The sequence below is a fragment of the Lactuca serriola genome, chromosome 1 (genome assembly GCF_051521515.1).
Source record: "Lactuca serriola cultivar US96UC23 chromosome 1, Lser_US96UC23_V15, whole genome shotgun sequence".
Classification (NCBI taxonomy): Eukaryota; Viridiplantae; Streptophyta; class Magnoliopsida; order Asterales; family Asteraceae; genus Lactuca; species Lactuca serriola.
The window spans coordinates 67,928,385-67,992,418 of record NC_136408.1 but is presented as its reverse complement, the minus strand read 5'-3'; the positions used below and the strand labels follow the sequence as shown (position 1 = coordinate 67,992,418).

Below are 64,034 nucleotides of genomic sequence, written 5' to 3'. Positions count from 1 at the left end.
GTCAGATGGTCGTTACACAGCGGAGGTTCTGAGGCATCATATTGATAAAAATCTCAACTTCACACATGGAATTGATTTATTGGATAAAGGAGGTCTCGCTGAATGTTGAATGTTTTATCTAGAGGGCTTTAACATATTGTATCCCCACTGGTGTGTGCCTATCTAAACGAGGTGTAAATATCGATTCCACGATGTGTGGATTTTGCAACACGGAAGAGGAGACACTAACCATGTGTTATGGGATTATCAATTTGCTAGAGAGATTTGGAACTAGGTGTTTAAATGGTGTGGAATACCAGCGATTCAATGTACAAATTGCAAGGAGTTGTTGAATGAAATCTCAAAGAGGGTACATGTAAGAAGAAGAAGAAAATTCTCCTGTGCATGTGCTACGACTCGATTTGGGGCATTTGGAGGGCTCGTAACGGGAGTTTTTAACAAAAATAAAACCTCTCCCCCAAAGGTAATCGACTTGATTCAATCTATGGTGTACGTCTGGTTCAAACATAAGGGTAAAAATGGTAATGTTTGTTGGAATGATTGGTGTTCATGTCCGCTTTTGTGTCTGTAATGTTTCTGTATTGTTGTTTCACCTCTGTATTTTTACCCTCTTGTATTGGTTGGTTCGACTATCTCTAGCTCCTTGCTTGTCTAGGTCCTCTGTTTTTTAATTAACCATTTGTCGGTTCCAAAAAAAATTAAGAAATTTGCAAATATAGCCATTTTTGTTAATGACATTTTAGAAAAATTGCCAAAAATTAGGCAATTAAGCAAAATAGCTAACCAAATTGTAGACGGATATGAGGCCAAATCGCAGATGGAAGTCCATCTGCAATGTACACGTCACTAATGCACGAACTATGCATAAAAGACTTGTATATTTATAGATAGACTTTCACTGCGATTTTGACCAAGTTCATTTGCGATTTTGACCAATGCTAGTATTGATACCTTTTTTTGGGGGGAAACCCTCATTTTTCCATCTCCCAAGTTCGAAAACGCTCTCAGGTTCCAAGTTCCAAGAACCAAACTGTAACATCCCAAAAATACAGGCCAAAAAATTCGTTTTAATTATGTTATTACATAAAACCATCAGTATAAAAACATTGATAATAACGTCTCATGTCAAAAACCAAGTGGCAGTAATCCAAAACATAGTATCATAAAACCATATCAGAGCGTAATCCCCAAGGATCTCATGTGCGGAAAACATAGTATGATGCGCTGCAATCGAGCCGGCTCCTTTCCTTTAAAAACGAAGTACCTGAAACCAAAACTGAAAACCGTAAGCACAAAGCTTAGTGAGTTCCCCCATCATACCACATATCATACAATCATATAATGAACAGCTAGGAGATACGGGCCTCGCCCACACTCCGCTAGCTAGGAGATACGGGCCTCGCCCACACTCCACTATCTCTGAGATACGGGCCTCGCCCACACGCAACTGCTAAAACATAACATACAAGTATATACAATCATATAACAAACAGCTAGGAGATACAGGCCTCACCCACACTCATGGAGATACGAGCCTCGCCACACTCCGCTAGCTGGGAGATACGGGCCTCACCCACACTCCACTATCTCTGAGATACGGGCCTCGCCCACACTCAGCTACTATCACATATATCATAACACAAACATACTATCAGACATACCTGGGGTGTCCGAACTACCCTTCGGTCCTAACAACCGAACTTGGGGACTATTCCCCTCCTACTACCACTATCACATATAACATATCATGCCAACATATAAACATATCATCACATACTGTCAGACATATATGGGTGTCTGACCTACCCTTCGGCCCTAACAACCGAACTCTACTACTATCACATATAACATATCATGCCAACATATAACATATCAGGTAGTAGAAAACCTAGATGATATCACAAAGACATCATTTAATATACAACTCCTACCGGTGGGTCGACATTGTGGCCGTAGACCCACCGCTACTAGAAGGTAACTCACCTCACACTGTTGAAGTCCCGAAGACACAATCCCACACTTGCTGAAGCCCCGCAGACTCGACCCCAACTGTTGGCTGACAAATTCCTGAACTGTCAACACCAAAATAACACCCAATTAATAATTGGGTCCCAATACATAACCATAAGTACGTTCTTTGGGTAATTACTACATTACCCCTAGCTTGGCTTATTCAAGCCCAAGGCCCAATCTGTAGGCCCAAAGTCAACTAGGAACCAAATCCCAACACATGGCCCAATTTTCCAAATAGGGCCTAGGCCTATACATGGTTTCATTCTAAGGCCCAACATCATATAATCATTAAGGCCCAAACTATGGCCCAATTTTCCAAATTGGGCCCAATTCCCTTACATGGGCCTTACCCTAGGCCCATTAAATTACTCTAGACCATTTGCTTGATCTTGGATAGCCCATTTAATAACCCAATCATCAAGGCCCGATAGAAAGGCCCAACAATAAACCCAAGTGAAATTAGGGTTTCACATAAAATGATGATTAGGGTTAAGTTTCCTACTTAACCCATTAAGGACTTAATCCATTAAGTCCAATATTGCTTAGATTAATTTCCGCCAATGATTATTATTTAATACTCCAAGTTATTAATAAGTCCCGTGTGTCTCGATTAATTCTTAAAGTTGGGGTTTCATTGGCATTAGGGTTTTCCAATCCAAATATTAGCCCATTTATCAATTTGTTGGCCTTTTACGTTAATTATGGCTTTATTGGGCCTATTAAGCCCACTAAAATATTATTAAGCCCATTAGGGTTTCACTAAGCCCATTAGGGCTTCATTGGGCCCATTAGGCTAACAAGGCCCATTAGGGTTTTAGTCCCTTGTCCAAACATCCAGAAACTAACAATCCCAACACAACTAAGCACACTGCCACCCGACACAGCAGCCGGTGGCGGCAGCCACCACCTCATGGTGGTGGTTAGGGTTTCTTTCCCTTATTCACATTTCTAATTACATTTTACAATAATATGTCGCACCCCAAAACCACGAACGGCGGAAACGTTCAGGGGTGGAGGACATCATGTACAGTATCACAACAGTGCAATATAATAAACAAGCAACAACATCATCCATTGCATTATAAGTAGAGTTTTAATACATGTGTGTTCTTTCATTGTAGTAAGACACCAAAAATATACAATCAAAATAAAAGATGAGACTTGTTTGCTCCGTCTTCTCCAAACCTGGCCATCGTACCTGTCTACTGTTGACCTGAGAATACAAGTTATTTTGAAAGAGAGTATCAACTTTAAAGCTGGTGAATTCATAAGTAATTAAGGTGTCATTGTCTGGCTTATGAAAATCTATTATGAAGGCCATTTAAACCTTTAATGAAAATGTTGATGTAAGTATGAAAAACCCTAGAAAATCCCTTGCTTTCTATAAGTATGAAATGTAGTCTTCTACCAAGACCCGAATGTTTTGTTATGACAATGTAGTCTTCTACCAAGACCCGAATGTTTTGTAAGTAAAATGATAGTTTTTCCTTTAATTGTTTAGTACTAAAGTACTTAGTCTAACTCATCGTTTATGTGAAAGTATCACAAAATAAAGTAAACAGGAAAATGTACTACTGTAAGTGTTGCCACTGGGTACTAGGACTAACACAACATCGCATTAAGCAAAATATGTAACCTAATGAACATCCGAAGATTGTCCAGAACAAGTATTAATGTAAGTTGTACTACTGTAAGTGTTGTCACTAGGTACTAGGACTAACACAACATCGCATTAAGCGAAATATGTAACCTATTGAACATCCGAAGATTGTCCAGAACAAGTATTAATGTAAGTGTCATCGCTGGGTACTAGGAGTAACACAACATCGCAATAAGCGAAAGGTATAACCTTATGAACAATCGAAGATTGTCCACTTGTCCTCTGTAGCAGCAGTAGGTGGATGGAGGGGTTAGCCCCGGTTATCGATCTACCTAGTATAAGTAGTAACCTTAGACCTCCGTCGATGGTCATCGACCATTGGTGCTAATCAGTGGGGTTCGGAATGGTAAGTCCCGCCGAGATATCCCATTGAACCGGGATAGGAAAGATAATTTACACAGAAAGTACTAATAAATCATCCTCGTAGTTCTAAGTACAAGTGTCCAGGTAAGTGAATACAGGATAATGCACCTATTTAAAAGTGTTCCTGTATGGTATTCATGTAAGTGTGTTCATGTAACAGGTAAGTATATATAAACATACTCATGTATCATGTAATCCTAAGTAAGTTTACTCATGTATCATGTAAGGTATTGATATAGACTCATGAATGAACTGACTCTGGTGTGATTCCTTGTAGTAGTAATAATGTTTGATATCTTCTAACTATCCCTATGATAGTTAACTGGAAGGTAATTGGTTGTTTACGTAGGTTTATGCATTCTTGCTACCCAAGAGTATTGGAAACTAAATGAAGGGTGAAAACTATAATCTCTAACATATAAATGAACATATGCGCATAAGTATAGTTTGATTCAAGAAGGTGAAATAATGGTTTTGCAAGATATCTAGGAGTTTTGAACAATAATTAAGAATGACTTGATGTCATTTTAATAAACATTTCAAAACTAATACTTTTGTTATCAAGGTATTTTAAGATAGAAAACCACTTCCTGTGTCACCTTTTGAAATATGTGAAATCTACTGAGTGAAAACACAGTTATAAAATACATAAGATTGATTTAATAACATACTGTTTTCTACTTGTATTCCCCCCCCCCCCCCCCCATTAAAACGTTTAAAATCACTTAAAACATTGATTTAGGGGTATGAACTCACTTGTAGTTGGTAGTTTAGATGAATTGGACGGTGTAGGATTGTTAGGCGTCAAGTGAGGACTTGTACACACACTACAATCCTAATGAACATATAATCACACATATATGCACTCAATTAGTCTTAAGTTACTAATTGATAAAGCTAAGACATCCTAGAACATATTAAACACCTTATATAAGTGTTATAAGCCCTAAGGGTTGCATCTAAGCTATTGTGGGACAAGACACTTATGTTTAGGGTTCCAAAGGACCCCATATATGAGTTTACTCCTCATATACCAACACACATGGAGTTTACGGTTGTAAACTCTTGAGTTTACGGCCGTAAACTCCCAACCATGGGTGTATTGTGTGTTTTGAAGTTCCAAATGATTCCTAGAATTATTCCAACTTGGTGGTTAAATTCTTGGAAGGGTTTAAGGCATAGAAACACTCCATTTAGGAGTTTACGGCCCTAAGGCCATTTCCCTTAGAGTTTGCGGCCGTAAACTCTTAAGTATGGGTGTTTTTGATGCTTTCAAGTCTCTTGCACATGTGGTATAGGTTCTAGACTTTTATTCCAAGTATATGAAGGCATTAGGCACACTTTGGTGCCCTTCTTTCATGTTTACGGCCCAAGAACCATGTCTTGGCCGTAAACTCCCTTGGAAAGGTGATTTTGATGTGTTTTTGGTCCTTGATTTAAGTAGGAACAATTCCTAGTAAATGTCCAATGCTTTAGGTGCCTTAAAAGCACCCTTTTGTGCATGATTTTGGAGTTCACAGTCCAAGATCATCTTGGGCCGTGAACTCCCAAACTTGGGTGGTTCTTTGATGTTTTCTTGTCTCTAATACACTTACAAATGAGTCTAAGGCAGCATCATAACACAAGGGTCGGTCTAGGCTTTGTTTCGGGAGTTTACCGCCCAAGAACACCTTGGGGATTAAACTCCTAAATCTAGTGATTTAGCTATGTAATCTATGTTATGAACACATTTAAAGCTATATAACACTACTAGAGAGGGGTACTCACGTTTTGGGATAAAAAACCCGAAGATCCGTGAGAGAGAAAATGGCTTTTCTCTAGTTGGAAATGCGAATAAAGAATGAATTTGGTTCAGAATTCTATTTATAGTCCTGAGATATTTTTGGCAGAAAATATTTTTATTCCTGAAATGATTTCTAATATTACAGAGTGTTGGAATAATAGTGTTGCACAAAACCCTAGTGCAACCACTCTCCTAATATCTCCTTAAGTGTAAATCCTGAAAAACTGCCAAACTTATACCCGAAGTCTGGAATTTCACTGAAACTGTTCTAAGCTCTATTGTCTTGATATGGTTTGTTCAGAATGGAAATTTCGGGTTGTCACATAATATATCTCAAATAAACACACACACCTACTAACACACAAACATAAACACGGTGGTGTATGGTGGCAGCCACCACCTCACGGTGGTGGCAGTGACGGTTCTTGGTTTTCCGGCCACGCAAACTCAACTCCACATCACTGAAATAAACAAACACAAGCACTCTTGCCCGGAACAGCAACACAGCCACCCACCTAGCGGCGTACATGGTGGCGATGGCACAAGATGGAGGTATCAGCAGCAATTTTGCTTTGACAGCCACCACCTCGCGGTGGTGGCGGCGTTTCCTCACGTTCCACCACCCATCAGCACTTCAGCCCACGCGAGTAGAACACATGAACGCAAGCCCGATCATAAGTCACGCATCCACCGTGGTCACTTTGGGTGGCAGCATCAGGCAATCGGAGATGAAATAACGACAAGAGAACATCCCAGTAGCTGAACGATGTCGAGAAGGTGAGAGGAAAGAAGAGGTGGCAGGCGACTACCCCTACCGAGAACCCTCAGGTCGCACATGACCTCCTCAGTGGCGATTACGGCTTTAGTCAGCAGTCTCAGTGGCCCTTCCGGTGACCCACGACGTCCGACGGCAAGGGTTGTGGTTCGATGGCGGAACAGCCGATTGGCGGCCTTTATTGATCGGAAAATCGGACGGAGACGAGTGGTAGCGGCTGTGAGGTTCACGAGAGGTGATGGTAGCTGAAATAGGTCTTTTATGCTTAGGTTTTAAGATGCGACGAGGGGGGAGGAAGACACGGTTTAATCCCGTGTTCTAAATGAAAACATTGAAGCATTATGACGAATTTGGCCCCTGACCCCAAAAACTCTTTTCAACATTGATCCAATATTTACCATTCAGCCCCCAGCTTCCATAAATCTTTTACAATTTAAATCCATAATTTACATTTTAACCCTTGCTTCCATAATTCCTTTCACAGTTAGTCCATAAGTTACCATTTGAACCCCACCATCTAAAACCCTTTACAAATTAGGTACGCAATTTACCAAACAGTTCCCCAATGTCTTAATTATAACATATTCAGCCCCTCCACCTCATTTCTTTTAAAAAAAATCTTGGTAATTACCACAGAGCCCCTGTCTTCATAAATATTTATAAAACGAGTCCCAAACTCATGCTTTTAACCCCCGACTTCTAAGAATGTGGCAATTAACTCCTCGAACCCAACACCCTTCATAAATAATTATTTATTCTAGGGCTATGAGTCCTTCATTTATTTATTTATTTATTTAATAAACTAGGTGTTAACCCCGTGTATTACACGAGTTGATTATAAAAAATATTAAATATTAAAGTGTAACATTAAATATTTTTGAAAATAAAATTTCGAAATAATAAAGAAGGAAAAACATATTCATTGCAATTTATTGTCACATTTATTACAATAAATACTTTACATATATAAGTATAAGTATTATATGATTTTTTAATTTTAAAATTTGAAAAAATCCATAAATTGACAGGTGGATATTATTTATTCTAAAAATACTACAAAATAACAAGTGTCAAAATTAATAAGAGATTGACAAGTGACAAAATTTATCTTCATTTATTAGAAAGGATAAACGGGGTTTACACAAACAAAAATTCTAAAGAGAACCAAAACAAAATTACTAAAGAAATAACTAATATGCTAAACATTTTTTGCTTCTTTTTATATAAAATATACCCATATGTTACAAATTCATAGTCAACCTTATCGATTTTATAGTCAAACGTAAGGTTTTTTTTAAAATAAAACACGTCAAATAGCATATGGAAAGAGAGCAAATCATAGATGAAATTACTAAATTAGAATATTTCTCTAGTTTTTTGATTTGGTGGAGAGAAATACAAAAAATTGCCCATTTTATAGGAATCGTTAAATAGCATATGGAATGACTAAATTAGAATATTTCTCTAGTTCTTTGATTTGGTGGAGAGAAATACAAAAAATTACCCATTTTATAGGAATCGTTAAATAACAGATGGAATGACTAAATTAGTTTATTTCTCTAGTTTTTATGAACTATAAATTATTCATTAAAAAATGGGCTTACATGTATATATAGTTATAACCATTTTTTTGTAAAATTTAAAAGGCGACTACAAACATGGTGAAATTTCAATAGTCTATATTTAGATTTGTTTTTTTTAAATCAAAATATATTATTGTTTATATGGTTACTAGGTGTAAGACCCGTATATTACACGAGTTTTATTAAAAATAAAAATTTAATATCAATATTCAAACATTAAATTTAATATCAATATTAATTTTAGAGCTCTCATTAATTATGACATTTATTACATTATAATATATCATTCTTTTTCAAGGAAGCATTTATTTCTCTCAATATTGTAACTGAAATAAGTTATGATATGTGAACAAATTAGAAAATTACATGTGGAAATAAATAAATTCTAAAAATCTATTAAAATGCCATGTGTCCAAATAAATGAGGTAATGACATGTGGCAGAAAAATGAGTTTTATTTATTAGTATAGATTGACATAAAAGTCTTTATGTAACAACCATAAAAATCACAAGAAATTTAAACTTTTAAAATCAACTCATTTCATAAATTGTTGACAAGTCACAGTTTTCAAAACATTTTTCCAACATTAGAGTCTCCCAAAACCATAAGTCATAGACATAAGGATGTGTATGGTTACGCCTTCGTCTTCCATCGATCATTTGAAGTACCTAGAACCACAACTAAAAATCGTAAGTCAAAACTTAGTGAGTTCCTCCAAAGTAACAACACATAAGCATATAACATATACAATAACAACATGTACTGGGTCCACAACTAAAAGACCGGATTACCCCTGAGCCCACAACATAAGTTTAGCTTGCCCTCTGGGCCCACAACTTATGTCTGACTTGCTCCCTGACTAAATCAGTCATCAGACTGAAATACCCTTAAGCCCTCATTACAAGTCTGACATACCACCCGGTCCTCAGCTCATATCTGGAATGCTCTTGAGCCCTGAGCATTCAGTATGAGTATGGCATGCCCTACGGGACCCTCGACTCATATCAGGAATGCTCCAGGGTTTGTTGGCTACCGCACGAAGTAGTGCGACCTCAACCCAACACAATTACCAAGAACTATCACCCATATAAGTGTGCTCAAAATGAAGACATAATGTTCTTTAAATAAGGGCAACCCTTAAAATTAGGGGTTGAAGTCTGGGCTAGTACGCCCGACATACCACACGTACGCCCAACGTACTAGCTGGCCTTCCGCGATCATACACATTGCATGAGTACACTGTGCGTACTCATATGTGCGTAATCAAGGTTCTAAATGGCATGAGACGTGGCGTGGTGGCAAGGCCAAGCCTCAAGCTTAATGAGCCATGGCAAACCATGACGTTTTTCAAGGCGTGATGTAAGGCGGCGATTTTGTATTAATTTAAAATTATATTACCACATAAATATAAATTTATATTAAATATAACTACTTTTTAGAAGTGTTAGATCAATAACTAATAACAAAAAGTTAACAAAAACCACAATACTTGTATCTCCGATTAGAAAAGACATAATAAAGAGCAAAAAACCGTGTCTCAAACGAAAAAACACGCGTCATAACACGCCATGGCGCGCCATATCACACCTTTCCACGCGCCACGCCTAATAGCAACGTTATGAGGCTTTTCGTAACGGCGAAGCCACGCCTCACGCCATGACGCGCCTTTTAGAACACTGTGCGTAATGCATATGAACAATTCCGCGTGCCTTTTTCTTTAAGGGACTAAATGTGCCACTTTTGATAAAGCTTCAAGAGATAAAAAAAAAATATACCAGATTTCAGGATGTTACTATTCTCCCCCACTAGAATCAAACTTTGCCCTTGAAGTCATCCTCACCAAAAGATATTGCTCACATATCTTGGACTCGAGTTCCCACGTCTATCCCAAACCTCTCTGGTGCTGCCACTGAACTTTGACCAGGTTCACAACCTTGTTCCTCAAGGTTTTCAATTTCTGATCCAAAATAGACGCAAGCTTTTCCATATAATTTAGGCGATTGTCGACTTGAATGTCCTCCAAAGGGACCACAACTGTCTCGTCAACTATACACTTCCTTAGCTAGGAAACATGGAAGGTATCGTGAATCTTTCTCAGCTCCTCTGGTAGCTCCAACCGGTAGGCCACCTTGCCCACACGGGCCAAAACTCATAAAGGGCCAATGAACCTAAGGCCCAACTTGCCCTACTTCCTAAAGCAGATAACACCCTTCCAGGGTGACACCTTCAGGAGCACTAGATCTTCCACCTAAAACTCTAGCTCAGAGCATCGTTGATCCGCATAACTCTTCTGGCGGCTCTACGCTGTCGGTAATCTTTGGCGAACCTGTTGTATAAGCTCAGTCGCCTTAAGCACAACCTCCTTGCTCCATATGACCCTCTGTCCCACCTTGTCTCAACAAATAGGAGTCTGACATCTCTGACCATAAAGGAGATCGAATGGGGGCATATCAATACTAGCATGATGGTTGTTGTTATAGAAAACTCAACCAACGGAAGATAGGAGTCCAACTCCCACCAAAATCAATAACACAGGCACACAACATATCCTCGAGCATCTGAATCGTCTGCTCGCTCTACCCGTCTGTATGCAGATGGTATGTGGTACTGAAGTGTAGCCGGGTACCTAACTCCTTATGAAATCTCTTCTAGAACCGGGAAGTAAAGCGCACATCCCGGTCAGACATAATAGACGTCGGCACCCCATGTCGAGCTACCACCTCTCGAACGTAAATATTGGCTAACTTCTCTGCAGAACAGTTCTCACTGATGGCTAAGAAGTGAGAACTCTTCATTAAACGATCCACTTATCAACACCCCTCGCAGTCCTCCGTAACTTTATAATGAAATCCATAGTAATCTGCTCCCATTTCCATAGGGGAACCTCCAAAGGATGCAACTTGCCATGAGGGCGTTGGTGCTCAGTCTTGACCTTCCGGCAGGTCAAACATCGTTATACAAACCATGCCGCATCTCTCTTCATACATGACCACCAATAATTATTCTTCAAGTCGAGATACATATTGGTGGCCCCGGGTGGATGAAAAATCTTGATTTGTGGGCCTCCTCCATCAAACTCCGTCGGTCCACCCGCATACAATACCCATACCCGCACATGAAGAGTCAAAAAGTCCTCGGTTGTCAATGTCAAAGGCTGAAATCTGACCGGTCACCCGCTCACTTTTCCGATTTTCCTCTTTTATGGTCTTCGATTGCGCTTCCTTGATGATCTCTAAGACTGGAGTCATCACGGTCATCCTCATGCACATATCCTGAATCGGGGCACTTGCCGCCCTCTAGCTCAAGGCATCGACCACCATATTGGCCTTGCCCAAATGATACAAACATCTAACAGTAATAGTCTTTCACTACATCCAACCACCTCCTTTGCCTCATATCGAAGTTAGGCTGATCCATAAGATATCTTAGGCTCTTATGGTTTGTATAGATGGTACGCCGAACACCATAGAGATAGCGGCGCCAAATCTTGATGGCGAAAACCACGGACGCCAGCTCTAAATCATGCTTGAGATACTTCACTTCATGAGGCTTTAGCTACCTCGAAGCGTATGCTATCACATGCTATCTCTGCATCAACACAACACCCCCATCATAATACAATGGATGCATCACGGTAAACCACAAAGTCCTTTACTCCCTTAGGAGGGCAAGTGCTGACACCTCACACAATCTTTGGCGAAGAGTCTCAAATGATGCATGCTGCTCAGGCCCCCAACTAAAAGCAACATCCTTCCTTGTCAACCTGTCGAGAGGAACAACAATCTTGGAAAAGTCTCTGATGAATCTCCGATAATAACCTGCCAATCCAAGGAAGCTTCGAATCTCAGATGGAGATCTCGACACTTCCCACTACATCACCGCCTCTACCTTGGCTGGGTCGACCAAGATACCATTCTGATTGACGAGGTATTCCAAAAACTGAACATCATGCAACCAGAAGTCACACTTGGAGAATTTGGTTAACATTCACCTAAGTTAGACAATGAAATGTAGAGCTACAATGTCTTTTACATCAAATATAAATCAGAATTATAAACATAAAAGAATGATATTACAGTCACCTAAATTAGATACAATAGACGTTCTTCAAACATCAAAACACATAAGATCTACTTATTTCTTCTTAGTTGCGTTGTGAATATCCTAAAACCAGTCTTTTTATCATCTTAATCAAATGAAAAGGAAAAAACGTTGAAATCAGTATATCTCAACCTTTAATGCATCAAAACTTCACAATCTTATTCTTAAGATAATAAATGGAGATGACTCAAGGAAAAAAAATAAGAAAACTTTACAAATGAGAGTGCTCCTTCCTTTTATGCATCATAAAATTGGGAGAGTACTAATTTGGTTTGTTTGGGGTATTCAAAATTTGGTTCTTCTATGCATTTAGTTAATAACATTAGTCCATAAAGATAAAGGGAAATAGACGGTGACGGTAAACTAGTGGTGGTGGCGATTGACAACCCAGAGACCGCACCAAAATCTCAATTTAATCCGTAATCGATGGTGATTGACAAACCAAATAATCAAACTTAGGATATTTTTGAAATAGATTGGTGATAAGTTCTTTGTATTTGAGGGTTTGAACAAATATTCCAAGTTAGACTCGTCAAGAACTAAACAATAGAAGAAGAAGAAATTTAAATCCATAGGAAGAGCATAATAATCCTAGACAACACCATCTTTGTTAAGAAAAAATATAGAAAACCTCCATCTTTGTTAAAAAAAAAATCTAGAAAACCTGCTATTAAGGTTATAAAGCTTCAGCCTTGTAGAAAAAACATGATTTCAAAATGAAATTAAATTCCTCGTTCTCATTGTAAAGCTATCATTGATTTCAGAAGAAAGGTAGAGAGAAATCGAAGTTTTCATCATATGAAGGATTTGGGAATATTTTAAATTGGTTTCCAAAACTAAAATGCGAAATCAAAGGTCATAGTCTCATAAAGGCATGATTTTGGGAATAAACATATGAGAAGATAGAGTTTAGGGGGTATTTTGAGAATTTTATTTGGAAAAATGAATTGAGGATGCAACGAGGAAATGCCATGTGGTCTACAAATACTCTTTTATTTGGCCGTATGGAATGGAAGCGGGAAAGGGCAGCGAGAAACTTCCCGCTTGACGGAACACCGCACCGTCGATGCGGGAATGGGTGGCGCGGGAACCCCTTGCCACGTTCTCTCTCCCTCGTCGATTGGTGGAAATTTGTTTTTTTTTGAACTATCCCTTTTTTAACGGTAATTTTTTACCAACAGCTATATGCACTAAAACTCATTTTTTTTACCCTTTAAAACATCTATAAATACTCATAACTATTTGCCTTCAATCAACATTCAAACAAACCTTCTACAACCTCTATTTTCTTAAAAAAAAAGAATCCCGACAATCAAACCCCGAATTTCGATCGAAGGAAAAAAAACTCATGTTTCGAGTTTAAACACCCCTACTGGAAACATTTTTGCTATCGATTCATCATTACAAGGAGTTTATCGTCCCCAACTCAATGCTCCCATTAAATATCCACTACAATTTCAATACCAAAATGTTAGACAATATTACCTGGTCCAAGTTCCAAATGTTTTCAAACTTTGTTGTTTTTCCCGATCAACATTCGCCAAATCAACCTCAAAACCCAAACCCAAACCCAACAACAATTCCAACTTGCCGATGAGTTGGATGATTCGGAAGAAGAAGAGATGGTTCCCGAAACTCAACCCATACCACCCTCACAACGACGTAAAGGGAAAAAACAAGCGCTCGAGAGTGTCGCACAACCGGGAAGACAAAAGCCGACAACATGACTTCAAAAAGAAGAGCTAGTTTTGGTAAAAGCTTAGGCCGACATTTATGAGGATTCGATTCATGGACATGCACAACCAGAAGAGCATTTTTGGTTACGCATTTTAGAACGGTTTTGGAAGGAGTTAGAAAAAGGTGACAACTACCATACGAAACACCAACTGATTTCGAAGTTTCGAGAAATAGCAAAGGGGGTTTCAAAAATAAAACGGTTGTACAACAACCTAAAAACCCAACGAAAAAGCGGCCAAGGCGACGGACAAATACTTCAAGAAGTTTTACAATTTTACCTTGAGGAAGTCGGAAAACCATTCAAGTGACACAATTGTTGGTTCGATGTCCTAGGTGGAAAAAATACGAGCAAGATTTTATTTTTGGAGTCCAACAATCAAAGCGAACGAAAACGGGCTCTAGTGGTTACACAACTTCCTCTGATGCTCGGGTCGGTCTAGATTTAAATCAGGACGACAAACTCGAGCTAGAAATTTTTTTCCGACCGATGGGTAAGGACAAAGCAAAGAGGAAGGGAAAAGGGACTTCTTCGGGTGCATCAGATTTCAACATGGACCTTGATGAAATGCGGAAAATAACAGCGTCGTTTGATCGATATAATCTTAATTTCTATGAACGTTTGGCGTTTGACAAAGAAAAAGAAGAAGCAAGGAAGAAGGAACGGATGGAGAAACAAAAAATGGAGGATATGAAGTTGTTGATAGAAAACACCGACCATCTCTTGGGACCGACTCTCGAGCTCGTGATGAAGAAGAGGGAAAAAAATTATGAAAACATATTTTCCGTAGGTTGTTGTTGGGTTGTTTGATTTTTTTTTTTTGTGTGTGTTTTTTTTTTTTTTTTTTTTTTTTTTTTTTTTTTTTAATTTTCAACATTTTTAAATTTTAGGTTTATTGTAATTTTTATTTTAACTAATGAATTGCATTTTCTTTTTAATTAAATTTTTTGGTTGTTTTTAATTTAAAAATTAAATCATAAAAAATAAATAAATTTATTTAAAAAAACAAAATAATGATGGAAGTTTCCCATCAATTTCTTGGGTTTTAGTTGATGAAAAGAAAAGTAAGAAAAAAAAATGATGTACCAATAAAAAGTGATAAGTTTACCTCCTTATCCTTGTTCCAGACTTAAAGTATAGGAAGATGATTAATAATGATAGTTCTCAAGAATGTTTGACCTTCCATAAAAATGTGTTCCTCTAAGGGTAGTTTAATTTTTTTTAGTGGAGTAAAATGTAATTTAGGATTTAAAGGACATGTGAAGAAGCTAAATGAATAGCAAAAATAATCATAATTTATAGATAAAAAATAAGATAAATAAAAAACAGTGAATATCTTGGAAAATTTATAGATCGTTAAAAAAAATATTTTAATGACATAAATATAGTAATAGTTTTTGAATGTTACTTGATTTGTCCCCAAGATGTTGATATGCGAAAGATGTTGACATGGCCGTGGAGTCGATTGACCCCGCCATTGCAATTGAGAACGCCATATATTGATTTTGATTCCACATCGCTCAACAATTTATCAGTTCAAGCTTTGCTATCGACTCTTCGCTTTCAAATTGGATCATAGCATATCATGTCCATGGCAACGCTCGCTAATCGTGCTTGCAGACCAACTGTTCTTGCCAACTTCAGAACAGATCAGTCAAGCAATGACTACATTAGTTCGTTGTGCAAACAAAAGCTTTTCAAAGCTGCATTGGAGGGGTTTGATTTTTTACGTGAAAGAACCAACTTTCAAGTAAAGCCCAGCACCTACGCCCATCTTTTTTCTGCATGCTCGTCTTTGAGATCGCTTGAAGAAGGTAGAAGAGTTCATGAACATATTCTAGCATCGAATTATCATCCAGATATGATTCTCTGCAATCACATTCTCAACATGTATGGAAAATGCGGATCATTAGAGGATGCTCGCAAGGTGTTCGACAAAATGCCTGAGAGAAATGTAGTCTCTTGGACTTCAATGATTGCTGGGTACTCACAAACCGGACAAGGAAACAAAGCAATTAAGATGTATTGTGAAATGCGGTTGTCAGGCATTATGCCTGATCAGTTTACATTTGGAAGCATAATAAGAGCTTCATCAGGTATGAATAGCATCGAGTTAGGAAGACAACTGCATGCAAATGTCATTAAGTTATCATCAGGCTCTCACCTCATAGCCCAAAACGCTTTAATCACAATGTATTCAAACTTTGGCAAAATTTCCGAGGCTTCACTTGTGTTTTCCAGTATAAGGACAAAAGATTTAATATCATGGAGCTCTATGATTTCTGGCTTTTCTCAGCTTGGTTCTGAACAAGAATCTTTAGCCTGTTTCAAGAAAATGTTCAGCTATGGAACATACAACCCAAACGAGTTCATTTTTGGTAGTATTCTCAGTGCATGTGGCAACCTTCTACGCCCAGAATACGGAAAGCAAATACACGCAATGAGTATAAAACACATGCTCCAAAAAGACACTTTTGTTGGGTGTTCACTTAGTGACATGTATGCAAGATTTGGATTCTTGAATTCTGCAGAAACTGCATTTTGTCAGATTGAGAATCCCGATGTTGTTTCATGGAACACAATTATAGCTGGATTTGCTTATTCTGGATATGTAAATGAAGCCGTATTCTATTTCTCAAAGATGAGAAACACAGGATTCAAACCTGATGACATTACTCTTAGGTCTCTACTTTGTGCTTTCACAACCCCATCAACTCTACATCAAGGTAAACAATTGCACTCCTACGCGACTAAAACAGGTTTAGACATACACATTTCTGTATGTAATACTTTACTTTTAATGTATGCAAAGTGTTCAGATCTTGATAATGCTTTTCAAATCTTTAATGATCTTGAAAACAACAAAGATTTGGTATCTTGGAACACTATACTTACCATTTGCATTCAGAATAAACAATCAGAAAAAAATTTCAAACTTTTTCGATTATTGGTTTTGTCTAACAATAAGCCCGATCATGTTACTTTTGCTTCATTACTTGTGGGTTGTCGGGAACTCACATCTTTAAAAACAGGGGAACAAGTTCATTGCTTTATAATCAAAACTGGTTTTGAGGTCGATATATGCATGACAAATGGATTAATCGACATGTACACGAAATGTGGGTCCCTTTTAAACGGTCGAAAACTCTTTGATTACATGTGTAATCCTGATGTTTTCTCATGGAGTAGTTTGATTCTTGGGTATGCTCAATTCGGATATGGGAAAGAAGCTCTTGATCTCTTTAAACAAATGAGAGATTCACGGGTCGACCCGAATGGTGTAACTTTTATTGGTGTTTTAACTGCTTGTAGCCATGTGGGATTGATAAAAGAAGGATTGGAGTTATTCAATTCCATGGAAACAAAACACGGGATCATGCCAACTCGAGAACATTACGCGTGTGTGGTTGATTTGCTTGCTCGAGGTGGATTGATAAAAGAAGCGGAAGCGTTTATCGACCAAATGTCATATGATCCGGATGTTGTGATGTGGAAGACTGTGTTGGCTGCGTGTAAGACGCGTAATAATGTTGAGATTGGTGAAAGGGTTGTGGAGAAGATATTGAAGATTGATCCGGGGAATTATACAGGTTATGTGTTGCTTTGTGGGATATATGCGGGTGTAGGGAAGTGGAAAGAGGTTGGTGAGTTGAGAAGGTTGATGAAAAAGAGGAGTGTAGGTAAAGTTCCGGGGCAAAGTTGGATTGAAATTGAGGGACTAGTGCATGTGTTTTGTGCAGAAGATGTTTTGCATAACGAAAGGGATAAAATATACGGAGTTTTAGAGGAATTGTGGTTACATATGAGTTCATTTGATAAGGTAGGGGGGAATGAAATTGAGCAAGTTGGAATAGACTTGAGGGAGAAACTAATGAATGCATAAAATCCAATCATGTGTCCTATTACAACCAAAATTGGGTTGTGTTTGAAATATTACAAACAAATTCTTAGAGGGGGTGGGGGATGCATAAAAGTAACACATGCTTAATTATAACTTATTCTTCTTCTTCTTCATCATGTGGTTTTGTGGACAAAAACTCTCTTTTTGGTCTATGTTTCTTCCACTTAAGCTTGGGTAAAGACAATATCCATTCCGGGACTTCACAACCACTTGCTTTCATCACGTTCGCGATGTTTTTCAAGTATCGTATGTCTGCTTCCGTATAAAATGTAACCGCTTCCCCACTCCTACCTGCTCTCCCAGACCGACCTAATAAAATAACAAAATTAAAAATAATAATAATAACAAAATCTAAATTTCAAAAAAAAAAAACATTTAGAAAAATAATAAAATCACATACCAATCCTATGAATGTAGGCTGAAGAGGAATCCGGAAAATCATAGTTGACCACACAGTTGACCCCTTTGAAATCCATCCCACGTGCAATCACATCAGTCGCAATCAACACCCATGTCTTCCCAGCTCTAAAGTTATCAATCGCATTCTCTCTCTGAATTAAATTTCAAAAAGTAAAAATCAGGAACAATTTCTAATGTTTTGTATTTTTGGAATTAAAAATTACCTGTTCTTGAGACAGATCAGAATGTATAACATCCACTCTAATATCACCAAATCTCAATTCTTTATAAAGATCCTTCGCCCTTTCCTTGTTTTGCACAAAAACCAATACCGGTGGATTCAAGCTCTGCAAAGAAACAGTAATATTTCATAAAGTCAAAATCAATATTTCATTCATCATAAATCAAGTGATTATTTAATTACTTGTACCTCTTCAAAGGTTTGACGAAGAGCCATAAGTTTTCCTTCTTCACTCCCAACAAATACCAATTTTTGCTTTATTGATTCAGAAGCAGAGTTCCTATTATGGGTAAATAAATGTAAGTATACATACATTGCCTATATTGGTAAATAAATGGAAGTAAAAAATAAAATATTACTTTCTTCCAATAATTACACGAACAGCATCATGCATTATTGTACGTGCAAGTTCTTCAACTGTATCTGGTAAAGTAGCACTAAATAATGAACGAATAATTGAAGGATTTGAACATGCTTTCACAATTGCATCAACTGGTTTAAGTAAACCAAGGTCAAATAGCTTATCAGATTCATCCAAAACAAGGTACTCAACCCTGAAAAAACCAAAAAACAATATTCAACATTCTCTTTATCTTATGAAAAATGACAAGATTACCCTTCTGTAAAACTAAAAGTGACAAAACTAACCTGGATAAGTCAAGCTTCCTTTTGTTGACTGCGGATTTTAAGCGAAGTGGTGTAGATATGAGTATGTCACAAGGAAGTTTTGAGAATTCACCAGTGTTAGCAAGCTGTTTTGTCATTAACCTTATGTAAAATTTCTTTCCTTTTGCTAATTTTTTACATTCTCTTGCTGTTTGAGAGGCTAGTTCTCTTGTAGGCAAAAGTATAACAGCACGAACACCATCTTTTGATGCATGCTAACAAAACAAAAAAAAATGTCAGTGAAACAATTGTTTCAAATGTTTAGTGTTTACAATAAATATCAAATGAATTGAAATACTTAAATACCTTTAGTTTCATAAGCATAGGGCAAACAAATGCTAATGTTTTTCCTGAACCAGTTGGAGCACATGCAAAACATTCCCTACCCTGATAAAAAGTTAAAAGAAGCTTCAGAATAAATGTTAAAATATAAAAAGTTATTATAATAACTTAGTGTTATAAAAAAAAAGATCATACAGATAGGAGTAATGGAATGGCTTGCATTTGAATTGGTGTTGGTTCTTTGATTCCAAGTTCTGCTAAATTTCGCAAGATATATGGTTTGCATTTATACCTGTGAACAACATAATTAAAGTGAAATTTTCGTTCTATAAATAAGTAAATAGTAGAAATGGATAATTGGATATGAAAGTACCTTGATCTCAACTCTGAAAAATCATGAAGAGGTGATGGGATGTTACTTCCAGATGTATGAATGTTATGCTGCTTACGGAAAATTGCATCCCTCTGAGTTTTAAAGAGTTTACAAAAGGAATAAGTTTGTATCAGATGTTTATATAATTGTCTCAGATCATATAGAATAAGATGATCAGAGAAGGAAAGAACCTCCATTTGTCTATATAGTTCCTTCTTTCCTTCAGATGCATTTTCAGATTCTTCATTCTCTTCGAGTACTGGCTCTGTTTTTGAGCTCTTGAAGACATTAAATCCTTCTACAGGGTCTAAAATCAATGCACCAAATCAAACTATCAAAGTAAGAACATAAAGAAGCTTGGAAAACCTCTATATGCATTCAGGTGTACTTGTATATAACTAAACCCATATTCTAGAATTACCTGAAACGGTTGACTTCCTCTTCCTCTTTTTAGCAGGCTTTGCTGCCACCTCCACCTCCACCTCGGGACTTTTGTTTTCAGGCAACGTCTCTTCGGAATCATTGATTTCCTTCTTTTCCTGAACAGGAACATGATGAAACAACAATCAGATATGTGCCAAAAGCAATTCAATTAATCAAACTAACTAGGAACTTGAATTTGATATCGACAACTTGAGCATTTCTTATGACGATAAAGTAGCTCTAGAACTTAGGTATGAACTATTTTACCTTGAACCGAGCAAAATCACTGGAGAATCTCTTCCGGTTGAATGTGATTCCGGAGAAAAGAAAAGAAGAATCCTTATCCGTCATTCGTAAACCCTAAGAAATTTCACTTAATCAATTTCCCCACGCCACGATCAACAATTTCCCTTGAACCGGCACAAAATTAGGGTTTATAGGACAACAAACCATAAACCTCTGTTTGAGAAACCAGAAAATAGGTTTTAACTTTTTTTATTGCATCTATAGCCCTAAACTATATGCTATTAGCAATATATACCCTTATAAGTAGATTATTCCAATTAATGTTCTTTGTTATTTTATTCTCATCTTTTTGGTCCTTATGATGTTTTAAGATCGAGAAATCAAATATTCTCTTGTTTTTTTGTTCTTGCTAATTTTCCTATTAATTAGATCAAGATAAATGTCAAAATCAAGAAAAAAAATTAAGAGAAAAAATATGTGATTCCACATGTCATTGCTTTATAATTGATTAATTGTTTTATAAGAGTAAATTAAAATCTATTAAAAAAAATTAGAATTTTCCGACAAGAAATTTAGCGAAACAAAATGCACATTTTTTTTAACCTTCAAAAGAATTTGAATACAAACTAAGTTAAATGACCAAAATACTTTTATTAATTTTTTTGTAATTTCTTTCAAATTGTATAACATATATAGTAAATTGGTAAAGTCAAAATTGGGATATCTATGATTGTTTCATGTTTTATAAGATCATGATCATAAAATTGAATTGAAAACAAAAGTTTCTATCAAAATAAATTAGTCCTCAAATGTGCTCACAATGTCTTGTTTGTGAAATATCTATTACAACTTGATGTCAATTAATACTTTAATGATGGTATAAACTTTAACTTGTAATGAAGCAACCATAATTCCGAATCACAACAACTAAAAAAAAAATCATGATCATCTATACAACTAAATTATTGAAATCGTCCCTATGGTTTGGTCAAAATTGCATGTTTGGTCTCTAATTTTTTTTTTTTTTTTGCATTCAGATCGTCCATATGGTTTGATTTTTTTGCATTTTTCGTCCATATGGTTTGGTCAAAATTGCATGTTTGGTCCCTAACTTTATGTATGTAAGGGACGAAAAACGCAACAAAATCAAACCATAGGGACGATCCGAGTGCAAAAAAAAAAGTTAGGAACCAAATGTGCAATTTTGACCAACCATAAGGATGATTTCAGTAATTTAATCAAACTGAAAATAAATGAATGAAGTTGTGATGATCTATAAACATTGTGATATATTATGCTTGATATTGAGTTGAATTGACGAATTTTAAAGGCTTGATTTTAAGGTGAATAGCCAATTTTTAATTAAGCATGAGATTTATTTAGTAGAAATGACAAATTATAGGGTGTATAACAATAAAGACTTGACAATAAAATAGTGACTAGAGATGTGAGATCGAACTACGATCTTAAAATCCTAATCGAGATCCTAAGATCCTAGTATAGATTCTGAGGATCAGTCATTATATATGATCGAGATCATTTTTCCTTTGTAAGATCCTAAAATCGGGATATTAACAACTATGATTACTATTTAGTACATTTTCTTCTTTATAAAGCTATCTCGCAATACTTTGCTAGTTTTTTATACAATAATTAAACATAAATAAGGAACAAAGGACTATAATGTCAAAACCCTTTTTAGCAAGTTCCTCCTTCCAATTTCTAATATTCATCAGCCTACATGACATCAACACAAAATCATCACTGCCATTGACAACATACATATATTCAACATTCAACACTTAACCCATATCAAACCTTAATGTTACATGATCAATTTAAGGAGCATCACAAACAAATTTCCTATTATTCATCAACCCCATAATCCTCCCCAAAATACTTGTCAACTAACTGGTTAGCCATATTTCGAAGATCTTCATTTTCATGAAACTGAAACCTTTCCATGGCATCAATCCCATCCTCTCTTTCCACCAACTTTTGTCCCTCACCATTTGGCATCCCTCTTAACACCTAAAAAAAAGTTAAACCACTATAATTTTATGACAGTTTAAAAAGGTTAAAGTAAAAAAAATATAAAAACACACAAATATCAAAAGTTACCAGCTCTAGGAATTGAAGACCGAGTCTTGCAGCTTCAATATCAGCAGATCTAACCAAATCAATAAAACCACGAACACATCCACTTCTAACAAATGAAACCAAGTGGTCAAATATCAAAGTTGACCTTCCGGAACCTTCCGCTGGTGCAACACAAAGGTTACCCACAACATACGCCACTTCCTTTTTAATATCAAATGGCGCTGTTAACAAAAGCTGTACTAATAATGCCACTGCTTCACTTTTATATATCAATTGCTTGTGACCCACTGAACCCGCTGCTATATTTGATAACACCCATGCAGCTTCCTACAAATGTTAAACTTATATATATATATATATATATATATATATATATATATATATATATTGAGAGAGAGAGAGAGTATACCTTCTTTAAGACACGGTGCTCACTATTTAGACACTTGCTTAATGCCTGTATGATATTATCTGCAAATTTTATAAAATGTTGTTTCATTCAACTTAATACAGAAAGAAGGACTAAATTGAGAAAATAAAAGAAAAATAAATAAATAAATAAATAAAACTAGCCTGTGATTTGATGTCCAGGAACAAGAATGGCATTAGTTGTGTAAGCATCGCCTGCTATGAGATTACCTAAACTCCGTAGCACCTACATGTGTATATCACTTTATAAATTCGAGAGTAATTTACACTTTTGGTCCCTGACTATAGCCGATTTTTGCAATTTTAGTCTCTTTTGAGGTTCTTGTAGCGTTTTGGGTCCATGTTCCAAGTAAAATAACTATTTTTGGTACCTACTATGAATGTATAGTGAATTTTTGCAATTTTGGCCCCAAAAATATAGTCATTTTACTTGGAACAACGACAAAAAAACATTACGAAAACCTCAAATAAGGACCAAAATAGCAAGGGAAAACTTTTTGTGACCAAAATTGAAAAAATCAGTTTTACTCGGGGACCAAAAATGTAATTTACTCTAAATTTAAATAGCAAATCATATCTAAGTTGTTACCGGAATGAGCAATTGCAAGCTATTTGAAGAGGCCAATCTTTCAACAAGTAATTGAAGAAGATCAGTCTTCACAAGTATGGAAGTAGCAACGGTTGAAAGAGCCGAAAGATACACCACAACCCATGCTATTTCTGTCGCTAATTCATCGTCACTAAAGATAATAAATAATAAGGGAATAAATTAAAAGTTAAAACAGCTTCATATTGCAAAATATATGAGATATGGTGTAAAAAACTTACGATTTCCTCAAGTGTCTTAGTATAGCTTCAACTACACCATCAACTTTTATGAGTTCTGTTGCAGCCTTTGGGTCTGGTCCCTACATCCACAAACATAACTCATCAAAGGAGAAATTGGAAAAAAATAGCAAATGTCATTGTCCATGTAGGACATACACGTGTAATATATATTGCTGACGTGGAAGTACACATACCTTGATAAGATTTGATAATGCCCAAGCAGCAGTTCTAACTGTTGAACCTTTATTTGGCAACATCATTTTTGCAAGAGGAAGTAATGCCCCTTGAGAAATCAGAATTTGTCTCAGTTCTTCACCTTCTCCTGCAACATTTCCTAATGCCCATGCACACTGCTCTGCAACAGGGACTGAACTCTTTTCTGGATAACAATTACAAAATTACAATTATGCCATTGGAGTGATATGAGAAAAAAAAAAAAAACAAGAAAGAATAGAAACTAAGTACTTATCAGTTACCACTAACCTCCAATATGAGCAATGAGTAAAGGTAATGCAGGCAATAAAGCTCTTGTTTCTTCAGGTTTTCCAGCAGCTATGTTTGTAAGACACCAAGCTGCTTCAAGCAACTGTATTATGGATCCAGAATGAAAATTAAAACATATTAAAAAGGGTATGCTAAAAAGAAAGAAAGTCATTACTATTATTATTATTATTGTTTATTACCTGTTCATCATGGGATCCAAACGAAAGACATTGTGCAAGTAAAGGTATAGCTCCAGATTTTATAGCAGTTTCAACAGGAGGAAATTCGGATTTAGACAATAAACGTCTTAACTCGCGAAGAGCATTTACTTTCTTTTGAACTGCACCTTTTCCCCTAAGGATTATCAAAGAGAATGAAGGGGTATTTGATGTGGTGAAATTGAGGATTGTGGAAAGGGGATAACTTACTGGAAGGTGACTGCAAGGTTTAATTCTTGGACAGCTGAAGTTGTTTGAGACTCTAGAATTGATTGTTCTTCTTCTATCATCATCTCATTATCATCAATGGGGACATCTGTATCGGTGCTAACTCCTGCTCTACATAGTCGTTTGGTTCTGAATAAAGCTTCTCTTCTTCCTTTACCAACTGAAACTGCATTTTGTTTTCTCTTTTGTGCAGCAGTGTTCCCAACTACAATGATGAAATAACATTTCTGTCTAGAATAAGCTATCGGGTAATTAAAACGAATAGTTAATCTACATATAGGAGTCTAGAATTGGTGGATTGGTCAGTTGATTGTTCAAATCAAGCTATTAATTTTAGGGTTATCATCCAAATTCACTTCCCCTAAAACCCAAATGAAATCGATATCAGTGCAGAGTAGATGTCAATCGAGGAAATATAAGGGGTCGAATGTGAAACAGCAATATAGAGTTGTTTTATCATTCGAAAAAAGAGCGCATGAAGCTATAGTCTACTTAATTTGTTCAGTTAACATACTCAACAGCGATAACTCAACGAAAATCGACTAAAGATAACTCGAACAAAAATATGAAGAAAGACGTGAATTTGACTTGTGAACTGTTCAGGGAAAGAGAAAGCAAACCAGGATTCTTGATGGGGTCTCTTTTGGGTGTCGCTGCGTTTTCATCGGCCATTGTTTTGACACCAAAAACGGAGCAAGTTCAGGTTTTTCAACGTGTTCTCAAGCAAAACCCTCTGCAGTAATGTTGAATATCAGACACAGATGGATCCAATGTGGGGTTTGTTCTTTCAAATCAGCAATTAGGGGTAACCGTATACCTAATGTCAAGTGTTGCTAGTGGGGTGAAATCTTGAAATATTTTTTAATGATTGGGTCATAATTAACATAAACTATCATAATAACGGTAAAATATTAAACTGAAAATAACACAAAGACTTTTGTTTTTTCATTATTAAGAATTATATAGTTTTTTAATCATTATGGATATAAATGTAAGTTTTTATTTAATTACTTTGCTGGTATTTGAAATACATAAGATACATATAAAATCTGTTTTTGTATATATTACAAATATAATGATGTTAGTTTCGACGTTGGTTTTCTTTTCTAAAATGTTCTCAAATACTAATGTATATTGAACATGACGGATCCAAAATATTGATAGGAAGAATTTTACAAACTCATAAAAAATGTGTATAATCTAATACTTGTTGTGTACAATCTCATAAAATATTCAATGTTACAAACATGACGGATCTAAAATATTAATAGTATTACACGATTTATCTCAACATGATGAACGTGTGGAAGAGTTCAATATGAGTCATCTAAATTTTAAGGGTTATGACTTTTTATATTGTCTTACTAATCTTCATAGTGAAAATAATAACTATAATAAATACAATATCAAATGCATATCTGAATGAGGTAAATAAGAAATAAGATGTATGCATCTTTTTCCCGAGGATAGAGACTATCAATTACCCGTCATAAGAAAAAGATAAAACATACAAACTTATTATTAAGATCTTTTGTATATGAAACATCGAACAACAACAAAAGAAAAAAAAAATATTTTTTTTACTAAAATATGTTTAATTATAGACCTTAAAAAATGTTTCTTGTATGTGTATCTCAGTGTCTAATATTTTTTAGGACTAGTTAGGCTAAAGGGTATATCACAAAAAAAAATTCACTTACACATGACACCACTTTCTTACCACTTATCATATATACTTATCACTTCATGTCAGTATAACCCATATGACACATGTTATAATATGTGTCACCTAAGCATAACGTATGAAGGTTAGATGCACACCACGTAGCCTTAGGCTAAACTCTATGGTAGCATTTTGTTATGCGTAAGATGACATGGAACTTAAATTGACGCGTGAGTTGTGGGGGGGGGGGGGGGGGGGGGGGGGGGGGGACACCATCCCTATGTAACGATCCAATTTTTTTCACGTCCAAAAATTTCGTTTTTAAAACATTACTTAAAAAAACATTGATAATTAAAACATTGTTTAATTCAACCATTTCACATCGAAAACCAAATTGAAATCCACAACATTTAAACAACCAAAATATCAGAGTATCAATCCCAAAATAAACTCATAACTGCGGAAACAAAAGTGTGTGTGATATGCCGCTACCGCGCCGACTCCTTCCCCCTAGCTGAAGAGGTACCTAAAACAACAACTGAAAAATGTAAGCACGAAGCTTAGTGAGTTCCCCCATCGTACCACATACCATACCAACACATATCGTACGTACTGCCAGGCTATTTTGGGGTGCCTGACTACCCGATACGGCCATTCTGGGGTGCCGACTACCCGTGCGGCCATTCTGGGGTGCCGTCTACCCGTGTCAAGCTATTCTGGGGTGCCGACTACCCGTCGGTCCTAACAACCGATCCTCGGAGACTATTTCACCCCCTACTGCTACTTACACATATATCATAACATAACAAATAATCAGACATATCTGGGGTGTCTGAACTACCCTTCGGTCCTAACAAACGAACTCTACTCCTATCACATATAACACATCATGCTAGCATATAACATATAGCGTAGCAGCAAACCTAGATGATATCACAAAGACATTCATCTAACGTACAACTCCTACTGGTGGGCCGGCATTGTGGCCGTAGACCCACCGCTACTGGAAGGTAACTCACCTCAAAGTAGCTGCTGATCTGATCGGGAACTGACTGTCTACTGCTGCTGCTGCTGCTCCGGACGTCCTCCGGCTATAATTCCCACAAAACGATCAGTCAAACTCTGCTAGATGTACTTAGGGTAAAATGACCCTTTTACCCTTGACAGATTCGAAATCCAAGTCAAAGTCAACTTCCAGTTGACTGGACTCGCCGAGTCCACGAGCAACTCGCCGAGTCCTTCCCTTACTAATCCAGTCCTATTCTCCAAGTCCCTCTCCCCACTCACCGAGTCACCCTTGACTCACCACTCGGGACTATGGGGCCGACTCGAGTCCCGACTCGCCGAGTCCGCGAGCAACTCACCGAGTTCCTCGAGCGGATCCCCTACTCGCTTCCAATCCACACCAGAACACCCCATACAAGGGTTTGGGGTTTTGGGACTACGATACACGGTCAATTCCGCATGCAGGTACGAAGGATTGGACCTTCAACGCTAAAACCCCTCTTGCTCTGTGAAAGTTCATATGACTCGCCGAGTTTGAAGAACAACTCGGCGAGCTCCAGGCAATCTTCATAGGACTCGTCGAGTTTGTTCATCCAACTCGCCGAGTCTAGGACCATCTTCATAGAACTCACCGAGTTCCACTTTGGGACTCGCCGAGTCCCTCGACCCATTTCTCGAGTAGGCCAGATCTGAGACATGCAACGCTTCAAAACCACAGATCTATGGTCCTAGGGTACGTTTACCACGTAAAGTTGCAAACTTTACGTGCATGCATGGCCCTATGAGCTTAAACATGCAATTCCAAGCTCTTAAGAGGTTCTACACTCAATAGGGACCTCAATCACCGCAACCACAGAGACTTTAAGCTACAAGGATGTCCTAAAGGTCCAAATCCGAAGTCCTTGCGGAACATTAACCATAAACACATAGAGATTAGGTTCTTAGGGCTTAAAACCACTTTTTAGGGACAAAAGGGGGATTCAATGAACTAAAGGTCAAGGTAAAAACTTTACTACCTGAATAGAAGCCCTTCACAGAGTAGATTCCGGATCTTCTTCCCTTCTTGCACTCTTCAACCTTCGCCTTCTTCTCCCAAGCTCCAAACCACCTTCACAATGCTAAAAATCACCCACAAGGACACAAAGGGGGCTAGAGTTTCGTTCTACAGATCTCTGGGAGTGCTAGGGGAAATGGAGGTTGGGTTAGATCGTTTAAATAGGGTGCAAACACCCGGGTTAGGGTTTAAGTCCAGATAGGGTCTACTCGCCGATTCCCACGAGCCTACTTGCCGAGTAGACAGAGTAGATCCCGCGTCTAGTCCCCCTTCTACTCGGCGAGTTAGTCCTTCAACTCGCCGAGTCCAATGTTAAAATGCAATATATAAGGAGGGTTAATAACCAAGAATACATACCAGGAACCAAGTGCTACAAATCTCCCCCACTTATTTTAGACTTCGTCCTCGAAGTCTGTTGCTTGCTCCAAAAATAGCTCGGGGGTAATGCTCCATCATCTCTTCCACCGACTCCCAAGTCCACTCTGATCCCTTCCGGTGCTGCCATTGCACCTTCACGAGTTCCACTCGCTTGTTCCTCAAATCCTTCGACTTCCGGTCGATGATTGCTACCGGTCTCTCAACATAATTCAGGCCGCCATCGACCTGAATGTCCTTTAACGGAACCACTGCGGAGTCATCTACCAGGCACTTCTGCAGCTGAGAAACATGGAAAGTGTTGTGTATCTGATTGAGTTCGGCTGACAATTCCAGCCTATACGCCACCTTGCCCACCCGGGCTACACCCTGAACGACCCAATATACCTCGGCCCCAACTTGCCCCGCTTCCTGAATCGAATGACACCCTTCCAAGGCGACACCTTCAGGAGAACCATATCCCCAACCTGGAACTCCAGGTCAGATCGACGCTTGTCGGCGTAACTTTTCTGCCGAGTCTGCACGGTCTGAAGCCTCCTCCGAACCTGCTGAATCCTCTCAGTAGTCTTGAGCACCACTTCGGTGCTCCCCATGACCCTCTGACCAACCTCTCCCCAGCATATCGGCGTCCTGCACCTCCGTCCGTACAACATCTCAAAAGGAGGGCGGTCGATACTCGCGTGGTAGCTGTTATTGTACGAGAACTCAACCAAGGGAAGATAAGTATCCCAGCTACCACCGAAGTCTAGCACCCACGCCCGCAACATATCCTCCAGAGTCTGGATGGTCCGCTCGCTCTGACCATCTGTCTGCGGGTGAAAGGCGGTGCTAAAATGCAAACGCGTGCCCAACTCGTCATGAAACCTTTTCCAAAAACTGGAAGTAAAACACACATCCCTGTCCGAGATAACCGATACCGGCACCCCGTGCCTCGCCACAATCTCCCTAATATAGATGTCGGCCAATTTCTCGGCCGATATGCTCTCCTGAATTGGAATAAAATGAGTACTTGTGACATCCCCAAAATCACGGCCAGAAAAGACCGGTTTGTTTATGCTTTGTTTAAAAATCAGAGTTACATTTTAAATGAAAGTGTTGCGGAATTTGTCCCAAAACAAAAATATGATAAAGATTTATCAAAAGCATTTCCATAGAAATGTATTTCATTAAAAGACTCGGGATGTCATGTTTGTACAGATCAAAAGCATAAACAGTACAATATAAGCCTTACTACATTATTTCATATCTACAGGCCTATATCCGTAATCCCTCGTCCAAAACATCACACCTATGCTCATGCGCCACTACCTGTAATACATAAAACTGAGTGGGTCAGGCTTGGGAGCCTGGTGAGCACATAGGGTTTTCAACCCACAATAAATAAGTTTATTAATTTCATCGATCAACAATAACTCGATTACCCGTTCCCGTTATCCTCACTTTACGTCCCTAAACACCTATCATAAGGGACCTAGCCTAAGGATCATCATCAGGACGGACACTATTGCTAAGGGGATTCCTCAGCAATAAATGTCTTAAAGGCAACCATGTGGGGGATGGAGTACACCGGTGAACATATCGTTTACAAACACCTACAGGTTGCGAGCCTGCTAGTGTTCCACTGGACTGTCTAGAAGAGTCCGTGGTCGTCATCCATACTCCGCTAGATGACAGAATCAACAACATCAACATCAAGGCCTCTCATCATTTTATCACACATCACCTATTGCATCTACCCATGTTTTACCCCAACATTTTCGTAGATATAAAATACATATACAGTTTAAATCATTGAAAACATGTATAACAACGTTCATCTAGCATAGATAGCAAGTATTCAGATAATATGCACACATAACACGTAATTTATATAAAATACTTCATATCTATCTGTAAGTTGAAAGTAACTATGCACTCACTTGTTAAGGTGATGATTCCAAAATCGGGCAGCGCTTGCTTCTAACGATTCTATTTTCCTTCGACGAAACCTAGCATTATTATCGCTAAATTTTAGTCTAATATTTACCGTGACCAACTATTAGTCTTAGTATTATTATTATTATATAAGCGTTAAACAATATTTTCCAACCACTATGTACAGACAGGGGCCAGACATAAAACACCGGAGGGCAGGACCATTTTGGCATATAGCACTTCTGAAATCCAACAACCCTATGCGGCCCTTTAAACCAGATTCCCCGTACCGCGAGTAGTAAAAAAAAATATTATAACGACACTTATATAAGTTATAATAATAGCTCAAATATTTATTATAAGTTCATAATAAAAATACTAATTTTAAATATAAGCTATATTAAAATAAGGTAAGCATAACTTACTTACAAGGGGGTTTTAGCTAGGAGTCGGGCTCTGTAGGGGCAGAACTTCGTCGCTGAATCTTTCTAAGAAAGATTCGTGCAGCGCTTCAGCGCTCACCTTACTATACTAAGCTACAGAAAGAGAAGTCGAATCACGAAGGACCGAAATGCTCGGGGGATAAGGAGAGAAAGACTCTTGAATCAAGAGAATGGTGCAAGAAATATGAGAGCCCAAGGCTCTTATTTATACTAACTGAATTTTCAAAAACTACCCTCCATAATTACTTAATGACCTTTTAGTTATATAAACAACTAAACACCCCTCTATAATACTATTATAAATGGATTTAATGATATTTGTACTAAACTAATGTCGAAAGAACTCAACATTGGTCTTATAATGACCGCATCGTCGATACCTTTCTAATGATATATACATATGTATATATATGTGTACGTATACATGATTTATACTTTATTTTAATACGTAAATATGCTATTATAATTTGTAACTCGTTCATACGAACTCTGTTTTTGACGTTCTTTATATCCACGCGTAGGTGAAGACGTACTCTACAATTTTCGTTTAGACTCCGTCGGCTAATTTTGACTTTATTTTTAAAGTTATATTTTTAACAAGCCGGGACAGGATTGGTCTGTTTAAAATCTCATAACTTCTTCATACGAAGTCAGATTTGGGCGTTCTTTTTATCGATGTTCTTAGTTTAACATATTCTACGACTTTCGTTTAGATCACTAAGGCTAAATCTCGCTCTATCGTAAATTCACTATTCACGCTTCCCGGTATCGTGCCGGTTCTGTCGTGAAACTTCGACGGGTCATAACTTTTTCGTTATAACTCGGATTTCGGCGTTCCTTAAATGCACAGAAACCTTGAGACATATTCTACAACTTTATGTAGAGATATCGGGATTATCTCACACTTTAATTTTGACGCTCATTTTTATTCTTTATTAATTATACATTTATAATTAAATAATAAACACGTATAATTCACATAATACTCAAATATTTCATCTTTATTACTTCAAAAAGAGTTACAAGAGTTGACCTAGACTATTAAATTGACAAAAATGCTTAGCCCTGAAACCCGGGCGTTACAGTACTCTTGGTCAATCGATCCACGATGACCCAAATCGAATCTACTCCACGCGCGGTCCTGGGAAGCTTCGTGATAAAATCCATCGTGATATCTTCCCATTTCCATAACGGGATGTCCAACGGCTGCATCTTGCCATGCGGTCTCTGATGTTCGGCCTTGACCTTCCTGCAGGTCAAGCACTGCTCGACGTACCAAGCCACGTCCCGCTTCATGTAGGGCCACCAATAATCTAGACGAAGATCCTTATACATCTTCGTCGCCCCTGGATGAATAGAGAATCGAGATTTATGCGCCTCCTCCATCAAGATCTGGCGCACGCCTCCGTGATACGGCACCCACACCCTACGGTGTAGTGTCAATAGTCTTCGGCTATCATAATCGAAGGAGGAAACCTGACCCACCACACGCTCGCTCTTCCGATGCTCCTCCTTGATAGCCTCCTGTTGAGCCTCCCGAATTTGCTCCATCAGGGGAGTCACTACAGTCATTCTCATGCAAATATCCCTGATCGGCGTCGCCTTCCGGCTAAGCGCATCGGCCACCACGTTGGCCTTCCCCGGGTGGTAGAGTATCTCGCAATCATAATCCTTCACCACGTCCAACCACCGACGCTGCCTCATGTTCAGATTCGGCTGATCCATGAGGTACCTCAAACTCTTGTGATCCGTGTAGATGGTACATCGAACCCCGTAGAGGTAATGCTGCCAAATCTTGAGGGCAAAAACCACCGCCCCCAACTCCAAATCATGCGTCGGGTAGTTCGCCTCGTGAGGCTTGAGCTGCCTCGAAGCGTAGGCAATGACATGCCCCCTCTGCATCAGTACCGCGCCCAACCCTGAAATGGACGCGTCACAATAAACCACAAAATCCTCTACGCCTTCTGGCAGGGCTAAGATTGGCGCCTCGCACAATCTCTGTCTCAGTGTCTCAAACGCAGCCTGCTGCTCGGGTCCCCACCGAAAGACCACGACTTTCTTCGTCAGTCGCGTCAGGGGTACGGCTATCTTGGAGAAATCCTGAATGAATCTCCGATAGTAGCCTGCCAATCCTAGGAAACTCCGAATCTCAGATGGAGACTTCGGAACCTCACACCTCATCACGGCCTCGACCTTGGCCGGATCGACCAGAATCCCGTTCTAGTTGACAAGGTGTCCGAGAAATTGCACCTCGCGCAACCAAAACTCACACTTGGAGAACTTGGCATACAAGCTCTCCCTCCTCAGGGTCTCTAATACCTCTCTCAAATGTTCCTCATGCTCCTCCTGTGTCTTGGAATAAACCAAGATGTCGTCAATGAAAACTATCACAGACCGATCCAGCATTGGTCTGCATACGCAGTTCATGAGGTCCATGAATGCGGCAGGAGCATTGGTGAGCCCAAACGGCATCACCACGAACTCGTAGTGGCCATAGCGCGTCCGAAACGCGTTCTTCTGCGCATCCTCCTCTCTACCCTCATCTGATGATAACCCGAACGCAAATCGATCTTGGAAAACCAAGACGCTCCTTGAAGCTGGTCAAAGAGATCATCAATCCTCGGGAGTGGGTAACGGTTCTTCACCGTTACCTTGTTCAGCTCCCGGTAATCTATACACATCCGATGCGACCCGTCCTTCTTTTTCACGAACAGAGTCGGGGCTCCCCAGGGTGAACTGCTCGGTCGAATGAATCCCTTGTCTAACAGCTCCTGCAGCTGTGTAGACAACTCCTGCATCTCAGGAGGAGCCAACCGATACGGGGCCTTGGGTATCGGAGCCGCACCAGGAACGAGGTCAATCCTGAACTCCACCTGTCGCTCCGGAGGTATCCCAGGAAGCTCATATGGAAAAACATCTGTGAAATCTCGCACCACCGGAACCTTGCTCACCGTCGCCTTACCCGCCTCCCGGGTATCCATCACGTACGCGACATATCCTGCGCATCTCTGCTGAAGGTATCGTCTAGCCCTCGCTGCCGAACAGACTGTGGGTCCGCACTGTGGCCTCTCGCCATGAATCACTAACTCTCCCCCACCTGGGGTCCCGACTCGCACTAGCTGCTGCGCGCAATCTATCACCGCCCCATTAGGGCTCAACCAATCCATGCCTATAATCACCTTGTTCCCAAGTAACGAAATGGGAATCAAGTCTACCAGGTAGCGTTCCTCAAACAAATGCACTACGTAATCCAGAAACACCGTCGATACTCGCACTGATCGATCATCAGCAATTTCTACCTCTAAAGGGCAATTTAACACGCCCGAAGACTCAGGAAACTTCTTGCTAAGCGCAAGGGAAACAAATGATCGGGAGGCACCCGAGTCGAACAACACCTGAACTGGGATGCCGTTCACATGGAACGATCCTAATGCATACATATACACACAGAGCACATATCAATATCATAACATCATAAAAATAAAATAGAAGGAAAAAATCATACCCGTCACCACATCGGGTGCGGCGCGTGCCTCCTCGGTAGTCAGCTGAAATGTTCGACTCCTCACCACTAGAGCCTCTGCCTTGCCCTGCCGGCCATCAGTAATCCGCAGGGTCGCTGGTGCTGGAACCTTCACTGACGCTATAGCTGTCAACTGGGGACAATTGGCCTTCTTGTGGCCTCTCTGGTTGCAGTGGAAACACAGCAAATCCGATATCTGTTACACAGGTACAGGGGCGGTACAATCCCTGCTAAAATGCCCCGTCTTGCCGCACTTATAGCAGCCTGACGATCCCAGTCTACATGCCCCCTCATGAGGCCTGTCGCATTTCCTGCAGCGTCCCCGTCCCTGTTGGCCTTTTGGCCCCACATCTGATCCCTTGGGCTTCTTCCCCGAAGCCCCTCCCGACTGACCCTCTTCTGCCTTCCGTTTCCGGATGTGCTCCAAATCTATCTCCCTTTCCCTCGCCCTGGAAATCATGGAGTCCAAGGTGGGGCAAGCTGAAAAACTAATGTGCTTCCGAATATCAGCCCGGAGCATGTCATGATAGCGGGTCCTCCTCATGTCCTCATCGCCCGCATACTGGGCACCTGCAGTGCCCTCTCCCGGAACTTGGCGGTGATCTCCGCCACAGTCTCCGTCGTCTGTCTCATATCCAAAAACTCCCTGGCCAGCTGCTGAAGCTCGATAGCCGGCGCAAACTTCGCCATGAACCTGGTCACAAAGTCCGACCAGGTCATAGCCTCGATAGATGAGGCTCCCAACGAGTCACCCACTGACTGCCACCAATCTCGAGCTCGGTCTCGTAAACACCCTGTTGCATACCTCACCTTCGACCCCTCGGGGTAGAAGCTAGTCAACTGTGCAGACTCGATGTCTGCAATCCATCGCCTGGCGGCAATGGGGTCTTTCACCCCGTGGAAATCTGGTGCACCATTGCCCCTAAAGTCCTTAAAGGACAACGTGCGAGATCCCGACTGGCCAGATGCCATGTCACTCCTGAACGCCCTGAGGCGATCCTCCATCAGCTCAACTATCCCTTCCTTGATTGACCCGAAGATGATGGGGGTCGACTCAAGGATACCCCTGGTGATCTCTGACGCGATGAACTCACGTAGTCCCTCATCTACCGACTCGGAACCTGATCCCGAACCTGACCCCTCTCCTGAACCGCCATCTATCGGCCTCGATCGAAGTACCACCATTCTGTAATACATAAATAACAATTATTAGTGATACTGCTACTTCTTGAGGGATCACAACTACTACAAGTTCCCCGGTCTCATCTCAGCCTTCCTTAGTTCGGGTACGGATCCTCTTCTTTCAGTAGTACGGGCCCATACTACCTTCCACATCTATCCGTACCTTCTTCAAGGACTGCCTTGACTCCACCGGACCCCTTTCACTATTGTTGTTCACTGCTATACTCATCCTAGGCTTGCCCTAGGGAAATCTCTGACTCTACTCTACCCAGTCCTCAGCTGCTGCAGGCCTCCTTGTACTGCCAATTAGCCATTACCCGAATACCATCACATGTGATGAAGCTCAGATAATCCTTCGAGTAACAGACTCGTCCCTACAACGGTTGGACTCAAACAAGAGCTACGCAGTACGATCAAATCCAGCACTCTAAGATTATTCAAACCTGATCACATGGGACGTGACGTATTCACCTAATGGCTAACTCCCATTATTCAGAGTCCCACAAGCACGAAGCAAGCAACATTCAGACAAGGGTAACAATCTCAGTCAACTCTATCTGCTTACAGGAAATGTACTAGCATACAATGCTAAGCTCATACCATCAGGCATAACCTAATCAGGCTATCCTACTTGCTGTTTACTCAATACTAGCATGCAATTCTCATACAGCTGAAATACATAAAGCAGGCACATAAGACATCAATCCTAGATCCTTAGTCCTATTCTAGCATGTTGTTCTACAAAAGCTGATAAACATAACATAAACTTGTATGGGTACTTTGAGGAATACTTATTTGAGCTCGGCCAGTCGCGCACATCACACACTTCGTTCTTTCTCAAAACTCTTTTCTCAATTTTTAGAAAACATTTTCTTTTAGAAAATCTTTTAATCCCTCGATTTGAGTTCAGACACCCCCGAAGGTGTGTCCGAATCCCTCAAACCAGGGCTCTGATACCAACTTGTAACGACCCAATTTTTTTCACGTCCAAAAATTTTGTTTTTAAAACATAACTTAAAAAACATTAATAATTAAAACATTGTTTAATTCAACCATTTCACATCGAAAACCAAATTGAAATCCACAACATTTAAACAACCAAAATATCAGAGTATCAATCCCAGAATAAACTCATAACTGCAGAAACAAGAGTGTGTGTGATATGCCGCTACCGTGCCGGCTCCTTCCCCCTAGCTGAAGAGGTACCTGAAACAACAACTGAAAAACATAAGCACAAAGCTTAGTGAGTTCCCCCATCGTACCACATACCATACCAACACATATCGTACATACTGTCAGACTATTCTGGGGTGCATGACTACCCGGTACGGCCATTCTGGGGTGCCGACTACCCGTGCGGCCATTCTGGGGTGCCGTCTACCCGTGTCAAGCTATTATGGGGTGCCGACTACCCGTCGGTCCTAACAACCGATCCTCGGAGACTATTTCACCCCCTACTGCTACTTACACATATATCATAACATAACAAATTATCAGACATATCTGGGGTGTCTGAACTACCCTTCGGTCCTAACAACCGAACTCTACTCCTATCACATATAACACATCATGCTAGCATATAACATATAGTATAGCAGCAAACCTAGATGATATCACAAAGACATTCATCTAACGTACAACTCCTATTGGTGGGCCGACATTGTGGCCGTAGACCCACCGCTACTGGAAGGTAACTCACCTCAAAGTAGCTGCTGATCTGATCGGGAACTGACTGTCTACTGCTGCTGCTGCTGCTCCGGACGTCCTCCGACTATAATTCCCACAAAACGATCAGTCAAACTCTGCTAGATGTACTTAGGGTAAAATGACCCTTTTACCCTTGACAAATTCGAAATCCAAGTCAAAGTCAACTTCCAGTTGACTGGACTCGCCGAGTCCGCGAGCAACTCGCCGAGTCCTTCCCTTACTAATCTGGTCCTATTCTCCAAGTCCCTTTCCCCACTCACTAAGTCACCCTTGACTCACCACTTGGGACTATGGGGCCGACTCGAGTCCCGACTCGCCGAGTCTGCGAGCAACTCGCCGAGTTCCTCGAGCGGATCCCCTACTCGATTCCAATCCACACCAGAACACCCCATACGAGGGTTTGGGGTTTTGGGACTACGATACACGGTCAATTCCACGTGCAGGTACGAAGGGTTGGACCTTCAACGCTAAAACCCCTCTTGCTCTGTGAAAGTTCATATGACTCGCCGAGTTTGAAGAACAACTCGGCGAGCTCCAGGCAATCTTCATAGGACTCGCCGAGTTTGTTCATCCAACTCGCTGAGTCTAGGACCATCTTCATAGAACTCGCCGAGTTCCACTTTGGGACTCGCCGAGTCCCTCGACCCATTTCCCGAGTAGGCCAGATCTGAGACATGCAACGCTTCAAAACCACAGATCTATGGTCCTAGGGCACGTTTACCACATAAAGTTGCAAACTTTACGTGCATGAATGGCCCTATGAGCTCAAACATGCAATTCCAAGCTCTTAAGAGGTTCTACACTCAACAGGGACCTCAATCACCTCAACCACAGAGACTTTAAGCTACAAGGATGTCCTAAAGGTCCAAATCCGAAGTCCTTGCGGAACATTAACCATAAACACATAGAGATTAGGTTCTTAGGGCTTAAAACCACTTTTTAGGGACAAAAGGGGGATTCAATGAACTAAAGGTCAAGGTAAGAACTTTACTACCTGAATAGAAGCCCTTCACAGAGTAGATTCCGGATCTTCTTCCCTTCTTGCACTCTTCAACCTTCTCCTTCTTCTCCCAAGCTCCAAACCACCTTCACAATGCTAAAAATCACCCACAAGGACACAAAGGGGGCTAGGGTTTCGTTCTACATATCTCTGGGAGTGCTAGGGGAAATAGAGGCTGGGTTAGATCGTTTAAATAGGGTGCAAACACCCGGGTTAGGGTTTAAGTCGAGACAGGGTCTACTCGCCGAGTAGACAGAGTAGATCCCGCGTCTAGTCTCGCTTCTACTCGGCGAGTTAGTCCTTCAACTCGCCGAGTCCAAGGTTAAAATGCAATATATAAGGAGGGTTAATAACCAAGAATACATATCAGGAACCAGGTGCTACACCCTGACTTGTGACCATCCGTGAGTGAGTCTATGCTTGCTCACAATCTCTCTCATTCATCTCTCTCTCTGTCTCTCTCTCTCTCTCTCTCTCTCTCTCTCTCTCTATATATATATATATATATATATATATATATATATATATATATATCCTTCACCCCATTACTAGCAACATACTAGTGAAACATAAGTTGATATTGACTCATATGATCATCTTTTTATGTGTAAAAATCCTCCACCTATTCCTTTTAGCTTTATAGTCATGATCAAATCACCTAGCTTCAATGCCCAACATTGTTATAAGTATTTTTAATATTTTCAAGTGGTTAATTATTATTATTATTATTATTATTTTATGATGAGTTGTTAAATGTTAACAAAACAACTATAAATTTGTATATTATTTCCTGTAAATTTATTCAAGGGTTTTCTAATAAGAAACGTGCTGTTATAGTTAAAAGTGAATGGTAAAATGCTTGGATGTCAATTTTATCAAAATTTATAATTTTTGTTTTGAAGTTGATTATGATTATATTTTAAACAAATATACAAAAAATTTCAGGAAAAAAAGGGCCACTCATGAGTAGTTAGTTATTGTGTGGATGAAAGGTGGTTGGGCAGCCAAGGCGACTACTAATCAAAACCTAAATCCAGATTTGATCAATCAATCACCTCCTAAAACATGACACCCAATTCTGATCAATTCACTCCATCAATGTCGAATCAACTAAGAGCTGTAACCCTAACCCATGTCCGTTACCGAAGAGGAGATCAATTAGGCCATTTCTTAGCATGGATTTCATTAGTTCCCGTCTTCATTAGCCTCGGTGGTTTCATCTCCCATTTCATGTTTCGTCGTGAGCTCCAAGGTATGTTCTTCGCTATAGGCTTATTAATTGCCCAATTCATCAGCGATTCGATCAAACTAGTCGTCAAACAAGCCCGACCTGAAACCTGCGTCCTGCTCGAAATGTGCGATTCACATGGCTGGCCATCCAGCCATTCTAATTACATGTTCTTCTTCGCCACCTATTTCACTCTATTGACTTATTACAAACTGGAGATTTTGTTTAGAAAGCAAATGTGGATCGTGGGTTTTGTCGTTTGGCCATTGGCAGTGCTTACGATGTATTCTAGGGTATATTTGGGGTACCATACCGTCGGTCAGGTGTTTGCCGGTGCTTCTCTTGGGCTTTTTCTTGGTGGGGTGTGGTTTTGGGTGGTTTATTGTAAGATTAGACGGTGTTTTCCGGCGATTGAAGAAAGTTCGATTGGGAGGTTGCTTTATCTCAAAGATACTTCACATATTCCCAATATTTTGGAGTTTGAGTATGAAAATGCAAGAGGTGCAAGAAGGCATCCATCGTACAAACGCTCAGACTGATGACTGATCTAATAGTAGTTCACAGGTATGCTTTTGTTTCTACCTTTCTCTCCAAAGTTATTTTGGGGGAATTTTTGAAGAGAAATTTGGCCTAAACTTTAACTCCTTTTTCTTTAAATCTTGAGGATACAATGTAATATTTTTGGTACTTCAATTGCATATTTGATCTTATGTTTTTCTTTTGATTGATGTTTATAACAAATCATCTACAAAAGTATACAGCCATAATTCTTGTTGATTGGTTTTTAACCTTTTTGTTGACACAAGTCATAAAATATGAATTATACTAACATTTACAAGCATCTACAGTATGTTGACTACAAATTATGAAAATTCTTACTTATTGCTAACAAGATTATTTCCATTCTGTGTTGTTGAAAGAATATCTTGGAAATTTGACTAATGCTTCATTTATAAACTCTATACAAACTTAGAGCTTCTCCAACCACAAACACCAAAATGGTGTGAGTTCCAATCAACCTCTAGAATAGTGAGTTCCAATCAACCAAAATGGTCAAAACATTGCAATTTTTTTATTGAATGGCGGAAGTAGTTTCAAAATAACAAATAATACAAATCTATTCTATGTTGATATGGAAAATAACTCATTTGACACTAAAAGGTGAACTATAGACTTTGTTTTAGGATATATATAATACTTTACTCTAGAGGCAACAAAATGGATGTGTAATCAAATGGTTTTAAACTGAATTAATAATATATAAAATCTACATATGCTTATTTGAAACCACATAGATCGAAGAAAATAATATTTTGAAGTTGATATACAAAGTACACACATTGTTTATCAATATTCAGAAAAAATATATACAACCAACATATAAATATCTCTACAACTTAATAAAATAGTAAATCTTGTTGTTTCAAGAGTTGACATTTGAACAATTTCTTGAGGTGTGGGAAATTGGAATTTGATGCTTCAACTATAAGTTGTCGGAATGTCCATTTGTTTCCATTTCACCTTAATTTGTTCCCCGTTAAAGTTTTTGGGCATTTTATGATTGAGTTGTTTTGGATGGGCCATGATGTGGACAGCCTCAACCTCGTTTAGGCAATACTAACATCGTCCCGACTATATGCCCAATTACATCTCGTGGAGAATGCGACGTTGCTCAATGCGAAGAAAAACACTCCAACGGTCAATTTTGTTAAAAAAATCATTTAAATATAATACCCATTTGATTTTTTTACACACAATTCTCATTTTTTTTTTTTTTTATCTTTTTATACAAATTTCCAACAAATTTTTTTATGAATTCGTTTGATTCGTCCTTTGATGATGATGATTGATGATATGTTCTTCACTATGATGTACGAGTATTACATTAACGAGTTAGAAAAAGAAAATGAAGCCACTTTACAAACAAGAAAAGCGAGGTTAAATAGAAATCGTACGGAAGCAAACGAAAGTCTATATAACGATTACTTTGCAGCATTGTTGTAAAAATCGGTCTAGGTGCCTGATTAATCGGCGCCTAGACGTTAGGCGGTCTCCAACCACCTACGAATAGGGGTTAGATGGTTGGCTAGTCGGCCCTGGTCAATATCGGTCAAAATCAATCCAAACCATACTAAATCAGACAAAGTCGGACTCCAAATCGGACCAAGTTGGTCCATCTAACTCTATGGGACCTGCCAGCTCAAAGAAGTCGGCTTGCCCAAAACGTAGCTGGGTTTGGTTTTCCAAGAGATACAAGTTCCATTTTATAAAATGCATTTGCCTTTAAAGAATACTCTCACTAGCGATGTGAGATGAACTTTTAATAGTTTCATATATCTTCTTTGCATCTCAATCTTCCCTACTTTTCTTTCTTTGATCGATCGCAACTTTTAGGTCACCAACTCCAACCAAAATGCTTTCTTGCTTGTAATTATATTATCGAACAATTCAACCCTTTCTTTCTCGATCAAACGATCCTTGCTTGACATCGACCACCGCCACAACAACGTTCGTCGATTCCTTTAATGCTTGTGGCCTTCACAACGACCACCGCTTGCGACCTACTGTCTTCGGGAGAAGAATTTGAGTTCCATGATTAACATGATTACTGGTTATTCTTTGGATATGTTGATTAAGTGTTAAGTTGTTTATTAACCGGTGAACAATGTGAAACGATTCAGGTTTGTTGCTTAGGGTAGATGGAGGGGCTATTGTCAATAATATTCTTATGCCAATTCATGTTCGTTTATGTTCACATGTTCTTGATTTACTAATGTTGTTAGGAATTGGTGTTAGATAGTGTACTGAAGCGAAATTGCAGGTGGATTTATTGGGTAGCCTGATGGTGAGACCAACAGACAACACTTAGTGCAACATATGCAGTTGGCTTGATAGTTGGAGTTTAGACAGAAGAAGAGATATTCTGTATTTGGGGATAGAATGAAGAAATATACTACCTTCAATCTTGTGTTAGATGAGGAGTTGGCTTATTTGTCGCTCTAAAGTATGAACACCTTGTTGATTATGTACTTTACAATGCATAGTAGGCTTTTATTGGGCCATAGTTGTTCAAAGTTACGAATATGTATAATACATATTGTTCGAATCAAGGAAATAAAACCAAGTTTGAAGTTATTAGCTTATTCTTACCGTTAGAACAAATTGAAGATATTAAGGTAGGTTTATATGATTATTTTGTTATGCGTTATTGGTGAGTTTATTATAAGTATATTAATCGTTCAACAAATGAGTTCTCAAGTAATCTGATATACTAACTAGTTTATTTATCAGAGTGTACATAGGAATGAAGTATTATTTTATTAATGATTTATTTACTTATACTCTTAGGATTAAAGTTAGATTTATTATTTTTGAATATTTTTCTTAATAGTTAATGGTATCCGATTAAATCCCCACATAGCTGATTAATCTCTTTACCTCAGTTCACGTACTAGCTAACGTTGAGTGTTTTTTACTAGCTTGCTTTGCAGATGATGGTATATAAAATTCAAAGGATTTCAATTGAAGGTTTCATTTGAGTATGAATGATATGCAACACCTGTATTTGGCACATGAAGAGAGACATAGTTTTTCCGATATGAATGGAAGCATTGATTGCACACATTGGGATTGGATAAATTGTCCCGAGGGGTAGAGAGGGGAGTTTGCAAGTAGTCATCATGTGAAACATTCGAGGCTATTGTTTCCCAGGATTTATGGGTTTTACATGCTTATTTTTTGGGTTGCGGGTTCCAACAATGACATCAACGTTCTTGATCAATCATCAATATTCAACCATATTTTGTCAGGAAAGGTCTTAGATTTTCCTTTCACAATGAATGGAAACTACTATAAGTTTGGGTATTACCTTATGAATGAAATATATATCCTATGTATTACACATTCATGAAGGTATTCTGAAACCAAGTGAAATGAAGCACAGGCGGATTCACATTGTATCCCGAGATACCCCTCAAAAAAAATTTAATAGTGTTAATTTTTTCGGAAAAATTCGTCTTATATTGCGGTTTTATATCGGAAAAAAAGTTGGGCTACCCTAAAAAATTTAAGGTTATTTCTAAATGGACCAAAATACAAACTAGCCCAAATTGTCCAAAAATTTTAAGCCCACACCAATTGATTTATTGAAACAAAGAGGTATTAAGATTTAAGCCCAATAGTCCAATTAAAAAAAAAGTATACGTAATCTCGATTAATCAGATATTCCGATCGTGAATTCTCAATTGCCGACTTCATCAATTGTTTTCTGTCTTGATGCGATCGTGGTGGAGACGTGAACGAGGCAACGAGCATTCTCAATTCTCAAATCTCAATTGCAAAATTCCGGGCACCTCTTCCGCTCCTCGGATATTCCATCACAATGAAACAAGTTAGTATAACCAAAATACTCATCCCTATTATGTTTTTAGGTTAATAAAATTAAATTTTTTTGTTATTATGTTTGAAAAATTAGAAATTAACAATAACTTTGTTAAATTAGGGACTAGGGTTAATACTTAATGCTTATTTGTTGTTGAAACTTGAAATCAAGTTATAGTTGATATATTTTTATTGTAGGTTGCTATTAAAAGTTTTTTCAAAAAACATTTAGATGTTGGAGACAACAATGGTGAAGGAACTTCCAAAAAAATAAGGCTAATGAAAAAAATCAAGTTCCACAAACTAATCAACCAATACCAAAACCACAAGAAACACAATCTAATGAACCTACTCAAGTTCCACAAACTAATCAACCAATGCCCAAACCAAAAGCGACACAATCTTTTGAGTTGAATGATCTTCCTTCGAACCCGGGGGACAGGCCAAAGATTACATCTTATAATCCTAATCAAAGGGATGAAATAAGGAGGACATATTTGATTAAAGGACATTGTCAACCAAAGGGACATTGTTTTGAATATACATTATTTAGTAATAAGCCAAGACGTTTTATTGCGCAATGGTTTACTGATTTTCCATGGTTAGAGTATAGCATAAAAAATAAGAAGGCATATTGTTTTTGTTGCTATTTGTTTGGAGATATGGTAGGGGAACAAGGTGGAAGTGATGCATTTATAACCGAAGGCTTTGACAATTGGAGTAAAAAAGGCTCATATCGGAAACATATGGGTAATATTCAAAGTTATCACCATAAGGCCCAAGAAAAGTGTGATTTGCTATTAAGAAAAAAACCAATCTATTGGTGAAGTCTTGCATAAGCAAACAGAACTTGAGAAAAGTAATTATGAAATTCGATTACGTGCTACAATCTGTAGTTGTAGATTTTTATTGAAAAATGCATTACCATTTCGTGGACATGATGAGACGGAAAAGCCTAATAATAAAGGACTTTTCATTGAAGTATTATCTTTGATTAGAGAAGATAATGAGAAGATTTTTAAAGTTACACTAGAAAATGCTCCAAAAAATGAAAAATTGACTTCTCTCACGATTCAAAAATATATTGTCGATTGTTTTTCAAAAGAGATAATCAAGTCTATTTGTGATGAAATTGGTAAAGATGTGTTTTCTATTTTAGTTGATAAGTCTAATGATGTTTCCAAAAAAGAACAAATGGCTATAGTTTTGAGATATGTTGATAGACTAGGGATTGTAAAGGAAAGATTGATTGGAATTGTTCACGTGTTGGATACATCTTCTTTGACTCTTAAAACCGCCATTGATACCGTATTTTCCAACAATAACTTGAGTATGACTCACGTGAGAAATCATAAAATATTTATTCCTTTAAATTTTAATACGATATTAGTTTATTTTTATTTCTTATAGTTTTTTTATTAATTTTTTTAAATATATAGGTGAGGGGACAAAGTTATGATGGAGAAAGTAATATGAGTGGTGCATTCAACGGTTTGAAATCTTTGATTTTAAATGAAAACAGTTCCACACATTATATACATTGTTTTGCACACCAACTTCAATTAGTGGTTGTGGCGGTTGCAAAGAAACATGATGATGTTGATGAATTCTTTAAACAACTAGCTTTGGTGGTTACTGTCGTTTGTGGTTCTTGTAAGAGAAAAAAATATGATACGAGAGATGCAAAAAGAAAGAGTGGCAATTGAAATTGGTATTGGTGAAACAGAAACAGGAAAAGGGTTGAATCAAGAGATTTATCTTGTTCGAGCTGGAGATACTAGATGGGGTTCACATTTTAGAACAATTGTAAGTTTGATGAATTTGTTTGCAGAAGTTGTTGCGGTACTTAAATATGTAAAAGAGGAGGGGTCTACTTTATCTAACCGTAATCAAGCAAAGAGTATTTTGTCATATTTCAAGACACTTGATTTCGTGTTTCTTTTACACTTGATGTTGGAAATTCTATGTCTCACGGATACCTTGTCAAAGCATCTTAAAAAAAAGATCAAAATATTTTGGAAGCAGATTCGTTAGTAAAAGGGACAAAGAAAGCATTGCTAGTTTTTAGAAATAATGGGTTTCCACAAATTTGGAAGAAGGTATGTGCTTTTTGTGAAAAACATAGTATTGGAATTGTGGACATGTCGGGATATTATGTTACCCCATGCAAGCACAGGACCAATAAGACTAATCAACATCATTTTGAAGTTGTGATTTTTAACACAATTTTAGATATGCAAATTCAAGAATTTGGGGATAGATTTAGTGAAGTTGGCACAGAGTTGATGGATAACATGGCAGCATTGAGTCCTTGTGACTCATTTTCTAGTTTTGATCAAACAAATTTGTTAAAGCTAAGCGAGATATACAAAAACGATTTTGACGATTCAGAAAGGGCGCAACTTAATGGATAACTTGATATCTATTATCACTTTTTGCTCCATGATGAGAGATTTTTCAACTTGAAGGGAATTGCAGACCTCTCTCGTTTGTTGGTGGAAACCGGGAAGCACCTCTCTTTTCCTTTGGTTTATAGATTATTAAAACTAGCTTTGGTTTTGCCCGTCGCAACCGCAACTGTTGAACGGTGTTTTTTTGCAATGAAGTTCTTGAAGACCGATTTGCGTAATAGAATAGATGACGATTTTATGAACGGTGCTTTGATTTGTAGTGTAGAAAAAGAAGCACTAGAGAATGTTAAGACTAAAAATGTAATTACTCGCTTTCGTAAAATGAAAGATCGAAGAGGTGAACTTTAAAATGTAATTTTGTTATGGAAATTGAACTTTATATCTAATGAAATTGCGGTTTTTTTCCTTATTGTATATTACACAAAAAAAAAATTGGGATACCCCTTAAGTTTGACCCTGGCTCCGCCACTGAAATGAAGAGAAAAACAATTCAGGAGAAGACATAAAGCAACATGTAAGGATGTAGAACATGCTTTTTGAGTTCGAAGTGGCACATCGTAGAACATACAACAAGTCCATATGAGATGAAAACTCTACGATATATTATGTATACATGTATCATAATGCATAATATGGTAGTGGAAGACAAATGACGAAATATTGCGCAATATATGTCAACGGATCCCCGATACATGCAGTTTGTACCATGTTCAGCAAAATCTTTGTATAGAGTCGTTGATATTCAAGACGCACAAAAGCCCGAGCAACTTCGACAATACTTGACGGATCATATCTATGATGCTAACGATGATGACGAGCAGTGTATTTAGAAAAAAAAAGATTATGTAATTTATTTTCATATTATGTTTTATAATTTTTTTTATAAATTATGTAATTTATTTTTAAAATTAACAAAAACAAATAAAAAACGAAATAGAAAATCATAACTTGAAAAAAAGGACATGAAAATTATTTTGATATGGTGACAATTTCTTGGCTAAAATGGTGTATATGGAGAGTGACATAACATATGAGGTGACAAAAAATTGGTGCGGAGAAATAAGCCCAAACCAAGCAAGGCTCAGGGAAACAACAGGAAAAAAAAAGAATTACAAAATATTAAAAGGGCAATAATTCCAGCTTGCCCAGTTACACTTTCTAAAACTACTTTTATATCTTATCCAATCAAAAATTATGTAATAACATTATCCATCGTCTTTGAGGGAGTAGACGGAATCGTGTTGAACACCTTTTCGTTTTGTGATTTCCAAATGCACCAGATTGCCCTGTAAACAATGGTTAAGGAATATATATATTTTTTCCAGGCGATTACCCCATTCTGCAACAAAATCAGTTTACTCCTGAATCCTTGTGAAATTCTAAGAATTAAATATGCACCGGTTCAAGATACATACCCAAACATCCAAAGCGAACTTGCAATTCAACACTAAGTGATCTCCACATGAAACAAATGATCTTTATGAGATGGATACTGAACCATATCAAATTACAGATGAGGGGTTGGAATGATTCATGTCTAAAACTTATCTTAGGATATTCTCGTGATAAGAGCCATTAGAAGAGATCTTAAGACACTAACGATCAACACAATCTTTCACTTGGACAAAACAAAAAATGTGTTGCAATTAAAGGAATTCTGAATTTTCCATTGTGATGTGCAACTGTCTTTTCCAATCCCACAATGATCCATTGGCTTTGATTCTATCTGAAACCCAACATATCTTATGTTTATCTAGCGTATATAGGGACATAAATTTCCCTTCCAGAGATCCATTACTTGTCTAGTCTTCTTCCCAAAATAGAGTATCTTCCTCTTTACTGATCCTGCAAGAAAAAAGGAGCCAACATCCACACCACGGTTAGTGATATCGCTTTTGGATTTGATAATCTCTCTAGGCCCCACCGAGAGATTTTTTTAGCTAGGTTGGAGGTGGGTCTCCTATACAGGTTGTGAATACCTCTAATAACACATCATCATAAGTTGTTGTTTTTGTTTCATTTTAAGCCTCCATATCAATTTCGGTAATAAAGCCATATTAAGTTCCCTAAGTGAACCGACACCCAATCCACCATCTTCCTTAAAGGCAATCAATTTATCCTAAGTCACCCAGTGGATTTTATTATTCTCTTCACTGGAACCCCACAAAAATCTTATGCAAGTCTTTTTCAAGCAAATCAACTACGCAAATAGGAGCTTTAAAGATCAAAAAATAAAGGAGTGGAAGGCTTCCAAGAATCAATCTAGCCAATGTAAGCCTACCACCAAAAGAGATAGATTGTAACATCCATAAAATTCATGAAAATTTAAAACTTTTTCAAGCATCCAAAAACCATTATTTATCACAAAATGTTTTCAAAATATTTTCATATAAGAGTATCCCGGAAATCAAAATCATAAAATGTGAGGAGGTGCACGATCAAGCCTTCGCCTTCTCGCGATCATCCGAAGTACCTGAAACAAAATCCAAAACTGTAAGCCTGAAGCTTAGTGAGTTCCTCCAAAATACCAACGTCATACAAGCCATAACCATATCATAACAAACATCATGAATATAGTGTCTGCAGTATGATTGGACCGCCCTCACCGGACCTTCAGTTTTTCTGGCCCACTCTCAGAACCTTCAGCATGTCTCGTCTGCCCTATCGGGCCTTCAGCCTGTCTGGACCGTTCTCCAGGCCTTCAGCTTGACTGGTACGCCCCCGTGGGCCTTCAGTCTATCCGGTCCGCCCTGGGTATGTTGTCCTACAACACAAAGTAGGACCGCCTCAACCCACCCCTAAGCATATAATCAACACATAGATAACAAATGCTAACATGTACAAACAGTCAGACCGATCTAACAAATCACTAATCATAGCATCATCCTATATACAAGGATACCAACCTAACTGGTCGCTAAACATAGCATCATTCTATATACCAGGATACATATCTAATAGGTCACTAAGCATATCATCATGTGATAACCAGGATAACAATCCAAAAGGGCCAGCATTGGTGCCTTCGACCATGTTTGCTTGCCAAGTGGATAGTTTTACTTGAACTTTGTATATTATGAAGGGTTTTGAGCATTCTAACAATCCTATGGTATACATGCAACCCTATAAACCCTGGATCTATGTTTTATCTATTATATCAAATTTGATTTTTCCAAGGTTCTCATCCTAACTAGCATATCATAGGGTACTCGTAATATAAAAACTAGAAGAATGACTTACCTTTGCTTGTGGTTGATTGCTTGGAGCTTCAAGAGCTTAGCACCAATAATGTGAATGCCTCAAGTGGAATCACAAATCACCAAAACAACTTGGAAGACTTTGAGAGAATATGAAGCACACTAGAAATCGCCCACCCTTGTTCTCACACACACTAGTGTCATTTCATGTGCCAAAGACCTCTTTATATAGTATGGTGGATCAGGGTTACATCCATGTAAATCCTAATACCCATGACCTTTCATTTCCATAGGAACCATGGGTTAAAAACTCCATGGACTATCCATTCAAGTTTAGCCCATCCTAAATGAACTTTGGCTCATTCTATATACATAAGAGTCCATATTTAATTAGTTTCTTTTGATCACTAAATTAATTCCAAATTAATTCTTGATCAATACTAATTAAATAATATAATTTCATATTAATATATTATAACTTATAATATATTAATAAATCATAAACAAAAGATTATCCATACAAATTGTTTCGGTGAAGTGCAACCCAAATGGACCATGTCGGGTCGGGTCAAGTACCACTACTAGAAAAATAGCCTTTTACGACGCGCAAACAATAACATGCAGTGATTTACGATACGCATTTTTTGTGTGTCCTAAAATAATGTCCGTTTAAAAAAATGAAGGATAGAAGACACACGTTTTTGCATGCCCTAAAATTAGTGTCCAATAAAAAAAACTAAAAACGCGGAGGGCGCCTATGTTAAAATGAGTGTCTTGTAGGGATGTACGACACCGATCAGCTTGGGGGAAATGAAAATCCCAAAATTTGAAAGGCCGCCATTTGATTTCCATCCTTCTTCTCTCTGATCAATACCAAAACACCCAAACATCATCACCGCTCCTCTTTTCTCGCACAACAAGAATCTACGACGCCGATCATGAAGTTCTCAAAGCATTCAAAGGATTAGGAATCGAGATCATTATCGGGCTAGGAAACAAATTCCTGAGAGATATAAGCACAGGGACCCGTATTCGTGGAATTGTAGTTAGAAACGAGGTTCTAGGCGGTGGCAATCATGAACTCTGGGAGGTCCTGTTACCATCGATGAAAAACATCCACACCGCTCTCAACCCCTTCCACCTAGACGACGATGTTGAGGTTTCAAGCCCACATTCCGCCCGTGCGTTCGCTCGTTCGTTCCCTCCGTCAGCCGGCGCGTTTAAGGAAACCCTAGCTCCTTACATGAAACCTCTCCTCGAGTTTTTCTCCCAAATCAAGTGCCATTTCTATATAAACACGTATCCATTTCTCACATACATCAGTGATCCCGAACACATCAATTACGCAAAATTCAAAAATAATGCAGGAATAGAATATGCGAAAATGAAATTACATTATGATAACATGTTCGAAGCACAAATCGATGCCACTTACGCTACTTTGGAAAAAGATGGATTTGAGAAAATGGAGGTTATAGTAACGGAAACCGATTGGGCTTCAAATGGTGATGCGAATGAAGCCAAAGCTATGTTGAGTAACGCGAGAACGTATAATCTCAACTTACCCAAAAGACTACTAAAGAAGAAAGGTACACCTTACAAACCAAATTCAGAAAGAGACTCGCCTTTCTCTACATCTGCAATTTCTGAAATCGCTAATCACCTAATCGTATTTGATTAATCTCTCATATCTTATTGATTGTAATTGTTAATAGACACTCTAATTAATCCCGTCAACAAACTACAGAAAGCATACACAACCCTAGGCGACTTCAGTGAAGCATCCTCTCTTCCTACTCTCTAGGACGCCTTGCCTACAATTGTAGTCATCGGTGGTCAGGTATAAATATGCCGATATTAATCGCCAATCGTAATTTCTTTTATTTTCAGCGTTCTTTCATCCGATCAATGACTTAATTCACTTAATCTTCATGCAAGCATTTAGGTTCTTAATTTTAGTTTATGGTGTTTGTGTGTCTTTGATCTTTATTTCATATTTCAACACGGTGATCAGTAATTCTAACCCCTAATAATGGCTGTTCATATCTATTGACACAACTAAATTTAACTTCTTGATTTAGATGAAAGTGTAAAACTATTTGTGTAAGTAGTTTTTATTCATGCAAATGTACTTCATAGTTCACTCTAATCACTTTCCATAAATTGGTTTTAGAGCTCTGGAAAATCATCTGTGTTGGAGAGTGTAGTTGGAAAGGATTTTTTGCCTCGTGGTTCTGGTAATTGTTATATCTTCAAAGTTTTCTGATTCAATTTTTTGGATATAAAATATGATTAACATCTATTTGCAGGAATTGTCACTCGGCGTCCTCTTGTTCTACAACTTCATTAGATTGAAGAAGGAAAAGAATATGCAGAGTTTGCTCACCTTCAACGAAAGTGGTTCACTGATTTCCACAAACATCAAGTCAGAAAACAGGAAGCATTAGTTTTACAGTTGAGAGAATGATATCCGTTCTAGTCAATAATATTCACAATTAATGTTGTGTCTTTAGTGTTGACTGATCCACCATGTTTTTTATACTTAATTAGTTATCTGTAGTGTAACTCTAATATGGATGTTTTTGTGGCTAATTATAGGCTATCATTAATGGACTTTGGGTTGTTTTTTAGGACATTGATAAATCTCCTGCAGATGTACAATCCATCTTCATTTCATCAACATTTTACTTTCACAAAAGCATTTATTTAATTCCCTCATTTTTCATTTCATCCACTCACCAGGTGTCCAAATTGCAAGAAGGTATGAGCAAGGATCATCAGGCTCTTGCGTGTCCATCTATACTTTATGACACATATGTTAAGAATTAGAAATCAAATCAAGAGCATTTCATATTCTTCATAAGGTATAATATACTACTACATTACTACACTTACCCCTTCCAAAAGAGGATGTGAATCTGGAAGCTCAAATCTTCAAAATCGATATAAAAAAGGCAATTAGAATTCACAAATCACACAACTGCTAAAAATAACATCATCTTTTCATATTTTCTTACACTTGGTGTTCTGTTCTTAGTTGGCTGACATTTTTAAGTTTAGGTACAGGGATTGTTGTAGCTTCTGAAGTAGATTATTTACCCTTTGAGTTTAAAGCTCTAGAAATTGCCTTTGAAGCTGCTTGCACATTTCTAGAAACATAGGTTTGATCAATATTCAATACACCTTTTGTAAAATAACATTTTTTTCTTTAGTTATCAATTTCATTTAACTCCTTCATCAGGTAGCAAAATTAGAAACTAAAGCATACCCATTGTTAGATGAACTCACATCAACAATCAGCACAGTAAACTTGGAACGTGTTAGAAGATTAAAAAGCAGACTTGTTGCATTAACTTGAAGAGTCCAAAAAGTAAGAGATGAAATAGAGCAATTAATGGATGATGGTAGAGATATGGCTGAAATGTATCTTACAGAAAAGAAAAAAAGAATGGAGTCAATTTATTATGGTGAACAATTTATGATTGGTGAAGGTGTCCAATCTTTTTTAGCTCCTGTTTCTCCAGTTTCTTCACCTCCAGATTATCAAAAGCTTGAAAAATCTTTTCACAAATTGATGTTAAACCTTTGCAACACTCTGTTTTTCTGAAATAGATTTAAGTCTTGACTAAAAGAATTCAAGGTTAAGTAGGTATTTCCTTTTTTAAAGCTTCACAGTTTTTGAAAAGCTTCATTACAATTATGCAATGTATACAGAGCTAAATTTCATATGTTTTGTTGCTAGGGTTCATTTTTAATTTCTGTTTAAGCTAAAATGTTTTGTAACTAGTAATTATTTCTGTAAGGGTTTAAGTTAGAGTTTGTTGAAGACCAATATGCTTAAATTAAAATGTTTTTTTTCTTTGTGCTTTTGATCTAGTTAATTGGAATTTATCCATCTCTAATTATTTTTCTTCTTTAACAGGTTCACCTGCTACCACGACACCCAATTACTAATGGTGATTCTCTCTCTCTTTTCTGTTTTCATTTTAAACATCATCAAGTGCCTGGAAATGTATGGAATTCCAGTTCCAAGATATGCATTAGTAAATAAGGACAAACCATATCAAGATTTAGAGTATTTTATTGAGGAAGAAGATTTTGTTGAAATTCATGGGCAGCGATTTTGGAAGCCTTTTGTATAGAAGCCTGTTCATGGTATGCATATCTCACAATCCTTTTCATACACCTTCTCCAACTTTCCCTGTTTGCTAGTAATGTGCGTTTATTGTCCATAACTAAGTATGGTTGGAATTTGAATTTATTTATTTATTTTCCGTTTTTCCTTGTTTAAAGGTGATCATCACAGCATAATGATATATTACCCAAGTGCAACAGGGGGTGGTATGAAAGAATTGTTTAGAAAAGTGAGTTTTTATAATTGTTATGTGTATTAAGTATTTAATTTATAATTACTATGAACTAAACTATTAAGAGGTGTCTTTCAGGTTGGCAACGAATCAAGTGAGTTTCATCCAGAGGTCAGAAGAGTGAGACGTGAGGGCTCTTATATATATGAGGAATGTATGCCAACTGGTGGAACAGATGTTACGGTTGATTAAATTCTGATTGAAAATTTATTTTATTTTATTTACATGTGTAATTGTTCAGGACATATGGATTGTATTTGTGGTACAGGTGTATATTGTTGGTCTAGAATATGCACATGCTGAGGCAAGGAATTCTCTTGTTGTTGATGGTGTAGTTATGAGAAATGCATATGGCAAAGAAGTAAGTGATAGATGGACATGGACCACAGTCATATTCTTTGCTTCTTTTTAATGTTTTTATTTTTTATTTTTTTTGGGAATGTCAGGTCAGGTATCCGGTGCTTCTTACTCCAAATGAAAAACAAATGGAAAGAGAAGTTTGCATTGCATTTAGGCAAGGGGTATGTTATATTATTTCTATATTGGCTTTCAACTTTAATAAAATGTTATATATGCAATAAATCTCTGTGTTTGTATCTATCTGATTCCTCTGCCACTTTCTAAATCTTCTTGCTTGCGACACTTAGTGGTTCCTGTTTTTCCCCCCATTAAGTCATGTATGTGTAAAGTGGTTGAATGAATAATGACGTCTGTTTCTTTTCTAAATTGAATAAACCATCTGAATGAGACTAAATGACCATTTTACCCTTACATTCTAACAAACTATTCTCACAATACTCATTTTTCATTAGGCTGATCAATAATAGGGTTGCAATTTTGGACTTCAGGTAGTTGTTGTTGTTGTTCATTAGGTTGATCTGACATTCCAATTAGTTTTTGATCAGTTTTGTTTTCTGTTATACTTGCTACACTCCCCTCTGGTTCTGGTAACCCTATCCTTGCACTATAGTTAAATATTATAATTAAAACTTTGGCTGTGGAGGAAAAGACATAAATGCCCTTTCCAAATGTAATCATCTGGTAATGTAACTCATACCTATGAATAAATAGAGAGTTTTAATTAATTAACTTTTTAATGTTTATAGGAATAGTATTAGTTATTAAATATTAATGCATGAAAACAGTTGGCATACAAAGTTCTTTGGTCAAGCTTGCAAAGTCGTGGCCATAGGTACTGCTGAATCGTCTCCAAAACTGGATACTTGTGTAGAAATTTAAATATTAGTTTTTTTTAAACAAGATGAGAAAGTTTTTTGAATTTTAATTAACAGTTTTACAAAAGGTTTAGTTAGTGCTTACAATTCTGAAAGATGTAACTTAAGAGACTCGGGAAGTGGTTTTAGGGGTACCCATCCGAGTCTTACAGCTATACGCCCCACATTTGTGTCAACCTAGTTCAAAGCATTTATGCCAAAATGTTTGAATATGAATGTTATTACTTGTCTGTATCTTATTATGCATTGTATCTTTTTGATTTTTAATTTATTGTGTTTAAAATTCTCCAGACATTCTGTTGTTCGGATAAACTTATCTGAACAGGTCATTAAATTTCTGTCATTTTCCTTTTTTTGGCTATGTGTATTTTGGACATTTCTAAATACTGATGTTAATATGTACGATGGCTAATTAAACCATAGACTGACATGATGGACATGCTTTTACATTGGTGTGGTTGTTGTTTCTTTTGGATCCTCTTATTATCACCTCAAACCAAATGATGCTCGCCTTGTTTGGGATCGTTTGCCATCTGTTATGATTAAATTCTCATGTTTTCTATACTTTTTTCTATACTTGTTTATATAACGAGCTATAAAGTATAGTAAAAAACATTAACTTTGTTACATTTAATGGTTGAATATTACAAAGTTATCTGCTATCGACACACACTTATGCAAATATTTTCAATGCAGAGCAGGTTTTAATGGAACCCGGAACACCATATGGATCAAATTTCGTATCTCAAGTGCGGTCCCATATTCTTTGGATGGAGAAAAGGGTAATTTTGTCTTTTACAACTAACATTCCATGTTTGATTCTTCTAGTAATCATATTAGCATATTAATTTTTTGACTTTTCTTTGATCAGGTCATAAGAATTATCGGAGCAGGGGTTCATTAGTCTTAAAGAATTATGAAAGGCAAGATGCAACTCTGTTTAGTTAGAATTTGATGTTTATCATATTTGTGTATATCTTTTTAGTTTGTCTGGCACATTGCAGAAGGATTCCCTTAATAGCAATGTAGTATTAGGTTATATAGTTAGGGAAAACCTCTTAATAACAATGTACAATTAGATCCCCTTAATATCAATGTATTACAATTTTTTTGACATAATGTTATTTTATGAAATTGATTGTTTTGGTATATATTGTTTACATATTTTTGTATTATGTGTAAATGAGTATTGTAAAGATGCGTTGTAAATGCATATTGTAAAGAAGTTTATGACACGCAAATGCAGTCATCTTCATTTATGACAGGGGTTTCCTTAATATGCATTGTGTGTCATAAACACGCGCATCGTAAGGTTACAACACGCAAATGTGTGTCATCTTCCTTTATGACAGGGCCTTCCTTGATACGCATTGCATGTCATAACTGTGCGTCGTAAATGCATGTCATAAATGCACGTCGTAAACAGACGACGCGCAAAAGTGTGTCGTCTCTCGTTATGACAGGGCCTTCCTTGACATGCATTTATGTTTCGTCTGAGCGTTTTATGACACGCATTGCGAGTCGTAAAAGGCTGTTTTTCTAGTAGTGATATCAAATATAGTTACGGACTTAGACACCTTATCCAACAGTCTCCCACTTGGATAAGTCTGATAACTATAGTTGCAAGTATGACTTCAGGAACTAACCAACAATCGTAGCTCTTAAAACTTTGTTGAACTATGAAGTGCCATTTTAGATGAGTGATCATATAATCCTCTGTTCTAGATATCAGTCGGATAAATACATGGAACAACGTCATACTTATTTTCCAGCAGTTTGTTTCCCGATTTCCGATTTGTTTGACATAGAACTAAACTGAACACATCAATTTGGTTCTGACCGGGCCGGACACATAGGTCAAAACAAAATCATCGAGGGGCCTAGATATCGCTTTTAATCCTCCAAGGACTAAAAGAAACATATAAACTTCGACTCATATGCTTGTTGTACTACTTGTTGAATCATACATAAAGGCACATTTTATAACATCAAGTTACCGATGCGTTTTCGTACAATCAATGCACAACCAACTCATAGTCAACAACTCATACCTCTAGGTTTGAAGACTTATATGATATTACCGTCTCACGATCACTCAAGATAAATTCCATGAAGTGATACAAGTGAGCGTGGGTTTAATCTAATACTCAAAAATTATGAGCACTCATGAATGTTGTAGCAACTTTTGCTATGTCTAACACCTTAGACATCTACAAGCCCAATTCATGACAGTCTTGATTCATACCTACTTCCAACATATGACTGAATGTGGAGAGTTTGAATAAAGTTATTATTCTGGAAGTCAAAATATGCAAAGTTGAAACAATAGTAAACGATTGAAACAAAATAGGAACACCTTACTTATCAATAAACAACAACTTTTATTTAATCATCAAATGTCAATTACATTTTACAAGTTTTCAGATCCATCTAATTTGTAAAACTAATATCGTCCTTCAGCCCGATGCTCCTCGCATGCTGCAAATGCCTAACCCTTGGCGGTCCCTTCGTGAGGGGATCTGTTGGGTTCTCTTCTAACGATACCCTCTTAGCCACGAGGAGTCCTTCTTCTATCTTGTGTCTTATGAAGTGATATTTTATGTCAATGTATCTGGACCTGCCATGATCCCTCGGTTCCTTGGCTAAGGCAACCGCACTATTGTTGTCACATAAAATCTCCATAGGCTCCTTTATAGCTGGTACAACTCCAAGGTCTCTGATAAAGTTCTTCGGCCATATCGCCTCCTTCACCGCTTCACTCACTGCTATGTACTCTGATTCACACGTCAAATCAGCTACTGTCTCCTGCTTGGAACTTTTCCAAATAATTGCTCCTCCATTCATGGTAAAGACCCAGCCCGGATGAGAGCGTAAATTATCCATATCAGTCTGAAAGCTAGTGTCACTATACCTCACTACTCTTAGTTCATCACTCCCACCAAGGGTAAGGACCCAATCCTTAGTCCTCGGCGGGTACTTGAGAATGTTCTTCACCGCATTCCGATGAGCCTTACTAGGGTTCCCCTAATATCTGCTGACCACGCTCAAAGCAAAGGCCACATCATGGCGGGTACAAGTCATAACATACATGATCGAGCCAACAGTGGAAACATATGGTAATCGAATCATCTCAGCTATCTCAACCTCTGTACTCGGGCTCTTAGTCTTACTCAGTTTGGCATTGCTTTGGATCTGTAAATCACCTTTCTTGGAATTCTGCATGTTGAACCTTTTCAACACCTTGTCCAAGTAGGTACTCTGACTAAGTCCAATTAGTCTATTACGCGTATCTCTCAATATCCTTGTCCCTAGGATATAGGAAGCCTCTCTAAGGTCCTTCATAGCGAAACACTTCCCAATCCAGGACATAATCTCCTGAAAAGTTGGAATGTCATTTCCTATAAGTAGTATGTCATCCACATACAGTACCAAAAAGCTAACTATACTCCCACTAGCTCTGACATATACACATGACTCATCTTCGCTTCTCGAAAAACCAAACTCTTTGACTTTCTCATCAAAACAAATATTCCAGCTGCGAGATGCTTGTTTCAATCCATAAATGGATTTCTCAAGCTTACACACTCTATCAGGGTACTTTGCACTAACAAAACCCTCTGGCTAACTCATGTAAACATCCTCAACCAACTTTCAATTAAGGAAAGCGGTTTTGACATCCATTTTCCATATTTCATAATCATGAAATGCCGCAATGGCTAGCATAACTCTAATAGACTTAATTTTCGCTACTGGTGAGAAGGTTTCATCATAGTCAACTCCCTGAGTTTGCGTGAAGCCCTTCGCAACCAATAGCGCCTTATAAGTGTGCACTTTCCCATCCATGCCAGTCTTCTTCTTGAAGATCCATTTTCACCCGACCGTCTTACGACCCGATACATTTGCAGCCAAGTTCCAAAGTTGATTTTCATACATGGAATGAATCTCGCCGTCCATAACCTCTTTCCATTTAGCAGACTCAGGGCCTGCCATGGCCTCCCTATAGTTGTAGGTTCATCCAATTTACCAGTGTACTATTACTGATAAATGTATCACCTTCCGCAATCATATGGAAACCATAGTAATGCTTAGGTGGATCCCTAATTCTAATGGAATGCCTCGGAGGTATAGACTCGTCAGTTGGTTCAACAGGAGTTTCCTTCTCAAGTTGATTGCTAGGGTTTGAGGTTTCTTCACCACTTGACTCCTGAAGCTCTTGAAGGTCAATTTGCCTCCCACTGTTTCCTTGGCTTATAAATTTTCTCTCGCGAAAGACCCCTCTCCTTGCCATAAAGACCATATTTTCATTGGGTCTGTAGAAGAGGTAACCAAAGGATTTCTGTGGGTAGCCGATGAAAATACATTGCTCACTTCAGAGGTTCGAGCTTGTCGTGAGTCTCGCACCTCACGAAAGCCTCGTAACCCCAAATCTTTATGTGGTCTAACTTGGGAACTTTCCCAGTCCACATCTCATGAGGTGTTTTGGCAACCTTCTTGGTAGGGACTAGATTAAGGATATGGGCGGCAGTCTCTAAGGCATACCCCCAGAATGAGATTGGTAACGAAGCTCGACTCATCATGGAACGAACCATGTCCAACAAGGTTTGATTGCGCCTCTCCGCCACACCATTAAGCTGTGGTGTCCTAGGAGGTGTCAATTGTGAAACAATTCCACATTCCTTAAGATAGTCAAGGAAATTTGTACTAAGATACTCTCCACCTCGATCGGATTAAAGCATCTTAATGTTCCTGCCCACCTGATTCTCAACTTCCTATTTAAACTCTTTGAAATTTTCAAAGGTTTCTTGACCATGCTTGATTAATTAGACATAACCATATCTACTGTAATCATCAGTAAAAGTCATATAGAAGCGGTTAGCATCCCTTGTGGCGATTCTGAAGGGTCCACACACATGTGTGTGTATGAGGTCCAACAAACCTTCACCCCTAGCACAAGTACTAGTGAAGAGTGGTTTAGTCATTTTTCCAAGTAAACAAGATTTGTAAGTATCATCTGACCTTAAGTCAAATGAATCCAAGACTCCAACCTTTTGGATTTGGCCTGTGCGCTTCTTGTTGACATGTCCAAGACGACAATGCCACAAGGATTCCTTATCCAAAATAGTGGAAGAATCGATATGCAATACATTATTTTCTAAGTTGTCTACAACCGACACAGTTTCATATACACCATCACAAGGTAATGCTTTAAAATAAAGAATGTTATCAGAAAAAGAATTAATACCACCACATTCATTATCAAATGAAAAAGTAAATCCTTGTTTGTACAAACCATGAAAAGCAATAATATTTCTCGTCATTTCAAATAAGTAACAACACTTATTCAAATCTAATATTAACCCACTACTCAACAACAAAGAATAAACTTCAATCTTGGTGACAGGTGAAGCTTTCCTATTCCCCCTGATCAAGTTTATCTTTCCGTGCTCCGCATCCTCACTTCTTCTTAGGCCCTGCAAATCAGAACATATATGAATACCACAACCTGTATCAAGGACCCAAGATTAGTATTGTAATGCCCACAGATCTGGTCTAGTCAATTTAGAGACGATAAGCGTTGAAAATGACTTTCTGATGGAAGATTATTAAGAAGGAGTAATCTTAACTAAGTTGTAGTAGTTATGACAATGATTCCAAATATATATAAAGAATGCCGAAATCTGAGTTATAACGAAGAATTTTATGACCTGTCAAAATTTCGCGACAGAACCGGCACAACACAGCGCAATGTAAATAGTGAATTTACGATAGAGCGATAGTTGGCCTTAGCGATCTAAACAAAAGTTGTAGAATACGTTAAACCGAGAGCGTGCATAAAAAGAACGTCCAAATCTGACTTCGTATGAGGAAGTTATGATTTTTCTAAGTTTTAGCTTAGCGATATGCAGCCCAAAGTTCGAATATGAGATCGAGTGGTTTCTAGCCGAAACAATTAGACGATAATCGAAGATCTCGTTGATAGTAGTGCAACGGAAGAAAGACAGACGAAAACGGAGTTCAGATGAAGAAGTTATGAATTTCTAACGGAGTTTTCCTATCCCGGCCTACTAAAAATAATATAATAGAAAATAAATTCAAAATTAGCCGACGGAGTCTAAACGAGAGTTGTAGAGCATAATCTCAACTTCGCGTGGATATAAAGAACATCGAAAACGGAGCTCATATGCAAAATATATGAATTTCTGAAGTTCGAGGCACGTTTGCCAAAGGGGGAACACCCCGCGTTCGGAGCCCAGAGCCTGTCCCGTCACATGTCAAGTCCTAAGTTCGTAATCCATGACGCACGACAGAACATGCTGCGTTCTTCCAAGGAACGCGCTGCGTTCATTTAGGGAACGCCTTGCGTTCGGAGGCCAGACCCATCCTATAAATAGGATGCGAGTCCAGCTGAATTGGTTGCTCATTTCTTTCCTTTCACTCCCTTATTCTTCCTTTTTCTTGGCAAGTTGTACCCCCGAAGCCCCGGTATCAATCCCAACACCCGAAGCAAGTCCCGAAACCCCGAAGATCCCGAGAAGTAAAGTTTCTGAGCCGAAACTCTGCCCGCGAGAGTCTCGGTTTTCAAGGAAGCCTCTCGGTTTCGCCGATCATCGTATTATCAGGTGAGTGCATGGTCCCTTTCATGAACATGGTTTTAATACAATTATTGTTTGAATGTATTAAATATACGTTTTGTGTGAGTTATTTGATGATGTCTGAATTATGTGTTAAAGAACATACTTGATTGTTTATGATAATATCAAGTTAAAGAGTAAACTTAAGGTTTGTTATAATGGTTATGAGGTAGTATCTCCTTATGAGTACGAGTGAGATATATACGAAGAATAGAACTTTGAAATGTGTCATTGATCCGGAAGCATGGATTAGACATGGTTATTCGTCCCTAGTCCGAGAGTATGGATTGGACTTAGTTAATTGCCATTAATCTGGGAGTATGGATTAAGACTTAGTCAATTGTCATTAATTCGGGAGGATGGATTAAGACATAGTCAGTTGTCCTTAGTCTGGGAGTATGGACAGGACATATAATCTGTCATTTATCCGAGAGTATGGATTAAGACATAGTCAGTTGTCCTTAGTCCGGGAGTATGGACATGACATAGTTATTTGGTATTAGATCTGGGAGTATGGATCTGGTCGAGAGGTTAGTTTTAGAACCGGGAGTATGGATCAGGTCGAGAGGTTACTTTTAGATTCGGGAGTATGGATCAGGTCGTGAGGTTAGTTTTTAGTCTCGTTGAGAGGATTGACGGTTATGGGGTAAGATTTGGTTATATATATATATATATATATATATATATATATATATATATATATATATATATATATATATAGAGAGAGAGAGAGAGAGAGAGAAAGAGAGAGAGAGAAAATTTTTATATTGTGTGAATTCTAAATTATATATGTTATAACATTGTGGGATTGAAATCCCTATGTACTCACCAGGTTTTCCAAACCTGACCCACTCAATATTTTTGTATCACAAGTATCGATACAAAGACACATTACACTGAGAGATTAAAGAGATGTATATCATTAGTGTAGATGAATGTAAGTTCGGTTTATGCTTTTGTGTCTGTATTGACGAGGACATCCCAAATGTTTTAAAACGAATAAAATACATCTCTTCGGAGATGCTTGGATAAAGTATTTATCATGTTTTCTAGGAACAAATTCCGCCACAGTTTTCTGTAAAAGATTACTCTGATTTTAAAACAAAGCATAAACAAATCGGTCTTTTCATGTCGAGAAATTTGGGGATGTCACAAATATGCGGTGAGTTATTAGACAATATAGTGTAAATACCTGTATGGGTAGGTTTAACCTTCTCATCCTTAACATCTTGCAGGTACTTGGGGCAGTTTCGTTTCCAGTGCCCCTTATCATGACAGTAGAAGCATTCAGCTTCTCTTGGGTTAGAAGAGGGAGTGACAGGGCCACTTTTGGTTCCACTCGAAGAGGATCCATCAAGACTCTTTCCCTTGGTACCCTTCGATGGGGCCTTCCTCTTTTTTTCCTTTACATTGCCCGACTGCTAGAATAGGGGCGGTGTTAGGAGTAGGAGTGGTAACAAGCGATTTACCTTTAAGACCATTTTTGGCGGTCTTCAAAAGTCCTTGAAGCTTGCGGAGTGTGACCTCCTCCTTGTTCATATGATAGGTTATTTGGAACTGATCATAACATGGAGGTAAGGAGTGCAGTATGATGTCAATAGCCAACTCCGCAGGGAAGTTCACATTCAACTTCAGCAAACGGTCCATAAACCTTTGCATTTTTTGCATGTGGCCCGTGATGGGCTCACCATCATTTATTCGGGTTGTTATCATGGAAGATATGATTTCATACCTCTCTTGACGAGAACTATGATGGTATCTTTCCATAAGGTCCATGTGCATCTCAAAAGGGTAAAAGTCCTCATAGGACTTCTGGAGTTCAGCTGTCATTGTGGCCAACATGATACATGCCACCTTGGTGGCATCTCTCTCATGAGTCCTAAAGTCAGCG

At 38.1% G+C, this 64,034-nt stretch overlaps 5 protein-coding genes and 2 pseudogenes across 5 annotated transcripts; 4 read left to right on the top strand and 3 right to left on the bottom strand.

Moving 5' to 3' along the window:
• Window positions 1-15,438: 15,438 nt before the first annotated feature.
• On the top strand, window positions 15,439-17,896 carry LOC145090451 (Tetratricopeptide repeat (TPR)-like superfamily protein). The gene has a single exon (XM_079028653.1). The coding sequence runs from the start codon at window positions 15,599-15,601 to the stop codon at window positions 17,894-17,896; it is 2,298 nt and encodes a 765-aa protein (XP_078884779.1). The 5' UTR covers window positions 15,439-15,598.
• On the bottom strand, window positions 17,870-20,755 carry LOC145090463 (P-loop containing nucleoside triphosphate hydrolases superfamily protein). Its single transcript, XM_079028659.1, has 12 exons — window positions 20,566-20,755; window positions 20,297-20,414; window positions 20,067-20,182; window positions 19,876-19,967; window positions 19,698-19,794; window positions 19,527-19,607; window positions 19,203-19,435; window positions 18,914-19,108; window positions 18,744-18,834; window positions 18,538-18,660; window positions 18,315-18,465; window positions 17,870-18,223 (listed from the first exon to the last, which is right to left on the bottom strand). Exons 1-12 carry the CDS (start codon window positions 20,647-20,649, stop codon window positions 18,009-18,011), a joined length of 1,596 nt encoding a protein of 531 aa, XP_078884785.1. The 5' UTR covers window positions 20,650-20,755; the 3' UTR covers window positions 17,870-18,008.
• A 1,536-nt stretch (window positions 20,756-22,291) lies between these two features.
• LOC145090440 (importin subunit alpha-9-like) lies at window positions 22,292-25,630 on the bottom strand. The gene is made up of 11 exons (XM_079028645.1): window positions 25,448-25,630; window positions 24,810-25,032; window positions 24,582-24,735; window positions 24,382-24,484; window positions 24,093-24,277; window positions 23,899-23,978; window positions 23,660-23,810; window positions 23,215-23,296; window positions 23,054-23,112; window positions 22,666-22,971; window positions 22,292-22,575 (listed from the first exon to the last, which is right to left on the bottom strand). The coding sequence occupies exons 1-11, from the start codon at window positions 25,497-25,499 to the stop codon at window positions 22,411-22,413; spliced, it is 1,560 nt and encodes a 519-aa protein (XP_078884771.1). The 5' UTR covers window positions 25,500-25,630; the 3' UTR covers window positions 22,292-22,410.
• Window positions 25,631-39,662: 14,032 nt separating this feature from the next.
• Window positions 39,663-40,642, top strand: LOC145090427 (lipid phosphate phosphatase gamma pseudogene; annotated as a pseudogene).
• A 4,321-nt stretch (window positions 40,643-44,963) lies between these two features.
• LOC145056757 (uncharacterized) lies at window positions 44,964-46,715 on the top strand. The gene is made up of 5 exons (XM_079004478.1): window positions 44,964-45,051; window positions 45,131-45,642; window positions 45,741-45,948; window positions 46,028-46,201; window positions 46,534-46,715. Exons 1-5 carry the CDS (start codon window positions 44,964-44,966, stop codon window positions 46,713-46,715), a joined length of 1,164 nt encoding a protein of 387 aa, XP_078860604.1.
• A 689-nt stretch (window positions 46,716-47,404) lies between these two features.
• On the top strand, window positions 47,405-52,356 carry LOC145056748 (glucan endo-1,3-beta-glucosidase 14-like). Its single transcript, XM_079004471.1, has 4 exons — window positions 47,405-47,534; window positions 50,743-51,578; window positions 52,083-52,166; window positions 52,219-52,356. Exons 1-4 carry the CDS (start codon window positions 47,405-47,407, stop codon window positions 52,354-52,356), a joined length of 1,188 nt encoding a protein of 395 aa, XP_078860597.1.
• Window positions 52,357-52,536: 180 nt separating this feature from the next.
• On the bottom strand, window positions 52,537-56,044 carry LOC145056739 (DNA glycosylase/AP lyase ROS1-like; annotated as a pseudogene).
• Between the last annotated feature and the right edge of the window lie 7,990 nt (window positions 56,045-64,034).

What these genes read in the sequence shown, in the direction of transcription:
- LOC145056757 (XM_079004478.1), top strand. Translation starts at nt 44,964, where the DNA reads ATGGTAGGGGAACAAGGTGGAAGTGATGCATTTATAACCGAAGGCTTT. An exon ending in CTCATATCGGAAACATATGG is followed by an intron (nt 45,052 to 45,130) that starts GTAATATTCAAA and finishes CTATTGGTGAAG; the next exon opens with TCTTGCATAAGCAAACAGAA. An exon ending in GGTGGTTACTGTCGTTTGTG is followed by an intron (nt 45,949 to 46,027) that starts GTTCTTGTAAGA and finishes TTGGTGAAACAG; the next exon opens with AAACAGGAAAAGGGTTGAAT.
- LOC145090440 (XM_079028645.1), bottom strand. Translation starts at nt 25,499, where the DNA reads ATGGCCGATGAAAACGCAGCGACACCCAAAAGAGACCCCATCAAGAAT. An exon ending in AGACCCCATCAAGAATCCTG is followed by an intron (nt 25,033 to 25,447) that starts GTTTGCTTTCTC and finishes TCATCATTGTAG; the next exon opens with TTGGGAACACTGCTGCACAA. An exon ending in CTAAGACACTTGAGGAAATC is followed by an intron (nt 23,811 to 23,898) that starts GTAAGTTTTTTA and finishes TATTATCTTTAG; the next exon opens with TGACGATGAATTAGCGACAG.
- LOC145056748 (XM_079004471.1), top strand. Translation starts at nt 47,405, where the DNA reads ATGCAGTTTGTACCATGTTCAGCAAAATCTTTGTATAGAGTCGTTGAT. An exon ending in TAACGATGATGACGAGCAGT is followed by an intron (nt 47,535 to 50,742) that starts GTATTTAGAAAA and finishes AAAATTTGAAAG; the next exon opens with GCCGCCATTTGATTTCCATC. An exon ending in GTAATTGTTATATCTTCAAA is followed by an intron (nt 52,167 to 52,218) that starts GTTTTCTGATTC and finishes ATCTATTTGCAG; the next exon opens with GAATTGTCACTCGGCGTCCT.
- LOC145090463 (XM_079028659.1), bottom strand. Translation starts at nt 20,649, where the DNA reads ATGACGGATAAGGATTCTTCTTTTCTTTTCTCCGGAATCACATTCAAC. An exon ending in AGGAAGCTTGACTTATCCAG is followed by an intron (nt 19,109 to 19,202) that starts GTTAGTTTTGTC and finishes TGGTTTTTTCAG; the next exon opens with GGTTGAGTACCTTGTTTTGG. An exon ending in TTCGTCAAACCTTTGAAGAG is followed by an intron (nt 18,661 to 18,743) that starts GTACAAGTAATT and finishes GTTTCTTTGCAG; the next exon opens with AGCTTGAATCCACCGGTATT.
- LOC145090451 (XM_079028653.1), top strand. Translation starts at nt 15,599, where the DNA reads ATGTCCATGGCAACGCTCGCTAATCGTGCTTGCAGACCAACTGTTCTT.